Genomic DNA, 72,089 nt, shown 5'->3' with positions numbered 1-72,089 from the left:
AAACTTTAGTTTTCTATCCTCTAGAACACATAATATGTATAGTAGGTGAAACTTGTTAGTTAGTTTATGTTATTTTTTATTTTATGCCATAAATAATTTCTGTAAATAATTGTGAACTATTAAATTAATTTTTTCTTCTTTTAAGAATGTTAAATCATTTCATTTTTTAACATGTTAACCAAAATAAAATTCCGTGCAAATGCACGGGTCTTCACACTAGTATTGATTTAAAAATAAAAGTTGTTGACGTCCGAAACAGCTAGGAAGCTGCTTCAGTCTTCAATCGGATGAGTTGCTTCTTTTTTTAGTCTTCACCCACTACCATCTTGCTTTCTGGAAACATTATAAGGTGGAACAATCATCAATTTCCTTCCATAGTTTCCAGTGTCCAACCACACAAAAAATGGCATCCCAAACACATAAGCAGCAGCTTCACTTTGTGGTGTTCCCACTCATGTCCCCAGGCCATATGCTCCCAATGATAGACATAGCCACAGTATTATCACACCAAGACAACGTTGTTGTAACCGTCGTAACAACCCCTCACAACGCTTCTCGCGTCTCGCAAACATTCTCTTGGGCTTCGGATTCCGGCCTCAATCTCCGCTTGGAACAGATCGAGTTCCCATCGGAAAAAGCTGGATTTCCACAAGGCTGTGAGAATTTCGACATGCTTCCTTCAATGGCCATGGCCTATAGCTTCTTCAGTGCTGCAAGTGACCTACTTCAAGAACCAGCAGAGAAGCTGTTCGAGGAATTGACACCAAAACCAAACTGCATAATCTCTGATGTAGGTTTGCCATATACTTCACACATAGCCGCCAAATTCAACGTCCCAAGAATCTCTTTCTACGGGGTTAGTTGCTTCTGTTTATCGTGGAACATAAATGTTCTAACCTCTAACATTCTAGATAGCGTAGCCAAGGATTCAGAGTACTTTCCCATACCTGGAATCCCTCACAAAATTATGGTCACCAAAGCTCAGCTTCCGGGAGCTACGACGAATTGGAAGTGGCAAGAGTTTGTTGATAAAATGGGAGTGGCTGAAATGGCGGCCTATGGAACGGTGGTAAATTCTTTCGAGGAGTTGGAGCCACCTTATGCAAGGGACTTCAAGAAGGCGAAAAACGGAAAAGTGTGGTGCATTGGACCGGTTTCGCTTAGGAACAAGGATCACTCGGACAAGGCTTGGAGAGGAAACAGGGCCTCTATCGACGAGGAACGTTTCATGAAGTGGCTTGATTCGCAAGAAACAAATTCTGTTATTTATGTCTGCCTTGGAAGCATGTGCAATTTAACTCCCTTGCAGTTCATAGAGCTTGCTATGGCCTTGGAAGAATCTAATAGGCCATTCATTTGGGCCATCAGGGAAAGGAACCAATCAGAAGAACTGAATGAATGGATTAAGCAATCGGGTTTTGACCATAGAATTAATGGTCGTGGCCTCTTGATCAGAGGTTGGGCTCCACAGGTACTAATACTGTCGCACCCTTCAGTGGGAGGGTTTTTAACACACTGTGGTTGGAATTCGACCTTAGAAGCAATATGTGACGGGGTGCCAATGCTAACATGGCCATTGTTCGGCGATCAATTCTTCAATCAGATGTTTGTTGTGGAAATATTGAGAGTTGGTGTCAGTGTTGGAGTGGAGAGTCCTGTGAATTGGGGTGAAGAGGAAACAGGGGTTTTGGTGAAGAAGGAAGAAGTGAAGAATGCCATAAAAGATTTAATGGAAGAGAACAAGGAGACTGAAGAGAGAAGAAGAAGGGCAAAAGAGCTTGCGGAGATGGCTAAGAGTGCTGTGGAAGGAGGAGGTTCTTCACACAAAAACGTGAATCTTCTGATCCAAGATATCATGGAAATGGAACTGTCCAAGAAAGAGTGAAATGCAGAGTGAAGTTGTTTCCCTTCATCTAATGTTCTTCCGCTATTACTACATACATCAATTGCAAAGTACTATAATAAATGGTTGAAAGAAATTAATGCTTCATGGAGGCAGTGCTTTTTTTATTATTAGGTGAATGTTTTTATAATTTGATGAACATTATTTTAAAATCTTGTAGAAAATATGGTCTTTATTGGTGTTCCGGTGATGAAGAGAAAGCTGAAGTGATGATGAAAAGAGAGTGGTTGAAGCTGTAGAGATGTGCATAATGAGTAGTGAAGAGGGGAAGGAGGAAGAGGAAAAGAGCAATGGAGCTAGGGAACATGGCAAGAAGTGCTTGCTCAGGAGAAGGAAGGTGCTTCGCATTTCAAGGGAATGGTGTCGCTTTGTTTGCTACGGTTACTTTGAGCCGTCACCGCTCATTATCATTTCTAGCGGTTAAAGGGTTACTGTAACTGTCGCCACTTATTAGTGGCTGATTTTCTGTTCCCTCCATTATTATAAAAATTCAATCTTCATTGCTTGTTCTATTATAGGAAAAATCTCTAGAAGTGCTACATCGTGTGTAATTATTTTTCCTTTTATCATCTTTTTGGAACTTTGATTGCTTGGTTTGTGATATGCATGAAACCAAGCATCATTATGTTTCTCTGATGACTAACTTTTGTGCTTCAAATGCTCTATATAATTGATTGAAATGTAGTTTTTCTTGTGAATGCACTACAAGATAACTAGGCTTTTGCTACGCTTTTAAGTGTGGCAAAAAGTTGAAACAAGCGTAACAATAATTTTCAGTACGCTTTTTGAGTTACATCACGCTCTACTGCCACGTTTTTCTCAATCTATTAGCATGCTTTTTTGTTGACATGCTTTTAGGAACGTGTGAATTGGTTTTGGCTACGCTTCGAAAGCGTGCCAATAAGAAACATACAACCACGCTTCAAAAGTGTGGCTTGCCAGCTAGAACCTTTTACCACGTTTTCAAAGTTTTGCTTATTCCTTTGTCAAATTAAAAAAAAATGAGAAAATCAGAAAATTTAAAACCAAGCATCATTATGTTTCTCTGATGACTAACTTTTGTGCTTCAAATGCTCTATATAATTGATTGAAATGTAGTTTTTCTTGTGAATGCACTACAAGATAACTAGGCTTTTGCTACGCTTTTAAGTGTGGCAAAAAGTTGGAACAAGCGTAACAATAATTTTCAGTACGCTTTTTGAGTTACAGCACGCTCTACTGCCACGTTTTTCTCAATCTATTAGCATGCTTTTTTGTTGACATGCTTTTAGGAACGTGTGAATTGGTTTTGGCTACGCTTCGAAAGCGTGCCAATAAGAAACATACAACCACGCTTCAAAAGTGTGGCTTGCCAGCTAGAACCTTTTACCACGTTTTCAAAGTTTTGCTTATTCCTTTGTCAAATTAAAAAAAATGAGAAAATCAGAAAATTTAAAAGGAATTGATTTTTTATTGATTTATATGAATTACTTGTATTAAACCCGTGCGATGCACGGGATTATATTTAAATTTGACATGTTAAATTAAAAATAATATTTTATAATTATAAATTTTTTGAGTTTAGTATAACACGATCATCGTTATTATATAATAAACGTACTGAATATGTTGTTTTATCTTTATTCAAAGTAAAAAGCAAATAGAAGAGTTTAAAGTCTATAATATTCTTGAACCATAAAGAGGGAGACATGAAAAAAATAAGAACATATATAACTATAATAATAGCATGTCAATTTTACACTAAATTTTATATCAAAAGGCTAATAAAAATTTATCGACAACCTAGTATCTTACTAACTTCATTAGAAAAGCAATTGGCATATGATGTTGTGCTCCTTGTTACGCATTTCATCTCAAATCTGAAAACAGAGTTATAGATAAATTTGTTATATCTATAGTAAATATTTATACAAAAGTGTAAATCATAACATGCTATTAAAATGAAAATAATATTATTCTTACCTAAATATTATTAAAAACTTCTTTGAACACGACATTTGTTGTTGATGACTTCAGATTGCCGTCTTCGTCTAGAATTAAAACCCTGAGGCCACGCGCGACTCTTAACTCTTGACAAAGCAACATAAAGTTGTCCATGGGTGAACACTGATTTTGACAAGTAAAGTCCTACATGTGATAATGATTGACCCTAACTCTTGTTAATGGTCATTGCAAAGCATACTGTTAATGAAAATTGTCTCCGTTGAAACTTAAATGGCAACCCTGAATTTGAAGGGATCAAGTTCGTTCTTGGAATGTACACTTTATCTCCAATATTTCTACCGGTCACTACCGTCACTCCAATTACGTTGCTGCCAAGTTCATTAACTATTAATCCTGTCCCGTTGCATAAACCTGAAGTCTAGTATATGTTTCGTAGTAGCATTACAGCGACTCCTGGCTTCAAAGTCAACTTGTGATTGGGTAGTCCCGAACATTTGATGTCATTTAGGAACTCTAGTGTGAACCACTCTTGTTGTACATCTTCATTCTCATCAGCTTGACATGTTGTGTCAAAACTCAAATACTCCTTTTCCATCCCATCGTTTACCTTCTCGCCACTCTCAAGCGTGGGTGCATGAATTGTCCTACTCTGAAAATACCTGTAATCTGACATGTTTTGCAACAAATTTGGATATGCAAAGTCTACTAAATGAAAGAGAGGGTCATCAGTAGTTGCAATCAATAGATCATCTGGAATTTCAATTTTTGATTCATCACCAACAATAGAACCAATATTTCCATTTCCAACATCAAGTATCCAATTAGCAAATCTCTTCATTTCACCTTCATCTTGATCTGAAGAAGACATTAGAAGTCTCATATTCGTATGCAGTTTCAGAACCTTACAAAACGACCATATATGGGATGAGTTAATAGCTTATGTCAATATATCGTGTCTACTCCCTTTCGGAATCACCGAAAGTATCTGTCTGAAATCACCTCCTAGAACAACAACCTTACTATCAAATGGTTGATGTGTCTTATGTTGTCGGTAACTGACATAAGATCTCTGAGTGTCCGATCAAGTGCTTCAAAGCACATTTTATTGAGCATTGGAGTTTCATCCCAAATTATTAAGCTACTTTGGATGAGCAGCTCAGCCTTCAAACTGTCATGCTTGATATTGCAAGTAGATTCATCATTAATTGTAATGGTATTGAAAATCTAGAATGAGCCGTTCTGCCACCAGGTAGGAATAAAGATGCAATTCCACTGGATGTGACATTTAAAATAATCTTTCCTCTAGACCGAATAGCAGAAGAAAGTCCATTCCAAATAAATGTCTTACCACACCCACCATGCCCATAAAGGAAGTAAAACCACCAGAATCTGTAATAACAGCATTGAGTATCTCATCGAATACTAACCTTTGCTCATGAGTCATCTTTTGTTCCGTATATAAGTTTGTATGAGTCAAATCATTTGTGTCATATGCTAACTCCTCCTCTATTAGCTTATTTTGAAAAAGGCAAACATCAGACATCTCAAGATATGGTATTGATTGATAGTCTCTTAAAGATCTCGCATTGCTGTTGAGTATCTTCTCAATCTCAATAAGGCAGAAGTTTTTCAATTCGTCATCAGTCATGTTTAGTCCTAGCAAAAGCACATGGTGGTTTTATGAAATATTTAATAAGTAATTCCAAAATAAAACTATTAATATTATTAATAAAAATAAAAATAATAAGAGAATACAATCTTGATATAAAAAAAAGACATAGTAAAATATCTTGATTTTTCAAAGCTTTTCTCCTCTCATATAGTATTTCATCTGTAAGACCCAGAACTTTTGAAAAAGGGCTATTATTAGCTAATTTCAAATTCAGTACTTCCACAGCTTTAATTTCAGAAATTTCTTTATTAAAGAAATTTAGAGCAAGTTTTGATTAATTGAATTTAAAATAATTAGGATTTATTATCCAATCTTATAATTATTGGGTTATTTCCTATATTTGCATTATAAAGTTGATAGTTATGAAATAATAAGGATTTTATATGATATGGACTAAATAATCAATATTTTAATATATTGATATTGCTATTTTGGAAAATAGAGAAATTAATTATATTATTTCTAAATTTTGGATTTGGACATTTTATCGAAAATAATTTGTGAAATTGATGAGCAAATAATATTTTCTATATATAATTAGTATTGGATTTAATTTGGGTTTTAATTATTATATTATTCCCAATTTTATGTGAATTTACCAAAATACCATTAACCCTAAGTTTCAAAAACATGAAACCCTAATCTCTAATCCTAACAGCCACCGAACCTTCCCCCCAAACACCCAGCAGCGGCAGCACACACACACAAAGCTTCCTTTCTCTCTGAAAGAACGAAAAAAAGAAAGAAGAATGGGGGTAAGGGGAAGGGGCCGCGGAAAGGGAGAAGGAGGGGAAGACTCGCGCTAGCATGCTAGTCTCACCGCCGCCATCGCGCCGTCGTCCTGCTCAGTGCTGCCGTCCCATCTTGCCGCGCCGCCGTGCCACGCCTTGAGGACTGTCACGCAAGGGAAGAGAGAACAGAACGTGCCGCCGCGCCCTGCCGTCGACCCACGTCTCGCCGTCGCGCCACCGTCACCGTGCCGCCATCATTCGGTCCATCCGCGAGTCGCCGAGCCAGGCTGAGAGAAAGGGAGATGCGCGAAGGAGAGAACGGATCTGAGGCCGAGCTGAGGTCCAACCACTGCATCGGAGTCCTTCCGCGTTGCCGCCGTACGCGCCGTGACCTCCAGCCGCGTCGTTGCCAGTTGTGCTTACTCTGCCGCCGTGAAGCCCAGCTGTTGTTGAGAACCTTATCGCCGCTCATGGGGTGCGCCAGTAAGCCTCTGCCGCCGGAAAACATCACTGCTGCTGTGTCGCCGGAGCTTCTGGCCGAGCCTCAACCGCCGGGAACGCCGCTGCCGCCACCGAGCTCCATTGCCGGTAAGGCTTTTAAGTTGAGTTTCCCTTCTGTTGAGTTTCCTGGAACTTCATCGTCGCTGCGTGTGGTTCAGATCGCCGCTGCTGCTTGGGGCTGACTCCCAGGGCTACCGCCCAACCGATTCAGAGGGCATTGCGGTTCAGTTCAGCCGTTCTTTCTTAGTTTCAGTAAGTATTCCTGTTTCGAGAGCTCTGCGTTAGTGTTCTGTTCCGTGTAATAAAGTAATTGTGATGTTGATGGTTCTAGGAGTTAGAACCCGAGTTTACTTGTGGCGTTGAGGCTGTTTCTACTATTTAGAAAGACACGCGGAACCGGGATTTTGATTGTTGATTTCGGGTTGAGGCGGAAAGGACTCTGTGACGCGTTTGAGTTATGGAATTTGCGTTTTGAGGTAGGGGCGCTTTCCGAAAACTACAGTTTATTATTGGAATTATTACATATGGATACTGATGTGAGATATGGTGTAATTAGTGATTGTATCTGCCTTATGTATTATTTGATTGACTCGAACGATTATGGATGTTGGCTTGGCTGAATTGTTGTGTGGCTTGTGAAATGTAATGTTTGAAGTTGATTCTTTAAATATTTGAAATGAGTTTAATCCGTTGAGGATTGGTTTGAATTGAGTCAATTATTTTGATGATGTGAAAAATAGAATGCTCTTGAAATCCAGCCTGGGTTGCTTTAATTGCTCTGGTTTTGATAAATGATTTATTGCTGAACCGATTCTTTAAAGCTTTATAAATGAGTTAAATCGGTTGATATTGAGTTGATTTTTGAAATGGTTTCCTTGAGGTATGCCATTGAAGCGACTGTTGGATTTAGCTTGCTTTTGAATTGATTTCTGGTTTTGAGCTGTTGAAAAGGAATGAGAAACGGTTTAGTTGGGACCCGAACCGGGTGGCAAAAGTCCAAGTTTTAGGGGAGGTGCTGCCGAAATTTCTATAAAATCCGAGTCTTTATTGAAATGTTGTCTGGAAAATGATGAGTTAAAGACTTCTGCTATTTTATTTGAATTATCAAGAAAAGGATGATTCATGCTTTCGAAATGAGTTAGTAAAGAGGAAATTGTGATTTAGTCTTGCTTCTTAAGAAAGGCATTGTATCTCTTTCAAGAGAAAGTTATTTAGATAAAACTTGTGTTTTAAAGCTGTTTGAATGCGAAAAGGGTTTAAGCCTTTGAATTTGACTTGGGGGTTTCAATTAAAGAAGTTTCAACGACTTTGAAAGAACCTGAATGTCTATTGACAAGTTTTATTTTGAAATGTTTTGAGAAAGGTTTTAAGTACTCTTTGAACTCTGAACTTTTGCAAGACTAAAACAATTTTGAACAGTTGAAACGCTTTAGAATTTATCATGGGGGTTGAAGCTGGTTTTGCCTAAGTAAAGGAAACGGCTTTGAAAGAAGTAAATGATTACGTGACTCGGTTTGGCTTAGATCCTATTTTATTACTCAAATCGGAAAGCCAAGGTTTTAATGATTTTAAATGAATTTGGCGAAATGAGTTATGCTATTCTCCCCTAAAGACTTGGGACTCTGCCGAGAAACTTTGTTATAAAATCCCATTGTGGGATGGATGATTTTGAATGTTCCCAAAATGAATCTTTAATTTTCCATAGTTTTGGAAGTTTCGGAAAGAGGATGCCGAGAGCGGCTTTGTTTTAAAAAGGGAACTCACTTTGAGTAAATTTGGCTTATGAGCCTGAGATGATTTGAGAAACGAGATTTCTAAAAGCCAAGGCTAAAAAGAGTTGAAGTTTGATTTCAAAGTGAAATGGCTTGAGAAAAGTGATTTGTGGCTAAAATGCAGGTTTTATGAATTTGATGATGTTGAATGGTGGAAGTGCTGTTTTGTTATGGGCCGGAATGGCTGTGTATGATTATGAATATTGGCTGGTTCTGGATTGAACCGTGAGCCGGAATGGTTATGTATGATATTGATTTATGGCTGATTGCCGAATGAGTTATGGGCCGTATAGCTGACTATGAATTATGAATTTAAGCCGGATGGCTGAGATGGATGTTGATCCATGACTGGGACTGAATGAATATATGCTTGAAATACCTGGGTAGTAGCAAGGGTTGTGGTTCGTCCCACTTGCTCCAGGTCAGAGACTGTGACGCCTGGGTAGTAGCGGTAGTAGTGGTGATTCCACTCGCTCCAGGTTGAGCTGTTAAACACCCGCCTGGGTAGTAGCCGCGGTAGTAGTTATTCCACTGGCTCTGGGTTGAGCGGGTAGTAGCAATGGGGTTGTAGCTCAAACCTACTTGCTCCGCGATGGGTGTTTCTGTCCATGGTTAGCTACCAGGACGTGTCGGGTTGGCTATATAACCGACAGATGATATCATCAGCCACTAGGGACAGGCATGCATCATATGCATCTATGTGACATTGTTTGGGTGTGCATACTATACTTGGTTTGCCTATGTGATTAATTGCTAATTGTTCTACTTGCAATAACTGTTTGTTTGTGCTTGCATCTCCCTATTTGTGTTTGCTACTGGGACTCTATTGGATTGTGGTGATTGGTTGATGGTTGGATTGTTTGGGCCTAGGGCCGTGGTTGGAATGAGATAAACCGATGGTTGATTTTGGTTTTGTGTTTCTGGTTTGGAATAAAATATGAAAGGCTATTTTGTTTCAGCATAGGTAAACCGTTTTGAAAGGCTTTTGAGTTTTTGAGAATTGAATGGTTCCTCTTTCAGAAAAGATTTCCGACTTTATTTTTATTGTAAACCGTTGTTTTTGAAAAGAGGCATAAGACGGTTATTAATCACTGGTACGGTTTATCTTCATGTATCCTATTACAGTAATTCCCAAAAACCCTCTACTGAGAACCCTTTCGAGGATGATGTTCTCACCCCTCTACATTTTTCCCCTTTCAGGATATGGGCGCAGAAGTTACGAAGAGCTTATTTAATTGTTGTTGTGATGCTCTGTATTGTTTTAGTTATGGTTTACTGCACCCTCGCCTTTATCTTGATATAATCTGTAAGAGGGATAGGAATTGTATTGGATTATGTTTGTAATATTATTTATATATATTTATGTATATATATGGATGTACTCTTTATGAGTTGTTGTAAGTTGAATGGTATTTATGGACGTACGTTATCGAACGAAAGTATCTTTGGGAGCGGTATTGCAGTTTAAAGTTTTAAACAGGCTCATATTTTAGTATTAATTAATATAAGTGTCGTCGTAATATCCGAGCTATCAGAGTCGCGCAGCCGAAAGTGCGAGCTTTGGTAGTTAGGGTGTTACATTATGGTATCAGAGCAGTTCTTCCTGTAGAGCCTGAGGAATGGACTGACTATGCTTCAATTGCATACTCTGAGTGTTTGTCATGTATTAGGTCTTGTCGAATGACGATGATTAGAGCTTTATGCACATGACGGTCTATTGATTAACGCTATTAGTCTTGCATTGCATGATTCTTGGTATTAAGTTTGGCCGGCTTAATACTAGTGAATTTTTTATATGAAAGCACTAATGGGTTATCATAGATGATATACGAGTTTTGAGTGAAGCGAATCGCTGGTTTGGGAACGTTAGAAACTATTTCTCGAGGCTATTCAGTTGTGTATCTTGGATTTTGTTCGAGTCGACCTGTTCTTCATACCCTAACTTGAAGTTCTTGTTTGCTACTCCTCTTGAAAAGTAATTTGATGTTTCCACTCTATTTCTCTATTCATATGCATTCTTGTTTGACCTCAGTTGCATATGCTTGTTTGGAATCCTTGATGCATCTGTCTTCCTCTGTTTGAGTTCTTCTTGATTCAAGTATTCTTTGATATAGTCTTGAACTTGTCTTAATGTGCTGTGACTTTTAACTCCGGGTTCCGTGTTCATTCTTAGAGAACTTGTTGATTCAGTTTTCCTCTTATTTGACGGTGATTACAGCTAATTTTGAGATTTTTATAAAAATTGCTGTTGACTAGATATACACTTATCCATATGTGAAACTTCGAGACTACTTATACAGTTTAACAATTATTTATTTCTAATGCCTCGCCTGTACTTTTACTGGTTTATGAAATTGCATTTACTTTAAAAGTAAATTGACTTTCTAGTAATTTTACTATAGTTCCAATGAACATCTTCATTTGATTATGTATTTGGTTATTCTTCAAGATCCCGGAAAGAAAGAATTTTTCGCTTTTACTTAGGTTGAGTTTCGTTTGGTAAACTTCACTTAATTTATTTTGATTTGAGTTTGATTTAGCATACTGCATGGTTTATGCCATTGTTATTCTTTTGAAAATGTTGGACTCATAGCTTTCTTCTTATGATCAGACTCGCTCCTTCTTAAGCTTTTTACCTCTATGAATGTCATACGTGATTCTGTTTTTAACTAATCTTTTGCATCTTGTGAACATTACCATTGATCTTGGTTTGTCTTCTCTTGTGAATCTCATCCTTAAGTGAGTCAGTTTGATTCGTTTCAAGTTAGTGCATTGTTTATTCTCTCATTATCTCTACGAGAGTTTTTAGTCAAAGATTTATCCTTGAGAAATTACAAATGATTGAGTTGCCTTTTTCTACGACTTTTGTATTCTTTTGGATCAATTTAAAACTTGTTGGATGTCTCACGACTAGTAGATCTTGTTTAAACTACTTTGATTTAAGATCTTTTCTTGTATGGCTTGACTCCTTTTCAAGTACATCCTAATCTTCTTGAATATCGTTATGACATGGTGATTTCAAGTATACTTTTGGAATCTTGTTTTGAATTTTATAAAGCAGATTGAATTCTCTTTGAAGAAGTTCCAAATCGAACTTATTTTTCAGTTGCTTGGTTATAATTGAAACCATTGTTTAATTTTGACAAAGATGATTTAAAGTTGACATGCGCTATTTTAAATGAAGTTTTGAGAATCTTCCTTGGTTAGTGGAAACCTGTCCGTTTGTAACGCACCACTTGTTTTCTTACCAATTTATAAGTAAAATTTTACCTCGAAATTTCTTTTCTAAAGAGAGTTTAACTTCCTCTTTTGTCCCCGCTATAAATGTTATACACGCTTGTTTGAATATGGGTTTTGGGAATTTTTGAACAAGCATTTGATTTCTCTTCCGAGTTTTATCAATTACTTTTGGTTAAGTTGTGCATGTAATTATCTTTCTAAAATATTTGAGGAAATATTTTAGCTCTTAGCGAAACTTGTGTGCATTTTTTTTTTAAACTTTACATGATTTACTTCAACATGAAATTGTATTGAAGTAAAGCCACGATTATTCTTTTGTTACTCTCTTGAAGGATGTTGATACTTAACCTTTCTTTTAGACTGCGAAGTAGTTTTTCCGCAAGTTTTGGTTCCTTTATGAACAATGTATTCGGAAGTACTTTTAATCGTGCTCTTGAGTTCTGTGAGCTTTGTCTTGGGTTTGAAATATTCTCTTCTGTAAACCTCATGCTTCCTCGACTCAGCTTGAGTTTGTTTCAAACCGATACGCTGGTTTTCTTCTTATTGATCCTATTGAACTTCTTTGATCTAAGGGTTATCTTTGAAGTTGTCAATTGAATCGTGTCTAGCAAACTTCATTGCTTGAACATCCTTGTTTATCTGGAATTGGATATATTCTTTCAAATCTATGAGTATTGTCTTTGACATTTGTCTCTCCTTTCTAAGATCTCGTATTCTTCTGAGTAGACTCGAGAATTGTTTTGATATCACGTGCGACTTGTAGATGTAGTAACGCGATGCGTTAGTTCTTTAAGACGTGATATGTGTATACGGAAGTTGAAGCGGTAGGTGTGCAACGTATGAGTTGTGGGCGTTTTGTTCCTTGCGAACAGGTTTGTGATTGTCAGACTTGTGATCGAGTATGGAATTGTAAAGTGGTTGATGGAGTTGGGAAGTTGAAACCTTGAGGTTGATATAAGATTAGTGTGCGGATATTGAGCACATCGTTTTAACTCCATCCTGTTTTATAGCCTTTGATGCCTTGCCCTACTATCACATGATTGACCCATGTTATCTTTTGCATTGAGCCTACCTTGTAACGTTTGCTTTACAATCACACTCCTGCCTTTGTATCTTTATGCATACGACCATCCAAGTATTTGAAAACCGTATATATGTTTATATGTTGAGATATTTTTGCTTCTTCCTTAAATGTGTTCAAGGGTGAACTGTTATGAGAAATTCGTTCGTTTTGCATCAATTTTCGAGGGCGAAAATTTTTTATAAGGTGGATAGGATGTAAGACCCAGAACTTTTGAAAAAGGGCTATTATTAGCTAATTTCAAATTCAGTACTTCCACAGCTTTAATTTCAGAAATTTCTTTATTAAAGAAATTTAGAGCAAGTTTTGATTAATTGAATTTGAAATAATTATGATTTATTATCCAATCTTATAATTATTGGGTTATTTCCTATATTTGCATTATAAAGTTGATAGTTATGAAATAATAAGGATTTTATATGATATTGACTAAATAATCAATATTTTAATATATTGATATTGCTATTTTGGAAAATAGAGAAATTAATTATATTATTTCTAAATTTTGGATTTGGACATTTTATTGAAAATAATTTGTGAAATTGATGAGCAAATAATATTTTCTATATATAATTAGTATTGGATTTAATTTGGGTTTTAATTATTATATTATTCCCAATTTTATGTGAAATTACCAAAATACCATTAACCCTAAGTTTCAAAAACATGAAACCCTAATCTCTAATCCTAACAGCCACCGAACCTTCCCCCAAACACCCAGCAGCGGCAGCACACACACACAAAGCATCCTTTCTCTCTGAAAGAACGAAAAAAAGAAAGAAGAATGGGGGTAAGGAGAAGGGGCCGCAGAATAAGGCAGAAGGAGGGGAAGACTCGCGCTGGCGTGCTAGTCTCACCGCCGCCATCGCGCCCTCGTCCTGCTCAGCGCTGCCATCCCATCTTGCCGTGCCGCCGTGCCACGCCTTGAGGGCTGTCACGCAAGGGAAGAGAGAACAGAACGTGCCGCCGCGCCCTGCCGTCAACCCGCGTCTCGCCGTCGCGCCACCGTCCCCGTGCCGCCATCATTCGGTCCATCCGCGAGTCGCCGAGCCAGACTGAGAGAAAGGGAGATGCGCGAAGGAGAGAACGGATCTGAGGCCGAGCTGAGGTCCAACCACCGCATCGGAGTCCTTCCGCGTTGCCGCCGTACGCGCCGTGACCTCCAGCCGCGCCGTTGCCAGTTGTGCTTACTCTGCCGCCGTGAAGCCCAGCTGCTGTTGGGAACCTTATTGCCGCTCATGGGGTGCACCAGTAAGCCTCTGCCGCCGGAAAACATCACTGCTGCTGTGTCGCCGGAGCTTCTGGCCGAGCCTCAACCGCCGGGAACGCCGCTGCCGCCACCGAGCTCCATTACCAGTAAGGCTTTTAAGTTGAGTTTCCCTTCTGTTGAGTTTCCTGGAACTTCATCGTCGCTGCGTGTGGTTCAGATCGCCGCTGCTGCTTGGGGCTGACTCCCAGGGCTACCGCCCAACCGATTCAGAGGGCATTGCGGTTCAGTTCAGCCGTTCTTTCTTAGTTTCAGTAAGTATTCCTGTTTCGAGAGCTCTGCATTAGTGTTATGTTCCGTGTAATAAAGTAATTGTGATGTTGATGGTTCTAGGAATTAGAACCCGAGTTTACTTGTGGCGTTGAGGCTGTTTCTACTATTGAGAAAGACACGCGAAACCGGGATTTTGATTGTTGATTTCGGGTTGAGGCGGAAAGGACTCTGTGACGCGTTTGAGTTATGGAATTTGCGTTTTGAGGTAGGGGCGCTTTCCGAAAACTACAGTTTATTATTGGAATTATTACATATGGATACTGATGTGAGATATGGTGTAATTAGTGATTGTATCTGCCTTATGTATTATTTGATTGACTCGAACGATTATGGATGTTGGCTTGGCTGAATTGTTGTGTGGCTTGTGAAATGTAATGTTTGAAGTTGATTCTTTAAATATTTGAAATGAGTTTAATCCGTTGAGGATTGGTTTGAATTGAGTCAATTATTTTGATGATGTGAAAGATAGAATGCTCTTGAAATCCAGCCTGGGTTGCTTTAATTGCTCTGGTTTTGATAAATGATTTATTGTTGAACCGATTCTTTAAAGCTTTATAAATGAGTTAAATCGGTTGATATTGAGTTGATTTTTGAAATGGTTTCCTTGAGGTATGCCATTGAGGCGACTGTTGGATTTAGCTTGCTTTTGAATTGATTTCTGGTTTTGAGCTTTTGAAAAGGAATGAGAAACGGTTTAGTTGGGACCCGAACCGGGTGGCAAAAGTCCAAGTTTTAGGGGAGGTGCTGCCGAAATTTCTATAAAATCCGAGTCTTTATTGAAATGTTGTCTGGAAAATGATGAGTTAAAGACTTCTGCTATTTTATTTGAATTATCAAAAAAAGGATGATTCATGCTTTCGAAATGAGTTAGTAAAGAAGAAATTGTGATTTAGTCTTGCTTCTTAAGAAAGGCATTGTATCTCTTTCAAGAGAAAGTTATTTAGATGAAACTTGTGTTTTAAAGCTGTTTGAATGTGAAAAGGGTTTATGCCTTTGAATTTGACTTAGGGGTTTCAATTAAAGAAGTTTCAATGACTTTGAAAGAACCTGAATGTCTATTGACAAGTTTTATTTTGAAATATTTTGAGAAAGGTTTTAAGTACTCTTTGAACTCTAAACTTTTGCAAGACTAAAATAATTTTGAACAGTTGAAACGCTTTAGAATTTATCATGGGGGTTGAAGCTGGTTTTGCCTAAGTAAAGGAAACGGCTTTGAAAGAAGTAAATGATTACGTGACTCGATTTGGCTTAGATCCTATTTTATTACTCAAATCGGAAAGCCAAGATTTTAATGATTTTAAATGAATTCAGCGAAATGAGTTATGCTATTCTCCCCTAAAGACTTGGGAATCTGCCGAGAAACTTTGTTATAAAATCCCATTGTGGGATGGGTGATTTTGAATGTTCCCAAAATGAATCTTTAACTTTCCATAGTTTTGGAAGTTTCGGAAAGAGGATGCCGAGAGCGGCTTTGTTTTAAAAAGGGAACTCACTTTGAGTAAATTTGGCTTATGAGCCTGAGATGATTTGAGAAACGAGATTTCTAAAAGCCAAGGCTAAAAAGAGTTGAAGTTTGATTTCAAAGTGAAATGGCTTGAGAAAAGTGATTTGTGGCTAAAATGCCGGTTTTATGAATTTGATGATGTTGAATGGTGGAAGTGCTGTTTTGTTATGGGCCGGAATGGCTGTGTATGATTATGAATATTGGCTGGTTCTGGATTGAACCGTGAGCCGGAATGGTTATGTATGATATTGATTTATGGCTGATTGCCGAATGAGTTATGGGCCGTATGGCTGACTATGAATTATGAATTTAAGCCGGATGGCTGAGATGGATGTTGATCCATGACTGGGACTGAATGAATATATGCTTGAAATACCTGGGTAGTAGCAAGGGTTGTGGTTCGTCCCACTTGCTCCAGGTCAAAGACTGTGACGCCTGGGTAGTAGCGGTAGTAGTGGTGATTCCACTCGCTCCAGGTTGAGCTGTTAAACACCCGCTGGGTAGTAGCCGCAGTAGTGGTTATTCCACTGGCTCTGGGTTGAGCGGGTAGTAGCAATGGGGTTGTAGCTCAAACCTACTTGCTCCGCGATGGGTGTTTCTGTCCATGGTTAGCTACCAGGACGTGTCGGGTTGGCTATATAACCGACAGATGATATCATCAGCCACTAGGGACAGGCATGCATCATATGCATCTATGTGACATTGTTTGTGTGTGCATACTATACTTGGTTTGCCTATGTGATTAATTTCTAATTGTTCTACTTGCAATAACTGTTTGTTTGTGCTTGCATCTCCCTATTTGTGTTTGCTACTGGGACTCTGTTGGATTGTGATGATTGGTTGATGGTTGGATTGTTTGGGCCTAGGGCCGTGGTTGGAATGAGATGAACCGATGGTTGATTTCGGTTGTGTTTCTGGTTTGGAATAAAATATGAAAGGCTATTTTGTTTCAGCATAGGTAAACCGTTTTGAAAGGCTTTTGAGTTTTTGAGAATTGAATGGTTCCTCTTTCAGAAAAGATTTCCGACTTTATTTTTATTGTAAACCGTTGTTTTTGAAAAGAGGCATAAGACGGTTATTAATCACTGGTACGGTTTATCTTCATGTATCCTATTACAGTAATTCCCAAAAACCCTCTACTGAGAACCCTTTCGAGGATGATGTTCTCACCCCCCTACATTTTTCCCCTTTCAGGATATGGGCGCAGAAGTTATGAAGAGCTTATTTAATTGTTGTTGTGATGCTCTGTATTGTTTTAGTTATGGTTTACTGCACCCTCGCCTTTATCTTGATATAATCTGTAAGAAGGATAGGAATTGTATTGGATTATGTTTGTAATATTATTTATATATATTTATGTATATATATGGATGTAGTCTTTATGAGTTGTTGTAAGTTGAATGGTATTTATGGATGTACGTTATCGAACGAAAGTATCTTTGGGAGCGGTATTGCGGTTTAAAATTTTAAACAGGCTCATATTTTAGTATTAATTAATATAAGTGTCGTCGTAATGTCCGAGCTATCAGAGTCGCGCAACCGGAAGTGCGAGCTTTGGTAGTTAGGGTGTTACATCATCAGCTAATAATGTCCAAATTGTATTCCAAACACGCTCTGGGTTGTTAATGCTATTAGATATCAGCAGCATCGCAAATAATTTTCTCAATTGATGACCAGATGCAAGTTCAGCTACCTCATTAATAGCTGTAATGAATTCCCTATCATCGCACAGTAGTCCCATGGAATAGCAAGCATCTTTGAAGCTAGAATATGTAATTCTATTAACTGTCCTAATAGACTCATATATTGTGCAACCTCTCTGAACAGCTAACAAAATTCTCATATAATAAATATCACCTGTACCCGATGGAACATAGTTTGACCTCCCGATAGGATACCCTCTTTTGCGTGGATGTCATTTCTTTGCTTCTCTATCATAAATAAATTGATTTGGAAACTCAGCATGTCAAAATTTGACCTGATTCAAATTTTTTATTGGCCTCCATCCATGCTAAGAACATCGTACATTTTTCTTCCTCTTCTTCCACGATTTTCTCAAGATCATCATCGTCTTTAAAGATGATATTTTGCTCTCCAGGCAAATGAAAGGTTAATCTCATCACTGAAGGCCAATCTAATTCGATTTGTGTGCTCCAATAAATCTATAATAATTATATAGCATATACCAAAGATTGTTTTTAATAGATCAATTGAAAAATTAAATGTTTGGTCTTTAAGTAATAAAAGCATATTAACATACGCTGGCTTTGTAACTGGTCGATATTGTTTGATGTTTGTTGAAACTGTTGTTGACTTGTCTGATGACATGGGCTATCATATGCTCTACGACCACGTGTGATACCCGAATTACTAATACTATTAATCTTGGCACATTGTTCTTTTTCACCTACAGAGTGTGGATTAGTAGTTGGAAACCTTGGTCGATATGGTGTTTGGTTATTACCTAATAAGATAATTCGAGACATTAGTTTTGAACAAATTTTCTGTTAAAGTTTATAATTGAATAAATGGTAGGAAAATCAAAATACATAAAGTGAGTACATATTCACAAAAGCAAGTTTTAAAAAAATTCATCCAAAAATTAACCTGTATTGATGCTGCTATTTGTAATGTCCGACAACACCGATTCAAAATGCACACCATTGGAACTATCACTCAGATTTCCGGTAATTTTTTTATAAACAAATTTAGTAAAATATTACGAAGACAATATAAACTAATAATTTATTACTTGTCAATAGCTAAATAATGTATAAAAAATATTGTATTTTATGAAATTTTATTTGGCCAAAATACCCATGACCCACCACACACATTTGTTCCTTCTTCTCTGTTCCTATTTCATCAAAAATTCTAAACCAATCATTATGTTTTGTTATATATTTATTTTCATGTAGTTCTCATTTTTCCTCTATTTTTTTCCAACCATTTTACCAACTATCCTATTTGACCTCCTCACTCCTCTGCATCTCTACTCAATAAATAAATAACTAAATGGTCAGTTTAACTTCAATGGCAGCTTTAATTTTCTTTTCATACTCATTTATTTAGTTACGTAAATATATTTTACGAAAAATAATATATATTTTTTCACAAAAGTATTTTTTTCAAATAAATATAAGTTTAATCTCACCGTCAATAAATTTAACTAATAGTTAAAATATTTTTTTTATTTCTTTAAATAAAGAAATTGAAAATAAATAGCTTATAATTAGAAAGAGAGAAAAAGATGAAAGTATCTCTATTATTGTACAGAGACAATCTAAAAAATAGCAATGTAAATGGAGTAAAGAGAAAATTTATAAATGTGACAAATAAAAAAAATTAAATTTAAAAATTGAAACGGTTAAAAAGTTACTTAATTAGGAATTAGTATTAGAATTTCAAATTTCAAATTTTTAAATAGATTTTACTAATTAGTTAGTGCAAATTTTAAATTTTTAAATAAAATTTTTCTAATTAAACGTTCGTTGTTCATCAGGAATATAAGAATTTGTTAATTTAAAAATGATTTTATTAGTTTTGTCAAAAATAGTGTCAATCCTATTATTTGTCGATAAAAATAAATAAAATTAAATACAATATAAAAATTAATAACTTTATAAATTATGTAAATTTAGAAAAAATATTTAAAAAGAGAAAAAAATGAAAGTACTTCTATTGTGTAGAAACAATTTAAAAGATAACAATGTAAATTGAGTAAAGAGAAAATTTATAAATGTGGCAAGTAAAAAAATTTAAATTTAAAAATCGAAACGGTTAATAAGTCACTTAATTAGGAATTAGTATTAGAATTTCAAATTTTAAATTTTTAAATAGAATTTTCTAATTAGTTAGTACAAATTTTAAATTTTTAAATAAAATTTTTTAAATTAATTCAATTTTGTCGGAAGAACATTAGAAACATAATTAAATATAGAAAATGTCAAATTAAATTTTTTTTAAATAGTATAAATAACCTCACATTTTAATAAGACTGGTAATTCTATTTACTTTAATATAATCTTTTGTAATTAGCATAGTAGCTTATAAATTATATAAAATTTTAAAAAATATTCTCAAACTCAATTGCTTACTTAAAAATTCAAAAATAAAAGGTTTATTTGAATTTAAATTTTCAATTTTAAACATAATACTTTAATTAAAAATTATAATTAGATTTTCTTTTTAAAATAAGTACACATTAAAAATCAATAACTAATTTAATTGTATCAACAATAATTCATATGAGAAATTTATAACTTTATGATATTAAATACTAAATTAGAAATGAACAGAATATCAATGGTGTGAATCGAATTAAAAATAAAACTATAACTAATAACCAAATAACTTCAATTTATATTTAAAAAAATTCTAAATTCCAAACATAAAAATTCAAAAGAATCAAAAGAAAAATAACACTCAAGAAAAGACAATATTTCCACCAAAACAAACATATGCTTGACATTATTCTATTAGATATACTTTAAAAGGGATTCTAAAACATGTGCATCCAAATTCTCAAGTTTCATTCTCAATCTTGATCTTCTTGCAAGTTGAGGTATCTCCTTGCACCTTCGAATCTTCCGACTCCGAGGATAGTCGCTTGGTTGGTGTAATAGCATTTTCCAACACTTCGGATTCATCATTATCCGCAACTTCATTGGAGAATTCAAGCAACAAATTCTGTATAAAATACTACGTTAAATTAAAGACTTCCTTCTCACCTTTGATTTTATCTCAATAATATTTTTTTAATAAAATAAAGATCTAACTTTGAGAAAACAAACAAACAAAAAATTTATTTTTTGAACAAATACCTTAACACTTTCTACTTTTTCCCCTTCAATGATTAAAGAAGCCTTTGAAGTTGGAAGTAAACCACCGGTGTAGTCAACATCCTAAAATTATAATTAGTTATTAATTATTATTTATAAATTAGATACTACTAATGACCAAGGAAGAGAAAAATAAACTGCTTTTTAATAGAAAGTACACTTATAACTGTACTCACAATTTGAATAGGGTGAGCTTTTTTTAATTTATTTATGAGGTCCACGTTATCAGTCATATTCTTAACTTTATAAAAATGTGAAAAATATGGATTATCAGATATTTAAACTTCAACGATGAAGAGGAAGGACTTATCAATTAGGTTGAGGAAAAGTGTAGGTATATCCAATAGATCTCCCTTCTACAGAGTATCACATAATATATTAATAATAAATAATATAAAAATTAACATTAAAAATATCTTCACTAATGTTTTTAGAAATAAATATTGGTTAGAACTTACCAATAGGAGTGGATCAAGTACATCTACACAGCTCTTTTTCAAAATTTGTTTTGCCTCCTTGTCACGAATCGAGACAAAAGAATCCTCTTAACCGAGGCATGTATTTTTCCTCCCTAGAATTGATAAACAAAAATCAAAGAACAATTAGATGGGGATAAACAAACAAATTTAAAATATAAATAATATAAATTTAAAATAAAATAAAAAATATTAGTAAAAAATTCACGTCTTCATCGAGCCAAACCATCTCAATTGAGTATGACAATGAAAAATTACCATAACTTAGTAGTGTCCATAAATGTATCACTCGTATACGTACACACAAATTGTCGATTGTAGGTTTGATTTCTGCGATTTTGTGAATACCATCCATTGAAATAAGTAGAGAAATTTTAGATTTTGGATGTATGTAAAGAAAGGGGTTTGATGTACTCTAAATTCTGGTATTACACATATCTCATAACTTATACTTTTATAGTTGACTCATAGCTAAAATTTTTTAAATTTGATTGACTTTAATTTAAATTTGAATTAAATTTGTAGATAAAGTAAATAAATATATTAACAATTTTTAAAATTCTAAATTAACGTAAATATATTTAAATTTACGTATGTAGCTGCAATTTTTGAAAAAAATCTACAATAATTTAAAAAATAACAACCTAAGTACAACAATCTAAGATTTAAAAAATAACAACCTAAATAAAAAAATTTAAAATTTAAAAAATAACAACCTAAGTATAACAACCCAAATAAATAATTTAAAATTTGAAAATAACAACCTAAGCAAATAATAATTTATAATTTATAAATATGAATCTAAAAATTTCTAGTGATGACACCTAAGCAAATAAACTTCCAGACTCAACGTATGAGCGCCACATCAGCATATGAGCTCCCCATTTGTATTACTATAAAGATAAAGATAAAGATTTACATGCTATAATTATAATTAAAAAGTTTAATTACTCTGTTGGTCCCTATAGTTTCGTGAAATTTTCAATTAGGTCCATATACTTTTTTTTCTTTTTAATTGGGTCCCTGCACTAATTTTTTTTCAATTAAGTCTCTCTTAGTAGTAATTGGCTTAATTTTATAGAAATCCAACTAAAAAAAAGAATTGGTATAGGAACCTAAATAAAAAAAAAAAAAGTATAAGGACCCAATTAAAAAAAATTGGTGTAAGGACTCAATTAAAAAAAATATTGGGACCTAATTGAAAATTTTGCGAAATTATAAAAACCAACAGAATAATTAAACCTAATTAAAAAATTACAATTCTATAACAAAACTAATAATTTAATTCCTGCATACTCTCATTGTACATAAAAACTGAATAGGGTTGCAATTGAAAGGATTGGCAAGCGCAGCATGTGCCAAAAACGGAAGTTTTCTCAAGGACCTCCCATTCATTCCCTGTGGACAAACCAAACTAATTAGTTAAAAGTAAAGATCAACCAGAAAAGATTTAAGTTCAAGAAAACCTTGAACCGCTTCCTTATTGTTTCCCTTTAATATCAAAAGATAGTATTTTCTATTTAGTACTGAACCATATATATATATATATATATATATATATATATATATATATATATATAAGAGCCCAAACCTGGTTCCTACTTAAAAGTCGCCTTTTCATTTCCTCCTCTGGACAATCAAAAAACAAGACAAATGATGGTTCCATTCCTGTCTGCAAACCATAGTTTATTGTCAAAATTACAAATTTGCACAACCATACTGGAAACGGCTCATTTTTTGATATGAGAAATATGTGTGTGTTGTGTATTATTGTGAAAAATGTGGGTGCTAGACATGGATGTGGGAATAGTTTTTTCTGAAACAGGAGTGAATCCGACGATTTTTTTTTTTTGTAAAAAAAATTAAGCTTACTAATCGGACAGTCCGATTAGTGTCGAAGAGGAAATTTACATTTTGGTGAAGGTAATCGGACACTCTGATTTATGTTTAAAAAATTATAAAAATTTGGAGTACACAAATCGGAGGGTCCGATATTTGTGTACTCCAAATTTTTATAATTTTTTAAACACAAATCGGACCCTTCGATTTGTGTGCTCAAAAATCGGACGATCCGATTTTTTGCTTCTGATACTACACTTGTGTAAAGCACCTATACACTCCATATCTGTGTCCTATACCATTTCTCCTCCCACGTCTAAATTAAAAAGTGTACTAGAAACAATCACAAATGAAAAGATATTTAATAGAATTAACAATTATCATTTTCTCAAATGCTGCTCGGTTTTTCCCATTACAAGGAAAACCTCGGTTAATTTTTTTGGATATTGAATAAGAATTGGTGTAATTCTTTAATATTGAAAATTATGGTATTCTAAAAAATTCTAGGAGCTATAAACTTTACAGAGTGCGAATTATTAAATCAAAATTTTTTTAATTTATAAAGACAATACACAAACTGCGTATTGTATTATTTTAATAATAAATTACAATATGCAAACTGCTTATTGTATTATTTTAACAGGAATGCTAAGGAGCGAGCAACTTTTGTGATTTGTAGCCATCAAATAGTCATCAATGATTGTTGAATTTTTTCTCTTCTTTGTGAGGTCCAAGTCCAACATTTTGAGTGTATTCTTGCACCCTAGTGTCTCAACCCTAATTAGATTTTTTGGGGTCATTGAGAGGTAGAGAGTGTAGCCACCAAAGAGAGAAAGAAGAGGGAAAACAGAATTCTCATTTTTATGCAAAGCAGTAAATTTCAAATGGCAGTTTCTCATTTGTTCCCCGTTAGATCGGCTTGAAATTTAAACTGCATGTTCCGCTCATTTTGTTCTTCATTCTGGTCGGTGGAGATGTTGATTGAAAGTTTGCAGTGGGAGAAATTGGCTTTGCAAGAGAGAAAATAGATTTCTTATTTTTACACAGAGTAGCAATCTTTGAACAGCAGTTTCTCATTTTTCACCGTTGGATCAACATGAAATTTAGACTGCAGATTCTTCTCATCTTTTTATTTATTCTAAACGGTGGAGATTTTAATTGGAGGCTTTGGACAGCACCTCTATTTTTTGGGTATTTTTCATCTTCTTGCTTCTCATTTGTAAGCTTTGGTGCTTTGATGTTTTGGCTGATTATATGCACGTTTTTGTGTTTTGTTTGAGACTCTCTTGTACCTCATTTGATTATAGTGGAGATATTTTATTGGTCTGGACGACTCGTGATTTTTACCTCTCACATTAAGGGAGTTTTCCACGTTAAAATCTCGATGAGTTCTTGTTATTGCTTTACTTGCTATATTTGCTTGTTCATAGTTGCTGTCATATTGTGTTGTGAGTACTTCCATATTGTTCTTGTGTTGGATATTTGTGTTGTTTCTGCTGCTAGGCTCTTTCATACTAGCATCAGAGCTTGTTGGTATTTTTCTGGGCTTGTGATTCTGTGAACAATGGAAGCTAATACTAATAGGATGATCACTCTTAATGGTCCTAATTATGATTTGTGGAAGTCAAAGATGAAAGATTTTCTTTATGTCAAGAATTTTTATCAACTAATTTTCGGTACAGATCAGAGAAGCCTAATGATAAATCTGATGATTATTGGACTTTGTTGCATAGATAAGTTTGTGAATATATTAGGCAGTGGGTTGACGAAAATGTGATGAACCATATTATTAGAGAGACACATGCTCAGACCCTTTAGATTAAGCTTGAACAGTTGTATGCTCAAAAAATTGGGAATAACAAGATATTTTTGATCAAGCAGTTGTTGGCTTTGAAATATACAGATAGGACATCAATGACTGATCACTTGAATAACTTCCAAGGAATTATGAATCAGTTATCTTCCATGGGTATCAAGTTTGATGAAGAGGTTCAAGGATTATTACTTCTTGGCTCCTTACCAAACTCGTGGGAAATTCTCAGAATGTCATTGTCTAATTCTGCTCCTGATGGTGTAATCTCTATGGATCTTGCCAAGAGCAGTGTTTTGAATAAAAAATGAGAAGAAAGTCACAAGGTACATCGACTACACATTTAAATGTTCTTGTTTCTGAGTGTAGGGGGAGAAACAAAAGCCGAGGTCCTAAAAGTAGAGATCAAAGCAGAAGCAAGTCTCGAGGAAAGTATAAAAATATTGAGTGTCATCATTGTGGTCAAAAGGGACATGTGAAGAAATTTTGTTGGTAGCTAAAGAAGGAGAAAGCCAAGGCAAATAAAGACAATAGCACAAATAAAGATGGTGGTAGCAATGAAGACTAGGTCAATGTAACTCATGATGATTTTCTTCTTGTTGAGGAGTTTGAATCTGTTAACCTTGTTGATAATAGCACTAGTTAGGTGATTGATAGCGGTGCTTCTATTCTTGTTACATCTAAGAGGGATTTGTTTACATCTTATACTCCTGGTGATTTTGGTGATGTGAAAATGGCTCATCAAGGTGTTGCAAAATGTGCCGATGTTGGACAGGTTTGTTTAGACACCTCTAATGTTACTAAGTTGACTTTGAAGCGTGTGAAGCATGTTCCAGATATTCGGTTGAACTTACTTTCTATTGGTAAGTTGTGTGATGAAGACTTGGATAGCTCATTCTCACGTGATAGTTGGAAGCTCACCAAGGATTCCATGGTTGTTGCTAGAGGTACACGACACTCTACTCTTTATTTAACTCAAGTAAAGATTGTGAAAGATGTTAATGCTACTGAGTTTATTAATGAAACTGATTTATGACATAAGAGATTATGTCATATGAGTGAGAAAGGTATGAATATATTATACAAGAGGAATCTTTTATCTGGTTGTAAGGTTGCTTTGCAAAAGTGCAACCATTGCTTTGCTGGGAAACAAAACAAGTTTCTTTCAAGAGCCATCCACCTTCAAGGAAGCTGGAGATACTTGACTTGGTGCATTCTGATGTATGTGGGCCGATGAAGACAAGAACACTTGGAGGGTTTATCTATTTTGTAACCTTTATTGATGATCATTCTAGGAAATTATGGGTTTACACTTTGAAGACCAAAGATCAAGTTTTGAATGTATTCAAGCAATTTCAAGCTTCTATTGAAAGAGAAACTGGGAAGAAGTTGAAATGTATTTGTATTAATAATGGTGGTGAGTACTCAAGTCCATTTGATGCTTATTGTAAAGAGCATGGTATAAGACATCAGAAGACTCCTCCAAGGACTCCTCAGTTGAATGGCTTGGCTAAAAGGATGAATAGAACATTGGTTGAAAGAGTTAGGTACTTATTGTCATGGTCTGGATTGGCAAAATCTTTTGGGGGTGAAACTTTGAGCACTGTTGTTCATGTCTTGAACCGGACACCATGTGTTCCTTTGCAATTTGAAGTGCCAGAGAAGGTATGGTCAGGTAAAGATGTTTCTTATGATCATTTAAGAGTCTTTGGATGTAAAATTTTTGTTCAAATTCCCAAAGATGAGATATCCAAACTTAATGTAAAGTCTAGGCAATGTATTTTTATTGGCTATGGCATGGATGAGTTTGGTTACAGGTTTTATGATCCTGTTAGCAAGAAGGTGATTCGGAGTAGAGATGATGTCTTTGTTGAAGACCAAACATTGAAGGATGTTGATAATGCGGAGAAGCCAATGGTTCATTCTAGTGATGATTTTTTTAACTTGGATATTACTCCCTCTATGCCTATAGTGGAAGATGGTAGAGTTCAACTTCAAAATAATGAGCATGATACAAGTGCAGGTGAAGATGGAATAGTTGATCTGATACTTGATGAAGTTGGTGATGATGATCAAGATGAACAACGAGCTTTAGAAATTCCTGTAAATGCACTTAGAAGGTCTATAGTGCGGAATTTATAACCCACAAACTAACTGGAAAGTGCACCGGGTCGTACCAAGTAATACCTCAGGTGAGTGAGGGTCGATCCCACGAGAATTAATGGATCAAGCAACAATAGTCAATTGATTATTCTAGTAAAACAATCAAAATTTAAGGTTTTAATAGCAAATAACATAAAAACAGAGAATTAAATAAAAATAAACTAAAATTGGTTAAGAAAATAATATGATAAAGATAGTTAAGTTGTCAGAGATATTTAAATTTTCGGATTAATATTCAATGTTAACTACCTTAATAATCATGCAAAGATTATGTTCATGGCAAATCATATGTGACTAAATCCTAATTCCTTAGACCTTTTTAGTCTTCTCTAACCTTCATCAACCGTCAATTCCTTAGTCACTTTATTCCGATTAGAGGGTTAAGTTCAAAACTAGTTTATGTGCCATACAAACCTTAGATACCCAAAAATAAGACGATTTTATGTCATGTATCGTGTTAAATCCAGATAATAGAGAGTTGTGAGAAATTGATTTCAAGATGTAATTCTAATGATATAACTTTTCTAAGATTCAAATAGAATTCAATTTGAATTAGAGTTATTTTCCAATAATCACTAATTCTTAGGATGAAGAACGAAAATAATTCTTAAATAATAATCAAAACATTAATCAAGAGTAGAAGAACAAATAATTATTAATCCATCAAAGTAAATAGAGCTCTTAACATTAACAATGGAGGCTTAGTTCTTCATGGAGAAAATAAACCCTAGTAGAAAAAAGTATGAAAGTGTGGAATGAAAATTAGGAGAGACCTAGGTCAAGATCTCTTCTCCTTTTATATCTAATCCTAATTAATGTAAAATATATTTTCTAAAACTAAATAATATCTTTTCCTATTTATAAATAAAATAAAGTTTAATCGAAATTAATTAAAATCTTCGAGCATAATAATTGATGGATGCAAGGACCACTCCTTTTCCTTGGATTGGCGCCTAACTTCAAGAAATTGAAGTTAGGCTTGGCCTTGGCAGCGTGCATATTGAAGATCCTTTGATCATGGCACCTAACTTCAGGATTTTGAAGTTAGGCGCTGCCCTGGCAGCAAGCTTTTGTGGCGCTGGTTCTTCTTCCGGCGCCTAACTTGGAAGCCAATATGGCCATATAGGTTGGAGAAGAAGTGTATATTATTATAAATTGTTGGAAAGCACTGGAAGTTAGCTTTCCAATGCCACTAAAATCATGTCAATTGGATATCTGTAGCTCAAGTTATTTCCATTGGAGTGCAAGGAGGTCAGGGTTGACAGCATCATTCACTTTCTTCTCTTCTTCTATAAAACTCCGTCTGTAAGACCCGGTTAATTAACGACTAATTAACCCATAAATGAGAATTTATTCTAGAAAGCCAAAAATGTTATTTTTATGGCTTAATATGATAGAGGAGATTGAGACGAGAATTTCGGTACCAATTTTATAGAAATCGGACCAAGATTGGACCGAACGGGCCAAACCGGTCCAACCGGACCCGAAGTGGGCCTTTGGCACAACCAAACTAAACCAAAACCCTAGTTTTCAACACTCTCTCTCCTCACAACACTCTCATTCACGCTGAAATGGTGGAGAGGAAGGGAAGAACACTCTCTCAAGTTCTATCTCTCACTTGATCTTCAAACCACCATAACTTTGGATCTAGAGCTCCGATTGCCGCACCATTTGCGGCCACGCGTTCACCGCGGAGAGCTCTACAAAACCCATACAATCAATCTTGAGGTAAGCCATGTTTTGCTTTTCGAAATTTCAGCCCTTGTTTTCGAGTTTCATGGGTGAAATGTTGAGATTTTGGGTTCTTTGATGTTATAGGACCCAACTCTCTTGAAGGAGAAGGTTAATCTTGTCTCCTTGGACCTTGGGTGTGATAAGATTCTCAACCCTAGTGTAATTTTTTGTTCTATGATGTTTGGGTATTGAGATGTTGTGTATGGGTATGATGATTGTGGCTTAGGTTGTGAATATGTGAATATTGGAGCTTGATTGGTGATTTTGGAAAGCTTGGGAGAGGGTTTTGTGTGATAAAATCTGTTCTTGGAGGTATTGAGACCTTGAGAGCTTGTGGACAAGTGGTTTGGAAGTGCTCCGGTGGAGCGTGGGAAATCGGCTAAGGTATGGTTTCGGTTTCCCGTATCTAATATGTAATGTGGTAGGAAATACTTAGGCTAGAGGCCCTAAGATAGGCATTGAATGGTTGATGTTGTTAAATGGTTGAGATATATGATGTGATCATATATGTGATTATGAATATTGATGACTTGATTATGTGATATATGAGAAAATGCATGTTGTGATATATGCTTGATGAATGATTAAGGTTGAATTGGTGGGTGGTACCATGTTGATGGTGAGTATGATGTTAATTATGTATAATGATGGTTGATTGGAAATGGTATTATTGGAAATTGGGATGAGGGAGGACGTATGACATGATATTGTGTTTGTCCTTTAGCCATTTGATTGAGAAGTGTTAAAAGGGTTGGATAGTGATTTTGGAAAATTTGGTAAAATGTCAATGTATGAGTTGAGGATGGCTTGATGTTGATTTTGGTACATTTTGATTGATTTCAAAGAAAAGGGATGAAATTGGCATGTTTTGATTGATTTTGAAAAAAGTTGAAAGTGGCTTGTTTTGAAAATGGCACTTTATAGTTTTGTATGAAAACATGGTTTTTGGGCATACTTTGACGGGACATAACTTGGACTACGGATCTCTGATTTGTGCCAAATCTATTTAGAAATGAAATTGGATCCGGGATGTCCATGCTGTTCGAGAAATGGGTGAAAAACGATTTAAAATGAGAAAGTTATGTCCGTCGGAAGATTGGGGGTTGAATTTGTGAATTCTGCAGCATTTAACTTAGAAAATTTTTAGCAGAATGACCCCCCGCGCGTGGGCGCACTTGGCGCGTACGCGCTGTCCTTCGAGAAAGCACCATCCACGAGTGCGCGTGGTGTGCGCGAGCGCGTTGATGCGCTGCACCAAATGCCCAGCCATTTTCCAGAGAGTTGTGCCAGAGTTGTGCCAGTTTTGTGCCTGGGGCGCAATAGCACCCACGCGTACGCGTGGTTGACGCTCGCGCGTCGTTTGGCTATTTTTCAACCCGCGCGCCCACGCGTATGACGCTTGCGCGTCGATGAGTTTTGTGGCCATCCACGCGTGCGCGTGGAGTGCGCGTACGCGTGGCCCTGTTTTCATCCCAAAGTTGATTTTTGAGTTTTAAAAGCCAAATTTCATACTTCTAAGTCTCCGATCTCACCACTTATGTCTTAAATCATTATAATATGCCTAGCATGAGAAAAAGGGCTAGTGAATGTGGTAACTTGCGAGTGAAGCAAGGGGAAGAATGAATGATCAATGAGGATCAAAGATGATTATGTGAGATGCGGAGGATGGCGGTGGAAGTGCTTGTTATGCCATGGGCCGAAGGGCCGTAATTGTTAATGAATTGGCTGGTTATGGATTTAACCGTGAGACAGATGGCTGGATTATCACCGTGTTACGGCAGAGCCATGTTTATGGCTAAGTATAAATGCATATATACTGTTGAATGAATTGTGAATGTTTGCACTTCCACCATCGGAGATGAGGGTTTCCCTGGGAGGAAGCAGTGGCTAGCCACCACGTGCTCCAGGTTGAGACTCGAAGCTCTTTTGACCCTATGTCGTAAGTGTGGCCGGGCACTGTGAAAGGCTTGGATGAGCTCGCCCCCATAAATATTCACCAGTGAGGGTGATGGATATAGATCATGATTATGATCAAGTTTATGATGAGTATAACTCGAGTTGGGGATGCGCGACAAAGGGACAGTCCACTGGTTAGCTACCAGGACTTGTCGGGTTAGCTCTATAACCGACAGATGATACCATCAGCCACTAGGGACAGGCATGCATCATAAGCATACTACATGAATTGTTTGAGATTGCCTATTGACTGCATATTACTTGCTAATTGTCTAAATGCCTTATCTGTTCCTATTTATAAATCTCTTGTCTGATATAACTGTATTTGCTATATTATACTCCTGCTGGTGGTTGGGAGGTCTGAAGGAATTGGAAAGAGAAGTATTAGTTAGACTGAAGGATCTTTAGTCAGTTGCCACTTACAGTTTAGTTTGTTTATAAGCTTTGATATTATCTGGAGGAAGTTCTAGGATTTGCCTTCGGCTTTCCTCTATTATTATGTATTATATATGTGGAAGTTGTTACCGTGCTGGGGACCTCTGGTTCTCACCCATGCGGATTTTGTGGTTTTCAGATGCAGGACGCGAGGCTTCTCGTTAAGGCATGCTGGAGACTTCTGGATTAGCGAAGATCCTTTGCTCTTGGGGCTCCGTTTTGGTTTATATATCTTGTTTAGATATTTTTATCTCCATTAAATAATACAAACTGTGATGACTCCTTCTAGAGGGGATTTTGGAGAATAGATTTCTGTATTTGTGTCCCTTCGGGTTTCCTTTGGAGTTTTCCTTATTTTATTATATGTATATATTGCTATGCTCGGACCGGTTATCTTCCCAGCCGGATTTTGAGTCTTGATATTCCCGTTTTTGACACTCTTCATATATATGATCTTGCGTTAGCTTATCCTTTGCTCGTTATGTTATCGATCGGAGTGTTGCGCGTTCGAGTTACGATTTTTGTTTACCCCTTTTTCTACAAAGGCTCTTAGTTATAATCAATTATTCATACTACTATACGTACTAAATTTTTGTTTTAGAGGTCGTAATACCTTGCCATCTCTGAATTATGACTTAAGCATAAGACTCTGTATGGTAGGGTGTTACATTATGGTATCAAAGCAGTTCGTTCCTGTAGAGCCTGAGGGATGGACTGACTATGCTTCTGTGCATTCTCTGTATGTGTGTTACGTGCTGTTAGTATATCTACTTGATATAATTGGCATAAACATTCATGAGCATACATTTGGGACTTTGAAGCACTAGACTTCTGATATTGAGACTGATCAACTTAATATCGATTGTTTGGTGTGTATAGGAACCAGATGGCGCCTCGTGGATACGGTAGAGGTCGTGGGAGGAGTCGTAATAATGCTCGTGCGCCTGAGAATAACCCTAATGACCCGGTGAACTTTATGACAGCGTTGGAGAACATGGCTGCTACTATGCAAGCCACTGCTGAGGCTCTGGGTCAACAGATGAACAACCATGGTAATGACGGAGGTGGAGTTCAGGACCCGATGACACTGGCGAACTTTTTGAAGGTTAATCCCCCGAAGTTCAAGGGAACTACTAGCCCGACTGAAGCCGATACATGGTTTCAGGCTCTGGAACGAGCACTGCAAGCGCAGGTGGTACCTGAAGGGCAGCGTGTGGAGTTTGCTACCTATTTGCTCACTGGTGAAGTGTCGCATTGGTGGCAGGGTATCCGACGCTTCCTGCAGCAGGGTGATGATTATATCACCTGGGATGTCTTCCAAGAGGAGTTCTATAAGAAGTACTTTCCGACTTCTGCTAGGACGGCCAAAGAGCTTGAATTGTTGCAGCTGAAGCAGGGTACTATGTCCGTATCTGAGTATACTGACAAGTTTGAGGAGCTGTTCAGATTCTCTCATATGTGTCAAGGGACTCCGGTGGAATATGAGTAATGGAAGTGTGTTAAGTACGAAGGAGGACTCCGGAGTGATATTTTTGGTTCGGTGGGGCCAATGGAGATTAGGACTTTCTCCGAGTTGGTGAACAAGTGTAGGGTTGCTGAAAAGTGTGTGAAGAGGGCAGCCACTGAGAAAGGGAGTCACAAAGGATCATTTCCACAGAACCGAGGGAAGAGCTTTGCACCTAGAGGTCCGCCTTTCAAAAGGGGAGGTTCTTTTAGGAGGCCCAACAACAATTACTCCCAAGGGAAAAGGTTTGGGAAACAGCCTCAGAATGATCAAGCATGTACTAGGTGTGGGAGTCACCATCCGGGAGTACCGTGCAAGGCTGGATGGGGTTTGTGCTACAATTGTGGAAAGGCGGGGCATAGAGCCGCAAATTGTCCGGAGAAGCAGAAACAAGGTGCTGGGAAAGCACAACAGACTGGTCGGGTGTTCACCACCTCAGCTGTGGGTGCAGAGGGATCCGAGACACTCATTCGAGGTAACTGTGAAATGGCTGGTCAAACTTTAAATGCTTTATTTGATTCGGGAGCATCGCATTCATTCATTGCATTTGAGAAAGCCCATGAGTTAGGATTGAAGATCGTAACCTTAGGTTATGACCTAAAAGTATATAATGCTACCCATGAAGCCATGGTAACTAGGCTAGGATGCCCGAAAGTTTCATTTAGGTTCAAGCAGCGTGATTTTGTCCATAATTTAATCTGCTTATCGATGATCAGTCTTGATCTTATCTTGGGATTGGACTGGTTATCTGAGAACCATGTCCTGCTTGATTGTTCTACAAAGTTGGTGTACTTTATGCTGGAAGATACAGACGGGCCGGTCGTGGTGAATAATTATTACTTGAATTCGATGATGGTGAATTGTTCCGGAATCGAATGTTAGGGTATCCTGTTGTTAACCGTGGGTGTTTCGGGTGATGACCAAAGGTTGGATCAGATTCTGGTAGTGTGTGAGTTTCCGGAAGTGTTTCCCGATGATATTGAGGAATTTCCACCTAACCGAGAGGTCGAGTATGCTATTGAATTGGTGCCTGGGACGGGACCAATCTCAAGTGCTCCTTATAGAATGTCACCATTAGAGATGGCCGAGCTAAAGTCTTAGTTAGAGGAATTGTTGGGTAAGAACTTTATCCGACTAAGTGTTTCCCCGTGGGGTGTTCCAGTGTTACTGGTAAAGAAGAAAGATGGAAGTATGCGACTCTGTGTGGATTACAGGCAGCTGAACAAGGTCACCATAAAGAATAAGTACCCATTGCCGAGAATTGATGATCTCATGCATCAGTTACAAGGAGCTGGGGTTTTCTCTAAGATCGATTTGCGATCCGGTTATCACCAGATAAGGGTGAGGGGTGAGGATATCCCTAAGATCGCTTTCAGGACTCGTTATGGTCATTACGAGTACACTGTAATGTCCTTTGGGTTGACGAACGCTCCTGCAGTATTCATGGATTACATGAATAGAGTGTTCCGTCCGTTTCTGGATAAATTCGTTGTTGTCTTCATTGACGATATACTAATTTACTCTAAGACTGAAGAAGAGCATGCGGAACACTTGAGGACCGTGTTGCAAATTCTAAAGGAGAAGAAACTCTATGCGAAACTGTCTAAGTGTGAGTTTTGGAAGCATGAGGTAAAGTTTTTGGGTCACGTGGTGAGTAAGAAGGGAATAGCCGTAGATCCAACTAAGGTGGAAGCTGTGATGGATTGGAGGCAACCAACCACAGTAACTGAGATAAGGAGTTTTTTGGGTTTAGCTGGCTATTACCAAAGGTTCATCAAAGGCTTTTCGCAATTAGCCTTGCCGTTGACAAAGTTAACCCGCAAAGACACTCCGTTTGTTTGGACTCCTGAGTGCGAGGAGAGCTTTCAAACATTGAAGAAAAAGTTGACCACTGCACCTGTGTTAGTGTTACCTGAGACAAACGAGCCTTTTGAGGTGTACTGTGATGCCTCATTAAAGGGTCTAGGGTGCGTGCTGATGCAGCATCATAATGTGGTGGCGTATGCCTCACGACAGTTGAGACCTCATGAAGTTAGTTACCCTACGCACGATTTGGAACTCGCTGCGGTCGTGTTTGCCTTGAAGGTGTGGAGGCATTATCTCTATGGGGTTAAGTTCCAAGTCTTCTCCGATCACAAGAGCTTGAAATATCTCTTTGATCAGAAAGAGCTTAATATGAGGCAGAGAAGGTGGATGGAATTATTAAAGGACTACAACTTTGAGTTGAATTACCATCCGGGAAAGGCGAATGTAGTGGCGGATGCGTTAAGTCGGAAGTCATTATATGCGGCTTGGATGATGCTTCAAGAGGAGAAGTTGCTCAAGGGATTCAAGAGTCTGCAAATTGGTGCTCGAGAAGTATCTGGAACCTTGTGTTTGAGCCAATTAGAAATCTCGAGTGATTTTAAATCCGAGCTCCTAAAGGCTCATGAAAATGATGAAGCGTTATGGAAGGTGTTACCGGCTATCGAGCAAGGAAAACAGTGGAGAGTGTCGGAAGAAAAAGATGGGTTATGGAGATTCAAGGGTAGGATGATTGTGCCGGATGTTGGCACTTTGAGGCAAGATATCTTAAAGGAGGCACACAAAAGCGGATTCTCCATTCACCCGGGAAGTACTAAGATGTACCATGATTTAAAGGCGATGTTTTGGTGGCCAGGTATGAAGAATGATGTGGCGGAATATGTTTCAAAGTGCTTAACTTGCCAAAAGGTAAAGATTGAACATCAAAGACCTTCTGGTATGTTGCAACCTTTAGAGGTTCCGCAATGAAAGTGGGAAAGTATTGCAATGGACTTTGTGTCGGGATTACCAAGGATTAGGACTGGTTTTGATGCTATCTGGGTGATTGTGGACTGACTGACGAAGTCAGCCCACTTTTTACCCGTTCGGATGACTTACACCCTTGAGGAGCTAGCTTGATTATACATAAAGAAGATTGTGAGACTCCATGGTGTACCTGCTACTATAATCTCTAATAGAGATCCTCGTTTCACTTCGAGGTTTTGGGGTGCATTTCAGAAAGCTTTTGGAACCCGATTTAGCTTGAGTACAGCGTACCATCCTCAAACAGATGGACAATTCGAGAGGACGATCCAAACCTTAGAGGATATGTTGAGAGCTTGTGTTTTGGACTAACCGATGAGTTAGGATCGGTATATGCCGTTAGTGAAGTTTGCATACAATAATAGTTACCATGCGAGCATCGGAATGGCTCCATATGAGGCATTGTATGGGAGGAAATGTCAATCTCCGCTATGTTGGTATGAAGCTGGAGAGAAAGGCTTGTTGGGGCCAGAAATGATAGCCGAGACCACTGAACAAGTTAAGAAAATCCGAGATAGGATGCTTACGGCGCAGAGTCGCCAGAAGAGTTACGCCGATCAGAGGCGGAAGCCCTTGGAATTTGAAGAAGGAGATCATGTTTTCCTGAAGGTTACTCCGACCACAGGAGTAGGTAGGGTGATTAAAGCAAAGAAGTTGAATCCTTGATACATTGGTCCATTTTAGATCCTGGAGAGGATTGGACCGGTGGCGTATCGAATGGCTCTACCACCTCATCTTTCGAACCTGCACGACGTATTTCATGTGTCGCAGCTTTGGAAGTACACTCCTGATGCTAGCCATGTGTTAGAACCTGAATCGGTTCAGTTAAGAGAAGATTTGACGCTTCCAGTGGCTCCAGTCAGAATCGATGATACTAGTATCAAACGGTTGCGTAGAAAAGAGGTTTCATTGGTCAAAGTGGCATGGAGTCGAGGCGGTGTTGAGGAACACACTTGGGAACTTGAATCGGAGATGCGAACGGATTATCCGCACTTATTCTCAGGTAATTGGATTTGAATTTTGTGGGCAAAATTCCCAATTAGGTGGGTAGGATGTAAGACCCGGTTAATTAACGGCTAATTAACCCATAAATGAGAATTTATTCTAGAAAGCCAAAAATGTTATTTTTATGGCTTAATATGATAGAGGAGATTGAAACGAGAATTTCGGTACCAATTTTATAGAAATCGGATCAAGATTGGACCGAACGGGCCAAACCGGTCCAACCGGACCCAAAGTGGGCCCTTGGTCCAACTAAACTAAACCAAAACCCTAGTTTTCAGCACTCTCTCTCCTCACAACACTCTCATTCACGCTGAAATGGTGGAGAGGAAGGGAAGAACACTCTCTCAAGTTCTATCTCTCACTTGATCTTCAAACCCCCATAACTTTGGATCTAGAGCTCCGATTGCCGCACCGTTTGTGGCCACGCGTTCACCGCGGAGAGCTCTACAAAACCCATACAATCAATCTTGAGGTAAGCCACGTTTAACTCTTCGAAATTCCAGCCCTTGTTTTCGAGTTTCATGGGTGAAATGTTGAGATTTTGGGTTCTTTGATGTTATAGGACCCAACTCTCTTGAAGGAGAAGGTTAATCTTGTCTCCTTGGACCTTGGGTGTGATAAGATTCTCAACCCTAGTGTAATTTGTTGTTCTATGATGCTTGGGTATTGAGATGTTGTGTATGGGTATGATGATTGTGGCTTAGGTTGTGTATATGTGAATATTGGAGCTTGATTGGTGATTTTGAAAAGCTTGGGAGAGGGTTTTGTGTGATAAAATCTGTTCTTGGAGGTATTGAGACCTTGAGAGCTTGTGGACAAGTGGTTTGGAAGTGCTTGACGATTGGATTTTTGACGGTTTAGAATTTCACAAATGAATTCTCGTTGTAAAGTATAGTTTCTAAACCAAGCAATAATCCTTTCATACAAAAAGTTGTTTGTCACTAGTACAAACCCCTAAAATTTATAAACCGAAGTATTGGACCTCGGGTCGTTCTCCCTAGGAATTACAATAAAGTGTCTTGTTATTGGTTATGAGTTATTTTGGGGTTTTGGATAAGAAGCATGAAAAGTAAATGGCAATGAAAATAAACTAACAACTATAAAAGGCTCTTGGTAAGGTGTGAGAACTAGAAGTCCTATCCTAGTTATCCTTCTCAATTGTGATGAGAATTGTTCATTGCTACCACTTAGTTAACCCTTACTAATTAAAGGAAAGTCAAGTGGATGAATTGACTTGAGCCACAAGTCCTAGCCAACTCCCAAGGAAAGACTAGCTTTAGTGCACTCCAAACCAATTAGCAATCTCTCCAATTATCAATCAACAAAGGAATTAGATAACTCAAGTGTCACTAATTACTCTACCTAGGCCAAGAGGAACAAAATCTACACTAAAACTAAAAGAGGTATTTCAACAAACACATAGAGTGCAATAGAAGTAAACATTATTAATTGCAAGAATTAAAGGAATCTACAACTACAAAGGCAAGAGATCAACAATAGAAAAACAAAGAAGAACAATTATTATGAATTACCTCTTATTGAATTGGAAGAAAGTAGAAGGAACAATACTAGATCTACAACAAAATATAAGAACAACATAAAGGAAATTACAATAAAAGAATAGAAGAAGATGAATGTAACTACAAGGAATTGAGATGTAGAAGTGGAAGAAAGCAAAGATTAAAAACCTAGATCTAAGAACTAAACCTAATCCTAATCCTAATTCTAGAGAGAAGTGAGAGCTTCTCTCTCTAAAACTCTAAACTAAAAGTGATTAGTGGTTTGAAGTGATGATGATAAGTCCAAAAGTGATGATGATGATGATGCCTTCCCCTTAATCCTTCATCCTTTTATTCCTTTCCCTTCGCAATTTGGCGCCAAAAATGGGTTCAGAAACCCTCTCAAATCGCCAGGCACGTGTTGCATTAGTGAGGTCATGTGCCCTCATCGACGCGTGCGCGCACGGTACGCGTGCGCGTCCCTGGCTAATTCTGCGATGTGCGCGCGAGCGCCTTGTGCGCGTGCGCGTGCATGGCTGACTTTGCTTCTTTGACTTTTTATGCTTCTCTCCACTTGTATGCTTCCTTCCTTGCTTCCTTTGATCCATGCCTAGCCTATTTCAATTCTGGAATTACTAGCAAACATATCAAGGCATCTTATGGAATCAAAGAGGAACTAGAATTCATCAAAATAAGGCTTAAAAAGCATGTTTTTACACTTAAGCACAAATATGGGAGAGATAACAAAATCATGCTAATTCCTAGGCTAAATGTGACAAAAGGTTATCAAAATACTCTAAATTCAATGCAAAACAAACCGTCAAATTGGGGTTTGTCAGTGCTCCGGTGGAGCATGGGAAATCGGCTAAGGTATGGTTTCGGTTTCCCGTATCTAATATGTAATGTGGTAGGAAATACTTAGGCTAGAGGCCCTAAGATAGGCATTGAATGGTTGATGTTGTTAAATGGTTGAGATATATGATGTGATCATATATGTGATTATGAATATTGATGCCTTGATTGTGTAATATATGAGAAAATGCATGTTGTGATATATGCTTGATGAATGATTAAGGTTGAATTGGTGAGTGGTACCATGTTGATGGTGAGTATGATGTTGATTATGTATAATGATGGTTGATTGGAAATGGTATTATTGGAAATTGGGATGAGGGAGGACGTATGACATGATATTGTGTTTGTCCTTTAGCCATTTGATTGAGAAGTGTTAAAAGGGTTGGATAGTGATTTTGGGAAATTTGGTAAAATGTCAATGTATGAGTTGAGGATGGCTTGATGTTGATTTTGGTACATTTTGATTGATTTCAAAGAAAAGGGATGAAATTGGCATGTTTTGATTGATTTTGAAAAGAGTTGAAAGTGGCTTGTTTTGAAAATGGCACTTTATAGTTTTGTATGAAAACATGGTTTTTGGGCATAATTTGACGGGACATAACTTGGACTACGGATCTCTGATTTGTGCCAAATCTATTTAGAAATGAAATTGGATTCGGGATGTCCATGCCGTTCGAAGAACGGGTGAAAAACGATTTAAAATGAGAAAGTTATGTCCGTCGGAAGATTGGGGGTTGAATTTGTGAATTCTGCAGCTTTTAACTTAGAAAATTTTTAGCAGAATGACCCCCCGCGCGTGGGCGCACCTGGCGCGTACGCGCCGTCCTTCGAGAAAGCACCATCCACGCGTGTGCGTGGTGTGCGCGAGCGCGTCGATGCGCTGCACCAAATGCCCAGCCATTTTCCAGAGATTTGTGCCAGAGTTGTGCCAGGGGCGCAAGAGCACCCACGCGTACGTGTGGTTGACGCTCGCGCGTCGTTTTGCTATTTTTCAACCCGCGCGCCCGCGCGTATGACGCTTGCACGTCGATGAGTTTTGTGGCCATCCACGCGTGCGCGTGGAGTGCGCGTACGCATGGCCCTGTTTTCATCCCAAAGTTGATTTTTGAGTTTTAAAAGCCAAATTTCATACTTCTAAGCCTCCGATCTCACCACTTATGTCTTAAATCATTATAATATGCCTAGCATGAGAAAAAGGGCTGGTGAATGTGGTAACTTGCGAGTGAAGCAAGGGAAAGAATGAATGATCAATGAGGATCAAAGATGATTATGTGAGATGCGGAGGATGGCGGTGGAAGTGCTTGTTATGCCATGGGCCGAAGGGCCGTAATTGTTAATGAATTGGTTGGTTATGGATTTAACCATGAGCCGGATGGCTGGATTATCGCCGTGTTACGGCAGAGACATGTTTATGGTTAAGTATAAATGCATATATGCTGTTGAATGAATTGTGAATGTTTGCACTTCCACCATCGGAGATGAGGGTTTCCCTGGGAGGAAGCAGTGGCTAGCCACCACGTGCTCCAGGTTGAGACTCGAAGCTCTTTTGACCCTATGTCGTAAGTGTGGCCAGGCACTGTGAAAGGCCCGGATGAGCTCGCCCCCGTAAATATTCACCAGTGAGGGTGATGGATATGGATAATGATTATGATCAAGTTTATGATGAGTATAACTCGAGTTGGGGATGCGCGACAGAGGGACAATCCAATGGTTAGCTACCAGGACTTGTCGGGTTGGCTATATAACCGACAGATGATATCATCAGCCACTAGGGACAGGCATGCATCATAAGCATACTACATGAATTGTTTGAGATTGCCTATTTGACTGCATATTACTTGCTAATTGTCTAAATGCCTTATCTGTTCCTATTTGTAAATCTCTTGTCTGATATAACTGTGTTTGCTATATTATACTCCTGCTGGTGGTTGGGAGGTCTGAAGGAATTGGAAAGGGAAGTATTAGTTAGACTGAAGGATCTTTAGTCAGTTGCCACTTACGGTTTAGTTTGTTTATAAGCTTTGATATTATCTGGAGGAAGTTCTAGGATTTGCCTTCGGCTTTCCTCTATTATTATGTATTATATATGTGGAAGCTGTTACCGTGCTGGGGACCTCTGGTTCTCACCCATGCGTTTTGTGGTTTTCAGATGCAAGACGCGAGGCTTCTCGTTAAGGCATGCTGGAGACTTCTGGATTAGCGAAGATCCTTTGCTCTTGGGGCTCCGTTTTGGTTTATATATCTTGTTTAGATATTTTTATCTCCATTAAATAATACAAACTGTGATGACTCCTTCTAGAGGGGATTTTGGAGAATAGATTTCTATATTTGTGTCCCTTTGGGTTTACTTTGGGGTTTTCCTTATTTTATTATATGTATATATTGCTATGCTCGGACCGGTTATCTTCGCAGCCAGATTTTGAGTCTTGATATTCCCGTTTTTGACACTCTTCATATATATGATCTTGCGTTAGCTTATCCTTTGCTCGTTACGTTATCGATCGGAGTGTTGCGCGTTCGAGTTACGGTTTTTGTTTACCCCTTTTTCTACAAAGGCTCCTAGTTATAATCAATTATTCATACTACTATACGTACTAAATTTTTGTTTTAGAGGTCGTAATACCTTGCCATCTCTGAATTATGACTTAAGCATAAGACTCTGTATGGTAGGGTGTTACACCGTTAAATCCATCTGAATGCTACCTGAAATAAACAAAATTGCACAAAAATCAAAGTAGAATTCATAGTGGCTAAAAAGTATTTAAATCTTGATTAAACTTAATAATTCAAATGCAAATTCACTAGGAAAAGATAGGAAAGATGCTCACGTATCACAACACCAAACTTAAACTTTGCTTGTCCTCAAGCAAACAAAGAATCATGCAATATAAATTGATAATCCAATACGAGAAGAATAGCAATTTTAATATTCATGGTTGGCAAGTTTACTATGCATGCAACACTCACAAAAGAATTTCAAATGATTGATGATTTTATCTTGATCACTTTATGGAATATTTTCTTATATTCCTTCTTTGAAACAAGCTTTTCAATTGTTTCTTTTCTTAGCATCTTAGGTGCTTTGCACCATTTGTTTTTATAGCTTCGACTCTAAATGCTTTGTTTTTAAGTATTACCACCTGATACATAAGCACCACAAGCATATAACTAGAGAACTTTTTAAGCTTTGCTTTTTGTTTCTTTTCTTTACTCTCTAATTATTGATGCTCAGAGCCTTGAGCTTTGAGAGAGTGCTTTACACTTGAGTTTAGCCTTGACTCTAAGTGTTTTGTTTTCAAGCTTTTTGCTTGATACATAAACACCACAAGTACTTAACTAATGAGTTGTCATTGGTACTTAGAGCCTTCAAATTTCTCATTCCCCTTTCTTTACTTGATCATTTATGGACAAGCTTCTTTAAGGGTTTCAAAATTTCAAAGATTTTATAAAGTGTTCTAGATAAAAATTTCAATCAAACAAAATTCAAATGTGTTTGAGCAAAAATAGTCATGCTAGCCTTCCAATACTCATATGCTCATGCTGGTTTCTTCTTTAATTACCCTGTTTGTTAATGATCATGATGCTTAATTGCTTTGACTCACAAATTTTAAGATGATAGTTATGATGTAAAGACAATATGTTACAATTCAAAACTAGACTATACTTATCTAAAAGGAAGGACACACATGCATATAATCAAAAAAAGAAGGAAACAACCTTAGTTCTCTCTGCCTTTCTTTTCATCATCTTCTTCTTTATCCCCTTTTAAGCTATGTAGAGCATAGCCTCCAACACCAAACTTAGAATGGTTTCTTGTCCTCAAGCAACAAAAAAAATCGTGGTGATAGAAATTGGAATAATCATGATGTCTAGTGGATATAAAGAAGCAAGGCGGAAGATCATTCAAATCAAACAAACAAAATTAAAAATAAAATAAAAGGTAAAATAAAATAAAGCAAAATAAACATGTTGCTAATGTATTGGCTTGGAGGGAGTGGATCTTGCATAGGTGAAGTATGGCAATACCAAACTTGTTGTGAGAACACCAAACTTAGTGTGATACTATCAATAAAAGTCTGGGCTAAGTACCCAGTGAAATGCAAGTATCATGTTCATGTAACAACACCAAACTTGATCCATGAAATACATATGCAACATGAAGCAAAGCAAAAAGATAAATGAAAAGAAATTATCTAACGTTGGATTTCCTCCCAACAAGCGCTTTTTTAACATCACTAGCTTGACAGCTGGTTCTTGAATTTCTTCCTCTTCTTCCAGTTGGTTAAGAGAAATGACTTCAGTGGACATGAGGAGAAAAATGATACCCACCAAAAAGCAACTCCCATACAACTCTCTAATTCACTAGGACCAAGGAAAGCATATTCAAGTGTTGGGGAAGAAGGCTTCAATTCAAATGTGGGCGGTGCATTTAGATTTTTCTTCTCAGGAGCTTGCATGCATAAAATTGAAGGGACTTGTATGGCTATCTCCTGAATTATTGGAATGTGCAAGCATGGAGTGTGCATGGCTTCCTCCTTTGTTTGTGCATCTTCTTCTTCTTCCATGCGTGAGGGTAAAAAGTTCTCTAATTCACCGGAGTACGAATTTTTTTGATTGATTTCCTCACTTTCTTCCATGGGATCTTGCATTGTATCTCTTGGGAAGAAATTTGCTTGTATCTTGTCCAGGTGCTTGATAATCAACTCCGCATGTTTCTCTATATTTTTTATACTCATCCTCATATCATGTATGCATTCTTTCATGAGAAGCTCAAGAGATGATGGTTCTTGATATGAATAAAGAGATGGCTCTTGATATGAGTAAAAAGAAGATGATTCTTCGTATGAATAAGGAGATGGTGGCTCTTGATATGAATAAAAAGAGGAGGATGATTCTTGGTATGAATATGGAGATGGTGGTTCTTGATAGATGGAACATGGAGCACTGAAGTTTCCTTGGTCTTGACTTTTCCAACCAAAATTTGGGTAATTCCTCCATTCACAATAATATGAATCACTCCTTGAGTGCCCATATGATCTCTCTCCATTATTTTCCATAGCACAAAACACCAAACAGAATTAAACACACCATGTAGTAAACAGAAAAGCTAAGAAAAAAGAACAAAAAGAGATATTAAATTTTTTTCTTTTAAATTCATTTTTTTATATAGAAAAATTTTGAAAAAGAAAAAAATATAAAGTAAAAATAAAATAATGAAATTAAATAAAGAAAAAGTCTAATCTAAGTAATCAATCAACTAGTAGTTGTTAATCACAATTAATCCCCGACAACGGCGCCAAAAACTTGGTGCGGAATTTATAACCCACAAACTAACCGGTAAGTGCACCAGATCGTACCAAGTAATACTTCAGGTGAGTGAGAGTCGATCCCACGAGGATTAATGGATCAAGTAACAATAGTCAATTGATTATTCTAGTCAGACAATCAAAATTTAGAGTTTTAATAGCAAATAACATAAAAACAGAGAATTAAATAAAAATAAACTAAAATTGGTTAAGAAAATAATATGATAAAGATAGTTAAGGTGTCAGAGATATTTAAATTTCTGGATTAATATTCAATGTTAACTACCTTGATCATGCAAAGATTATGTTTATGGCAAACTATATGTGACTAAACCCTAATTCCTTAAACCTTTTTAGTCTCCTCTAACCTTCATCAACCGTCAATTCCTTGATCACTTGGCTCCGATTAGAGGGTTAAGTTCAAAACTAGTTTATGTGCCACACAAACCCTAGATACCCAAAAATAAGACGATTTTATGTCATGTATCGGATTAAATCCAGATAAATAGGGAGTTGTGAGGAATTGATTTCAACATGTAATTCTAATGATATAACTTTTCCAAGATTCAAATAAAATTCAAGTTGAATTAGAGTTATTTTCCAATAATCACTACTTCTTAGGATGAAGAACGAAACCAATTCTTAAACAATAACCAAAACATTAATCAAGAGTAGAAGAACAAATAATTATTAATCCATCAAAGTAAATAGAGCTCCTAACCTTAACAATGGAGGCTTAGTTCCTCATGGAGAAAATAAACCCTAGTAGAGAAAAGTATGAAAGTGTGGAATGAAAATTAGGAGAGACCTAGGTCAAGATCTTTTCTCCTTTTATATCTAATCCTAATTAATGTAAAATATATTTTCTAAAACTAAATAATATATTTTTCTATTTATAAATAAAATAAAGTTTAATCGAAATTAATTAAAATCTTCGAGCATAATAATTGATGGATGCAGGGATCACTCCTTTTCCTTGGATTGGCGCCTAACTTCAAGAAATTGAAGTTAGGCTTGGCCTTGACAGCGTGCATATTGAAGATCCTTTGATCATGGCGCCTAACTTCAGGATTTTGAAGTTAGGCGCTACCCTGGCAGGAAGCTTTTGGAGCGCTGGTTCTTCTTCCGGCGCCTAACTTGTGAAAAGCCAAGTTAGGCGCCAATATGGCCGTACAGGTTATAGAAGAAGTGTGTACTATTATACATCGTTGGAAAGCTCTGAAATTTAGCTTTCTAATACCACTAGGATCATGTCAATTGGACCTCTGTAGCTCAAGTTATTTCCGTTGGAGTGCAAGGAGGTCAGGGTTGACAGCATCATTCACTTTCTTCTCTTCTTCTATAAAACTCCGTCAAATCCATCTGAATGCTACCTGAAATAAACAAAATTGTACACAAATCAAAATAGCATTCATAGCGGCTAAAAAGTATTTAAATCTTAATTAAACTTAACAATTCAATTGCAAATTCACTAGGAAAATATAGGAAAGATGGTCACGCATCTGTCTACAAGAGAGAGAAAGCATTCGTCAAGGTATTTTCCACATAAGTTTATTTTGTTGACTGATGGGAGGAACCTGAATGTTTCGGAGAGACTGTTGAAGATAAAAGCAAAGCTAAATGGTTTGAAGCTATGGAAAAAGAAATGAAGTCCTTGCTTGAAAATGATACCTATGAGTTGGTGAAGCTACCGAAGGGTATGCGAGTTCTGAAGAATAAATGGGTATTCAGAATCAAGAATGAAGAACATAATTCTACGCCTTGGTATAAAGCTAGATTGGTTGTTAGAGGCTTTAGCCAAAGAAAAGGTGTTTCTTATGAGGAGATTTTTTCTCCTGTTGTGAGGATGTCATTCATTCGTGCTATGCTTGGATTAGCAGCGTCTCTTAATCTAGAAATTGAGCAAATGGATGTGAAGACAGCTTTTCTTGGTGATTTAGACAAGGAGATCTACATGGAGTAACTGGAGGGGTTTGTTGTTAAAGGAAAGGAAGATTTTTTTGTGCAAGCTTAACATGAGTCTTTATGGGTTGAAGCAAGCTCCAAGACAGTGGTACAAGAAGTTTGAATCTGTAATGGGGGAGCATGATTACGTTAAGACAACTTCAAATCGTTGTGTATTTGTGCAAAAGTTTTCTGATGGTGATTTTATCATTCTTTTGCTTTATGTGGATGATATTTTGATTGTGGGCAAGAATTCTTTGAGGATTAATGAGTTGAAGAAACAGTTGAGCCAAGTTCTTTGCTATGAAGGACTTGGGTCCTGCCAAACAGATTTTGGGCATGACTATTACTCGTTATAGAGATTCCAAGAAGCTTTATTTGTCACAGGAGAAGTACATAAAGAAATTGCTTCAAAGGTTTGGCATGAATAACGCCAAATGTGTTGCTAGTTCTTTTGCTCTTCATTTTAAGTTGAGTACCAAGCAGTGTCCAACCATTGATGAGGAGAAGCAAGCAATGGATGAAATTTCTTATGCCTCAACTATTGGAAGCTTGATGTATGCTATAGTGTGTACTAGATCAGACATTGCTCATGTGGTTGGGACTGTGAGTCATTTTCTCTCTAATCCAGGTAAAGAACATTGGAATGCTGTTAAATGGATTATGAGATATTTTAAAGGTACAACTAACTTGAGTTTGAGTTTTGGTGGTGAGAAACCTTTGCTAGTTAGCTTTACTGATGTAGACATAGCAGGAGATATTGATTCTCGAAAGTCTACTTCAGGTTATTTGGTCAAGTTTGCAGGGGGAGCTATTTCATGGCAGTCAAGGTTACAGAAGTGTATTGCACTTTCTACCCAGAGGTAGAGTTTATTGCAGCAACTGAAGCATGTAAAGAGTTGTTGTGGATGAAGAAGTTTCTTGTAGCGCTTGGCTTTAAAAAAGACCGTTATGTGTTGTTGTGTGATAGTCAAAGTGCTATTCATCTTGCCAAGAATTTTACTTTTCATGCAAGATCTAAACATATTGATGTTAGGTATCACTGGATACGGGATGTGTTAGATTCCAAGTTGTTGGAACTTGAGAAAGTTCACACTGATGACGATGGTGCTGATATGATGACAAAAACATTGTCAAGAGATAAGCTTGAAACATGTTGTTTGATCACCGGAATGGCGAGGGCCTCCACCTAGTCGAAAAGGGGGAGATTTGTTGGGTTTTTCTCTCCATTGTGAGGCTCAAGCCCAACATTTTGATTGTATTCTTGCACCCTAGTGTCTCAACCCTAATTAGATTTTTTGGGGTCATTAAGAGGTAGAGAGTGTAGCCACCAAAGAGAGAAAGGAGAGAGAAAACAGAATTCGCATTTTTATGTAAAGCAGTAAATTTAAAATGGCAGTTTCTCATTTGTTCACCATTAGATCGGCTTGAAATTTGAACCGCGTGTTACTCTCATCTGGTTCTTTATTCTAGTCGGTGGAGATGTTGATTAGAAGTTTGCAGTGGGAGAAATTGGCTTCACAAGAGAAAAAATATGTTTTCCATTTTACACAGAGCAACAATTTTTAAATAGCAGTTTCTCATTCTTTCACCGTTGGATTGACGTGAAATTTAGACTGCAGATGCTTCTCATCTTGTTCTTCATTTTGAACGATAGGGGGTTTTAATTGGAAGAGCCTAGTTGCTGTCATTTTGTGTTGTTTCTGCTGCTAGGCTCTTTCAATGATTATAAAGAGCCAGCATCATAAGATGACTAAAGATGTTGGTATGTTGGAACTGACAAATAAATTAATAATAGGGTAGTACCTATCTCACAAATACAAATTTTATGGACGTTATCGGCAAGAAAGGGTTCGTCCATGGGGAGAGAAATGGCGCCATCACAATAGCTCAAACTCCTCTTCTCAAGCATCCTGAAATCGAAAAAAAAAGTTGGAAACAACATGAATGAATACGTGAATAAACAAGAAGGTTCATGCCGTAATATAGAATAATTGCTATTACTTTGTATGAGCATCAATGAGAACACTACATAATGATTTCAAAAAAAAATAATAATAAACAAGGAAAAAAAAACAACACAAGGAAGGGGAAAAGGTAGAAAGGAATTGGACACTGATTTTAACAAAAGTCAATAATAATGCAATCAACTAATCAATACCCGCACTATTTGGGACAAGCGAAGATCGGTACATTTCCATATCAATAGTTTAATACTTTCTAGTTGCTCATAGCGTTCTAGATGCAGAGATTCAGAAAAGCAGCTTGAGAACAGTGAAGAAGTCAAGCATTGACCCATCCAAAAAAATTTAAGAACGAAGACAAATATATATATATATATATATATAAACTTTGTTGAACATTATTAATTATACTAAAAATATAATTGAGATATGAAAATTAAAAAGAGTTATGAACATTTTTATTTTTAAAATATTATTTATTATATATAATTTATAAAAAATATTTTTTTTTTTATTTCTAAAACTTGAACTTAAAATATTTTAATTAAAATATAAATAATTTGTCATCTTAACTAATTTACTTTTATTTATTTTTATGCACATTTAATAATAAAAGACTGAATCAATTAGCACGTTAGCACATATTAATATACTAGTATTTATAATTTGAAACTAGAATTATATATAAATATTAGAAAAAACTAAACCTGTATACGAAAAGTATATTTATATAAAACATAAACTTAATTTACAATTATTTTTCTTTCTTTCTTTTTAAAATAATTAATTTTTTTATATATTTTTTAATTTAATTTTGATATACTCTCAAATTAAAAATTTTATGAATTTAATTAATTATGTATTGTAATTAGAAAACTTACCTTTTACCTTCATTATGTAAATAATTATCTAAAAGAATAAATATAATTAAATGACTATACAAAAAATATATATTTTAATATATCAAAATTAACTTCTATATTTTTAAATAATCATTCTACGATTCATTATAATTTTTAAATATTAATTATCTCTCATTTAATTAGAAATTTTATTTGTTATAATATTTATGACATAAAATATTTTTTAATCGAAAATAGTTGTTACAACTTACAAGTAAGATTATTTAAGAGATAAAATTAATAAGTATTATATAATCTTAAAAGAAGAATATTAATTAATAAATAAATACTATTATTTCTTATCTTAACTAATTTTGAAGACAAAAAAATATTGAAAAATTTTACTTATATTTAAAAAATTAAGATTTAGTTTGGTAATTAAATAATTGATTAATTTTAAAAATTATATTATCATTATTCATTAATTTTTTATTGAGTCAATTTCTTTATTTATTTTTAATTTTGATATTAAATCAAATTTAACAAAATAAATATTGTTACATGTAAACTTTAATAAAAAAATATTTTTAACATAAATTTCAAGATAAAATTCTATAAATTTTTACGGAGACAAAAATATAATTATAATGGGAACAAATATATATATATATATAGAATTTTTTTTTTTTTTTTAACTTAGTGGGGGCAAGAGCCCCCTTCTCTAACACTTTGTTTGGATGTATGATAGAAAATGTGAGGAAAGAAAATGGAAGGAAAGAAAATGAGAGGAAAGAAAATGAAAGAAAAAGTTGATTTTTTTTATATTGTTTGGATGAAGAGAAAATGAATGGAAAGAAAGTAGAAAAAATTTTTATTTTATTTGAATAGAAGAAAAAATAAGGAGAGAGAAAATTATAACCAAGTAAAATTACATTAATACCCTTATTTATATTATATGTAAATTATAATATATTAAAGTATTTAAATTATTTTTTTAATAAAAAAATGATCCTAATTGTATTTTAAAATTTTAATGTATTATCATTGTTAACAATAATATTTTTTTTAAATTGATCCCTTTTTATTTTCAATTAAATGTTATAAATTTTGCTTTGCATTTTAATAATGGGCATATTAGTAATTTTATCTTTATTTTAGAACTTCGGTGGTTTTCTTTGCAGGTGTGGAAAGAAAACTTCAATGTGGGCTCCACACCATTGTTTTCCTTTTCCATCCATTTTCTATGCTCATCCAATCAGAGGAAAACTTCATTTTCCATCAATTTTCCTTCCGTGCATTTTCTTTCCTTCTCGTTTCTATTGATCCAAACACAGTGTAAGCCTCGGTCCGTCCCTGGAGTCAAGGCAGTTGGGGCTGCGACGACTGTAGGACTAAGGAGGAGAAAGGAGAGGGACTGAGTCTGAGCACTACAATCACAATTTATCAATTTATCTAATAAGCAAGAATCACCAACAGTCATCTAAATTCATCATTATCAATTTATCTAAACCAATTAGCATCAATGTATCTAAAACTGGAAATACTAATGGAGGAAGATAAACAAACCTAATAAAGTAGAGGCAAAAGCTTCGGAGTTTGGAGCTTCAGCACAGCCACACGCAGAGGATGGCGAGACACGCGAAAGAGGCAAAGACTGGCGACCAAGAACACAGAGTTGAGAGAGGGAAACAGAGGCGCTACGACTTTAGAGAGGGAGATGGCAACGCGATGACTGATGGAGAGGGAGACGGCGGCACAAGGGATGACCGATGAGGGAGGATTGGATGGAGGTGCTGCGACGGGTTGGAGGGAGGGGATGCGACGGGTTGAGAGAGGGAGACAGTGAGTGGCGTTGTTAGGGTTGTGTTATGGTTGAATGAGTTGAGTGAAGAGATGAGAAGAGTGAGAGCCTGAGAGGAGAGGGGGTGACGGTAAAGGGTAATTAGAGTTTCTGAACATGTAGGAAATGGGTACGTTTTTTAAAAGTAATGAAAAAAGTCACATTTCAAAAGCGTGCCCATTGATATTTTTAAGCCACGCTTCAATAAAAAACGTTATGACCGAATTTTAAAACATCACTGTAACGTAATTCTATTGGCACTCGGTTTTCTTACGGGGGGTAATATAAGGATGTAAAATTTCTACTCATATTGGTTAATTAAAAACCGAATAATGTTATACATCCAAGTTAACTAAGTTCAATCATGTTAGTATAAAATCAATAAGTTAGAGATTTGACTACGTTTTTTCTTGTCACATTTCAAAAGGATGGTCTAAAGAGGTCAATGGCCACACTTTTATAAAGGTGGTGATTAATTAAAAATTAGACACTACTTTTGATATCACGCTTATTAAACGTAGCCATAGAGAACAACAGGCACGCTTTTAAAGCATGCCAATAGAATTACATTACGATGATGTTTTAAAGTATGCCAATAGAGTTATGTAAAACTACTGAGAAAAATACTTCACTATTATTCACTCTTCTCTATTCACTAAACTAACTACTGACAAAACCCTAACACAGAGCTTTATTTTCCCAACCCTCTTCGTTGCACTTCCAACCTTCTTCACTGTGCACCCAACCCCTCCAACCCTCTTCATCGTGAAACAGAGAGTTCATCACGCAACCCTTTTCGTATTAAGAATTTAATTTTTTTATAAATTTTCAAAGTTCGACTGCCCTTTTCGGTAACTTCTGGAAAAACAGCAAATAGCAGTAGACTTTGGAAAATCATGAAAAATCTGTTTCTAATCTAAAATCTCTCAAATTTGTTATAATTATACTAGACTCTCCTAAGTTTCATTTGGTTCAAGTTTCAGAGCAATCCCATTTCAGGAGGAAAAGTAATGCAGATTCTGTTTTTAAAAGTTTCTGTTTGGTTAACCAGTGACCCGGTTAACTTCCAGAGTGCATAACTAATTCTCTAATACGTCTATGGATCTGAAATTTAGATTTGATTAACTAGACAAGCTAATCCTTCGTTTGGTTTTGATCTCACCTCAAAAGTCCTTCTGGGTTGGAAGTTATGCATCTAGGAATTCACTGCTCTAAATTTAGAAATTCTGTTTAGCCAACAGTGAGCAGCAATTTTGTAAAATCCATAACTCCCAATGTATAACTCTAAAAATTATGCGCTTTTGATGGAACAAACTAGACACCCTAAAGTTTTACCCCCAATTGGTTGTACACCAATTTGACTTCTGGATCAATACCAGTAAATTGAACAAGTTGCTGGCTTTGACACACGTTCTGCAGAATTTTGTATAGCCAAGTCAGAGAGCTCATCAGTTTGCAAACCTCATAACTTTTGATCTACAAACTATATGACTCTAAAAATTCAATCCATCACTCTAGACATATCTAGCTTCTATTAGACTTTGAAAGTAACTCAAAAGCATTTTAGAATTAACGTTATGCAGATTGGAAGTTTATATTTTAAAATTAAAAATCTGGTTTGATAGCTTTGAGGGACAAAATCTAAACCTTTATAACTTTCAATCGACAAATAACGAAATTATTAAATTTGGTTGAAAAGAAATAGACATATCAAAGTTTTATTGAAATTTAGTTTCACGAATTTTGGAGGTCTAGAGAGAGAGCAGCAACCTCGAGAAGTTACTGCTCTTGCTGCCACTGATTCTGCAGAATCTGCCCCAGTCTCCTAACTCACTTTGAGATTCACTTTAAGCTTCTAGCCCTTATTTTATCTAATTAATCACTCTAACACGTGTATATTGTGTATATAAACTTGTTTATAAGCCCCAAGATCCAAGATAATTACTATCTCATTAAATCACTTTTTTCACCCAGAGAGTTTATCACTTAAACTCAAAAACAGCAATATAGCAATTCACATTTTCTCAAAATAGAATCATATACACAGCACCACTATCAATCATTTATCATTTCACATACATAATTCATCATCAAAGTCAGTCATGCATCATCATTAAACACAACAACCAAGCACCTAATGTTCCTAACCTTTACCCGTGTTACAAGCTTTCCTTGAAATCCTTCCCTTAGCTCTTTCTTTCAGCTAAGATATCCCTCCTTGAGCTTGGACTCTCGGCTGGATGGATGATCTTGGAAGATAGGATGGATTAGGATGCTGGTTTGTGATGAATATGAAGAGAAGAACTCAGCTACTTTAACCCCTAAGAAGATGAGGATGTGAAGCTTGAAGGAATGATGAAGGTATTGTGCTCTTTCTTACTCACTCTCTTCGGTCACTCTTTCTAATCTTTCTCCTCTTTGTTATGCTGTTCTTGACATGAGATAGCTTATGAAATTAGTGTGTCTAATGGGAAGGAAAACCAAAGTCTTGAGGAAGAGAGGAAGGAGGCATGTGTTAATTCAAGAACTTGACTTTCACTCTCTCTTGTATGTCTCGGTTATACTCCTTCTCTTAACACTCTCTTCTTTGTTTTGATTGCTTTATAACTAAGTGAGCTAATGATAAGGAGTTTAAGTGGAGATTAGGTGGAGAAAGGATGGGAATTAAGCTACTATGCAAAGGGTTTAAGGGAGGTCACACTTGTTTAGTTCCATGTAATTCATCATTAAATGCTTTCTCCTTATCATCATGTGACTTGGCTTCCTAGCAAGAGGAGTGAGAGAATGGGAGGGTGATTAACTTGGGTTACAAAGTAACGAAGAGTGAGATTAAGCTTTGGTTAAGTTGTAACTGGAGTTAATGGTTTGGCTAATGATTAAAAAGTGTGATCATGTATTAATTCTTTGATGATGTATCTAGGTTTTTCTATAACTAATTCATCACTTGATGAATTAATTATGTGGAGATTAACCATTACAAGTGATTAAACTTGTATTGGAGATTAATCCTGAGAGAAATTAACGAACCATGTTCAAAATTTTAACCACCAGTTCTCGTCGTCAGAATTTTAAGCCGATGTGGTGAAAAACATTGTCACAAAACCCTCCGGTTCTAAACATATCTAATTGATATATAAATATATTTATGTATGTTCGATATATCGCCACGTATTGCGATTCTAGAAATTCCCGAGTTCTTATTACAAAATTTCGGAAATCACAGCGCGAAAAACGGATTCGTACAAGCCTTTATCGCACCTTCTATCTATTTTTTTATGTTAGCGTTATCCATATATCTATATCCGTCTTCTTGTGTTTATATCAAACGGTGATTCTTGGAGTTTGTAAGTTTTCGTCACAGAATTTTCAATAAATAATCCGTGAAAAGACAGGGTGTTACATTTGAAAAAGGTAAAATCTATAGGAAGGTTTTCACATGTTCCAATGCATTATAGTAGAACAAAGCTATACCAAAGATAGAATTGTTGCAGGTAATTTATTTGTCGCGTCGTAAATAGTGTAATTTCAAATTCGTCCCTGAATTAAGAAAGCAAAATACGAAAAGGATAGTGAGAAAGCGGATAGCCGGATAGGCATAGTTATATTTGGCTATAAACGGCTCTAAGCCCATGATGGGCTGAATGGCATTGGGTTATTATGGATGTCATTATGGATTTAGAGGGGAGGGAAGCCACATTGTAATTCTTTTATTTTGAGAAGATTAAAAATGTGAGTGAAAAATACGACTCAAAATGTAATAAAAATATAATTTTTTTATATATAAAAAAATTTTATTAAATGCTTATTTTTAATAAATGAGATAATGCTTAGACGGACACCTACAAAATTTCCAAAAAAAGAATTATTTAGATATTTTAAATAAAAAATTTATTTAGCAAGTACAATTTTATAAATAAATATAAAATAATAAATAATTAAATACTTATTTGAAAATATATACAGCTTAAAAATATTTAATTTTGTTGAAATTAAACTGAAAATAATTATCAATTATTACTTTAATATGTTTAAAGTAAGATATTTTTTATCTGTTACTTAATTTACTAAAAATTTAAATTTAGTTTTATACGTATGTATATATGGGATTTTATATAATTATAATTTATTCTTGATAAATATAACTAGCTTTCATTTTTAATAATAAATTTAGACTTAATTTTTGTTTATATTTTTTGTTTCTACTATTAAAATTTTTTAGGATTTGAACATCCATATGCATGATTCAACAGGGTATAAAGGCCTACTATAAAAAAAGATAAGCAACATTAATAAACCAAACAGATTTGAATATTACATGAAAGTCTCAAATAAAAAAACGTTACGTACATGTTTTATGTATATCTATCCCTAATTTTTAGCACGTTATGATCGTACCAAAAGTAAGGAGTTACTAACTTGTTCACCTTATTTACTATTTAATATTGAGTCTTTAGGTCGATATCGCGTTTCAGTTTATAAGAAAATATCAGAAAATTATTTTTAGTAATTAAAATCACACAATTATTAATAATAATAAATGCTATACAAATAAATTTAATATAAAACTCAAATACAATACCTATCCCTCTGGATAAAATAAAACTTAAAGCAACAAGGACGAGGGAACTCTATAAAAATAACATGAATCACAAGTAAAACTACTAGTCGTCTGCATCTTCTAACTGAATCTTCGAACATGTGTCACTAAAAGGGTGGAAGATTTTGGGGTGAGAACAAACCACACGTTCTCAGTAGGGAATGGAAATGCCGTAAAAGTAATGAATTTAATGCAAATAATTAACTTTACTCAATAAAACTATTTTGTTAACCCTTTGAAAATACTTTTATTTCTACTTTAGATAAATAATTACTTTTCTTTAAATTTCTAAACTCAAAATAAATTTTAAATATAAAACTAGTCACATTTTCTATCTCTCAGCCACATAGTTAATCCTTAGTCAAATGTCAACTCGTAATCACTTTAATACACTCACAAACAAATAGTGCAAGCAAGAGATTCAATTCAATGTACAAGCAAGTCACAACAAGACAAACAATACAATCACAAAGTAATAAAACAGGCAAGCGCAATCAAATGCAAATGCGCAATCAATATGATGCATGTCTATCCCTAACGCAGGCCATGAGCTCATGTGTCGGTTGCCTACCCGCTCCCGACATTACCCGGGCACAAGTCTCAGATATGGTTTTCCAGATGCATCAGTGTGCTTATAAGTCGTACGGCCAGGCCGCATCAGTGTGACTTTAAGTCGTACGGCTAGGCCGCATCAGTGTGACTTTCCAAATCAATAAGCGTACATCTGGAAAACAGTTCTCAGTGTGTGGGCGTCCCCACTTTACATTTGGCACTAAGGCTCAAACAATGTCACATCTGCTCTCCTGTGGCAGACACTTCATTAATTAATATATTCTTTAAATCCTTGTTCTCTGCTCTCCTGTGGTAGAGATTCCTTTTCTTAATAAACCGAGCTCAAATCTTTACTTAAAACAAAATCTCTCCTTAAAAGATTGGGTTTAAAACATTATATTTTTCTTAATAAATCAAACTTTAAAATAGAATAAATTTTTTCTTAACTAAATATATTTTAAATAATTTAATTTTCCAAAACTAAATCTTTTAAAATATATGAATTTAGTGTCCAATTCTATCTTTTCAATTTATTCCTATTACTATAATTCAAAAATATTCGGTTATTCTCTAACCAATTTTTATAATTACTAAAATTTGTATATCAATATTTATTTATTTATTTTTAAGATTTTAATTTCTTTAATTCTAAAAGTATTGAATATTTTTTATTTTACTTATAATGTAATTAATAATATTTTATTTTATTTAATATCTAATAAATTTAGACTCTGATTTTTTTTTGCCATAATTAAATTGGCATAATCCCTTTAATTAATTGGTAATTTTAATTTCTGTCGTAATAATATTTTTTCGTAACATCATACTTAGATATTTTTATTTAATTTATACTGATAATAATATTTTATTTTATTTAATACCTAATAAATTAAAGAAAAAATATGAGTTTGATGCCCTTTTTTTTTTCATAATGGGTGCTCATTCTTTCTTTTCATTTTAATCGTTGCCACTATAATCTAAAACAAATGCAGTTATTCGGTACTGGATTCGATGGTCCCAGAATGTTTAAACTATTAAATGGTCTCATAATAAAACATGTTTTTTAAATTTTTTAATAACTGCTAAATAGTCTTTTTTTAATTTTAATTACAAATTAATTTTTTATATATTATTTAATTTTAAATTCGTGTCTTTTAATAATTTTTATCTAAAATTAATTTGAAGAATATAATCCAAACAATATTTAATTTACTACAATATATTTTTATATAAAAATTTGCTAAACATAAATTATGCTAATCCTAACTCACTTTTAATCAACATCAATTTTTTCATCTATACACTTCAATCTAAATATACACTTAAGTTGTAATATTTTTTTTTTTACAATTTTAATTTTTTTTTGTCATGACAATTTCAATATTTAAATTAACAATTAGTATCTCCCTCAATAAAAAGAAAAATAAACTGCATACTATGTCAAACTGACCAAAAATTAACAACTCAATAAAAAAATTTTCAAAAATATATTTATAAAAAAACTCATTTATAACTCCATAGTCAATACAATCTATCATATATTTTACTCACTTTATCTTTGTTCAATAATCGAAAAACCAAACCTTAGTGTGAACCTAAATATTTTCTAAATCCTAAAAAAAAGCCCAATACCATAATCACTATCATTAACGCATTTCTCTTCATCAACTGATTAATTGTACTTAATCCTCGTACATCACACTCTGCTATTATGCAGAAATTGTTCGAGATTTTAGCAACAATCTAAACACACGTTCTTTCTTTTTTCATGCCACATACTTTCAGTACCAGTAGAAAAATTTTCCTTTCAGCACGGTAGTATAACCCTATATAGAAACCCAACTTCCTGCGTAAGAATCCTACGCCCATAACCCCCATGAAAAAATTTCTCTTCTCTTTAATAGTGTGATCATTCGAAGCATTCTTTCGGTGAACAATATTAGTCATTTTTGGTAGTCACTTCCTATCTTTTTTCCATCGTCATATTCTCCTCTTCTTCTTAACAATTTCAACTTAATTACTCAAAAATATCATATGCATTACATATAAATTTTTCTCTTGCGCCACTGTTTCATTAGAATTTGACTGTACCTCTGCATTGTATATCTTACACGGTGAATAAACATATGTAAAGATTCTCTTAAAAAAATAGCAAATTTATTTATTTATATTTTTTATTTAATCTATGCTATAAATAGTAATTTTTTATTTTATTTAATACCTAATAAATTTAGACTCTAATTTTCAAAAATTATTTTTAATATAGTTTAATTAAAATATTTTCATAGTATAATTGACAACTTTAATTTTTCTCATAATCAACAGTGCCTTGTCAAGCTTTATCTCCATCAAGTAATGTTTTTAGTCTATAATTTGTATCTCAAAAAAAAAATATGTTAATATATTAAAAAGATAAATATTTATTTATTTTTAAAATTCTAATTTTTTTATTATAAAAGTTTTGGACATTTTTTATTTAATTTATGCTATAAATAGTAATGTTTTATTTTATTTAATACATAATAAATTTAGACAACGATAAAAATATATATGTGTATCTAATATATTTGACCATTCACACATATATTAAATCGTATTAATACAAAATTAAAGAAGGGTGTAAAATTTTCTTTTACGAAAAGAATTTAATAATAAACTTTTTTAAAATATATACAAATAAAAATTAAGAATCAAGAATTAAGAATTACGTCAAACAATTCCATTTTTTTTAAAATTAAATCAATGATCTTAAAAATTAAGAATTACTGAAAAAAAGTTATTTCAGTTTATTTTATATTATTTTATTAATAACAGATAAAAAAACCATCATAGTTAATTAAAAAATAGTTGACTGAAAATATTTATCATATTTTATATATCATAATATCATTATTAAAATATGTATAAGTACTTAAAGTAGTGAGATGATAATTTTTTTTTATTACTTGAATGTAAATGACAATAGCATATTTGAATATAAATAACAATAGTATAGAGATCTAGATAAAATTGGACACTCATATTACATCAGCAAAATCCGCTAATTTTGCGGTGCAAATTCGGTGGACTCCAAATCATAATTAGACTTGCCTTTTTTAGCGGGTCGACCTGATGGTTCAACGCGTTTTACCCAAGGTTCGGAAAACCGGACCGGTCATCAAACCGCTCTAGCTACTGGTTCACTGGTTCATTGGTTCAATCGGTCTAACCGGTGGTTCAACCGAAAAAACCGTTTTAAAATAAAATAATAAATAAATTATAAATAAACATGCTAAAATATAATTAATTAATTATAATATAACATAAATATTAAAATAGTTTTCAAATTTAAAAAACTATATTAAATGTCATCAATCAAATTCATATAATCTTATTAATATGTTGATGGTGGTGGTGTCTTCTGAGGCATCAATGTCTCCTCATCCAGCCCCTCCAATTTCTTCGACTAAAGCCAGCAATTAGAAAACAAAGCCAGCAATTAGAAAACACTAAAGCAATTAGAAAACACTAAACCTTCACCTAGCAATTACAAACAAAGCTAGCAGCGGTTTTTCAGCGGTTTTCTATCCAACGGTTATTAAAGGAGGACCGGACCGCTTACATCACCGGTTCACGGTTAAACCGGTCGAACCGGCCGGTCCGGTCCGATTTTCAAAACCTTGGTTTTACCACATCTAATTTTTTGTGACAAAAGTTGATCCAGATATAACATACTTATCCAAATTTGCATGTATAATAGTATATTAACTTAGCAGATTAGATTGGGACTAAAATAAAGAAGAAAAATATAACATAAAATATCAATAATAAAGATTAAAATATATATTTTCTTTCAAATTCCAACTCAAATTTAATAGTAAAAAGAATAAAATTTTAAAAAAATAAGAGAACAATTTGGGACTTTAAGAAAGAAAATAATTATTAGTAATGTCATTCTATAAATATTACTTAAAAACTTAAAAGTGTCTTAAAAATATTTATTAAAAAATTAAAAACTTTTTATTTTTTAAATATTTATTAGTCAAAATCACATTATTTCATAATTTTTTAAAATTAATCAATGATGAATCTTAAATATAAAAATAATTTAAATATATATCCAATTATATATTATTAAGACAGTAAAAATTATTTATTTATATTTACTGTGTGAATAATTATAAAGAAGACAAAAAAATAAACTATTTTATCTTTTTATTTTTTTACTATTTGTAAAAAAATGAAGGTCTTTTTAAATTTATATTTTGACCTAACACATTTAAAACATGAAAACAAAGATAAATATTTATGACATTTAAGTAAAATTTATTTTTTTTAAAAATTAACATGTATTTTATTTTATATATAATTTTTTTGAATTTTATCTATTAATTTTTTAGAATTATTATTTTTCAATAAGATAGATATATATTTATTGTGTACTTTTATAATTTAGTATTTTAAATGTCTTTCATTTTTTATTGACTTTATTTTAACAAAAAAAATGATATATGTAAGGTCCCATATCGATTGGGGAGGGGAACGAAGCATGCCTTATAAGGGTGTGGATACCTCTTCCTAATATGACGCATTTTGACGAGTGAGTGTGGGGGGTTTCGGCTATCATCCTTATCATCAAAGACAAAACCGTGAGGCCTTGTGTGCTAAAGTTGATAATATCGTGCTAGCGGGTGGTCTGGGCTGTTACAGATGCGTGAGCTACTGTTTCCTACAAAACTGGATTTTTGTGTTTTAAACCAGATTTTAGACTTCTAAACCTCTATTTTTCTCCTTTTAGTCATAAAGTATAATACTAAACCTAGTAGCTAGTTGAAGCTAGGGAATTGAGGTAACTTAGGAAGGAAGAAAAGGGTAAACGTGATGAATTATAAGAGAATGGTGTGAAAGCTAAATGCATACATGTTGCTATGGCTATAAAGAACGAATGTAAGGAAATGATGATGATAAATGATGAGATTTGGGGATGACTGTATGTGGCCAAAATGGTCGATATGACAAGTTGAGGATGGAAGTTTCCTCTCTTGTCGTGATGTAGATGTGGGGAAGGTGGAAAGGCACTCTCCTTCGTATTTTTTTCCCACATTCTTCTCTGGTTGCAAGGTGGAAAGGCACACTCCTTCGATGTGGAAAGGCACTCTCCTTCGTGAAACCTCCAGAAGAAGGTGGAAAGGCACTTTCCTTCGTTTTTGATCCTCCTGGAGATGCGCAACCTAGAGACCAATGTTTGGGTTAGCCACCAGATGTGTCAGGTTCTGGCAAAGTAACCGACACGTGAGCTCACGGTTAGTAGGATAGACATTCATCATATACATTTTGTTTGCTTGTTTGCTATACCTTATTTGGGATTGCCTAACTGAATATATATTGATAATTGTGATCATTGCTACTTGCACTATTTGTCTCCTACCTGTGTTTGCAATTGCCTGTTTGTCTGTATTTGTAAATTCACTGGAGATGGAGGAACAGAGGAAGGGTGGACAGGTTGGGTGTTAAGATAGAGTTTAAGTTGAGTTTAGAATTCCTTAGACACCTATCCTTTTTTCGATTTCTGTTTAGTAATTTTTAGCTTTATAATCTGAGTATCGGTGTTCTAGGATTGCCTCTGGCATTCCCAGGACCTCATACATTATGCGCGTGGCACCTTTACCATGCTGAGAATCTCTGGTTCTCATCCTATACTGTCTTGTTGTTTTTAGATGCAGGTCGAGCAGCACCTTGGTAGGCATCTGAAGTTTCTGCAGCGAAGTGGTTTACTTTGAAGTCTCCTTTTGTTACTTTGATGTATATATATGTATATTTTCTCCTCTTAGATGAAAGAATAATTTGTTTATGTACCTCTTAGAGGTTTTATGGAGAACTAGGGCACCTGAACATGTTCTTTTGGGTTATTATTATGTATATATATATATACGTATATGTTCTCCGGCCAACCTTGGCTTCGCAGGCTGAGTTAGGAGCTTGTTATTTTGTACTATTGGCCCTCTACTCGTGTCATCTGTATATATATGTTATTGAACTTTAGTTTTCTTCTCACGCAAGTAACCACGTTTTCTGAGGGTTGCGCTTTTTGATTTTGCGATTTTGTTTTACCTATCTTTCAAGACTCCTAGTATATTATCTCTTTTTCATTGTTATTATTATATATATTTTACTTTTAGAGGTTGTAATACCTTACCGCCTCATCTTTATGACTTAAGTATAAGACTCTGTGTGGTAAGATGTTACAATATAAATAAAGTTAGGACAATATTAAAATGATAGAAAATATTTAATTAACAAAATGAAGTCTGAATAATATAATTAAAAAAATAAATAAAATTATCTTAAATAAAAATAATAGAAAAATTGTTGAATAGGCACGATAGTATTTATTGAGCCACTAGTTTCTATGTAAATCGAATTCACCAAATACGAATTAGCTTCTCTAGTGTTAAATCGAATTAATCTTATTCGAATTAGTAGAATAAATGAGAACTCGAAATTAATAACTTCGATTTACAAAGTTATCCTACTAATTTGAATCACATTGATTCGATTTAATACCAAAAAAGATAATTCAAATTTCATGAATTCGATTTACATAAAAATATAAACGAGAAATGCACATAATATTTTTTTATTTAGGATTTTCATATAATATTTAAATTTGTTTAGTTTATTAATTATATTTATCCTATAAAAAAAATGAGACTCACTTACATGTTCCTACTTGTGCTTTTCACCACATAATACTGTGTCCATCTTAAAAAAAAAATAAACAAGGAAACACATTAATAAAGATGAATTTAAACGACACAAAATATAACAATTAATTTCAAATCAAATTTTAATTATTTATAATAAAAAAATAATAAATTATTCAATATTCACTTCTCATGAAATGTGGGTTTTCAACGTCTACTTCAACAATATATTAGCACTAATAATAGACTTCCCTATTATTTCGAAATACATTAAAACACAATAATAACATAATTTTTTAATATCTAAAATCATTATTTTCAAAACATGTAAATGGGTTTAATTTGTTTCTCCTTTTTTAAAAAAAAATATATTTTTTTTTACTTATGTTGTTCTAAATGGCCCAGAATGTGGCCCATCCAATTTCACTAGCCTGAACAAATAATACAGTGATCGACTCACATTAGGACAAATTAGACGTTATCATGGTTAATTAATGAATATAAATGGATCAACCAGTTTGATTCCACCCTGATTCATATTGTGTTATGCACACAAAGATTTATATCCATCAAATCTAATCATTTCATTTATTTTACTCATAAAATGGACGATGATTAAATTTGGTATAGCTTAGTTCCAACAAAGTGAAATGAAACTGGTGAAAACTTTCCAAATCTATATATATAGCTTAGTTCCAATAAAGTGAAATGGAATTGGTGAAAACTTTTGAAATATATATATATATATATATATATATATATATATATATATATATATATTAGGAAGATGTTCAGGTATGACAGTTTAGGGAGCGGAACGTGATGTTCCATCAATTTAAACCACACATATATATTATAAATAAATTTGAGGGGTTAAGATTGTGGAAAGTTGTTTTGAATATACACCAAAAATAGGATTGCTCATTGGGTATGCAACGGGTGGAGCAGTTGAGAAGCCCACAGACACAGATAATCTCACACTTGTGTTCCCTTGCAACTAAAGGCTAGGATGTGAAGGCATTAGCTGTTAGCCTAGCCATCTTGTTGATTAGCCAAACTGAATTATATTTGGACCAAGTGTGTGTGATGCAGGCCAGGTCCTATAAATTGGCCAAGGCATGTTTGAGAAGTTTGGACTGCCAAAAAATCTGGTAATGATGATAAAAATTAAAATTTATGGTAATGAGTTTATTGCGGATGATAGTATTGCGATTTAAAATTTGATAATAACTAAATTAAAAAAAAATAATATTGGAGAAGTTAAAATAATACATTTTTTCTTAGTGAATGGAATAATAAAATTTTATCAACAAAAAAATAGTAAATTATTTTTGGCTGTGAAAGAAAGTTAGGAGGCGCAAACACAAATTTGACATTAATGTGGATTTGAAACTACATGATAAAAAATTTGTTTTATCATTTATGTATTGGTTATTGCAAAAAAAAATACAAAAATAGAAGTTGAAAAGAAAACATACATACATATGTATTAATGTATGTATAAATTTATCTAGCTGTAGATTTTTTAGACTATGTCACAAGAGACGTGAATTTATTTATTTTTTTTTTTTTTGCGCTTGCTAGAGAATTTCATAAATTTTTAAAAAATATGAGTGAATTGTCGAAATTTGTGGTATTATGGATTAGTTTATTTCAATTTAATGAACGAACAAAATTCTTTCATGGGAACTAGAAACATGCGCATGTGATACATATAAATTTCCGTATTAAAAATAAATATGATTAGAGCAGAAATAAGTATTAATTTATTTAATATTTTAAAATTTATATTACTTATTAAAGTTATGATGTAATGGACGCACTCCGTATTCTATTAAAAAAAAAAGACTTGATGAATATATTTTTTTGTCTAAAAAAATTTGACCTAATAACACTAAAATTTAATCTGGTTAAACCAAAAAAATAATATTAAAATTATTTTTTAACTTTTATCACGAATAAAGAAATTAAAGTTTGTACATATTAAATAATAAAAAAATACTCATAATAAAAAAGCTTAAATTTAGTTTTTTATTGCGTTTATAAGAGTTTAGATAATTTCAATTAAGAATGGTGACAATTTTTATTTATTTATTTGTAAAGTAGTATTCATCATTTTTTAGTATAATAATTAAAAGACATAAAAAAAATTTAACAATTAAAGTTATGTAAAAAAAAGAGTTCTTTGTATTTAGATTTTTATATTTGCTTCATTTGAGAAAATAAATAAACTAACAAGTAGTTATAAATTTTTATCTTAATTGTTACATATAATAAAAAAATTTTTACTGTGTACATTAAAAAAAATTAAATAACTTATAAAATATTGATTTTTAATTTTTTATTTAATAATAATTTATTCTTTATTATTTTTTATATTTTATGTCAAATTTAAAAGTTAAAAGAGCATAAAAATTACTTTCGTAAAAATATAAAAAATTAACAACAAATAATTTCTATTCTATTTTGAAATTAAATGGACCTTTAAAAAAACCTTAAACATTTTATTATCTAGGAACATAAAAATTGAAATATGAGATATCGATAAAAGTTTAGAATTACTATAAATAGTGTTGAGAGTAAAAGAGGTACTCAACAATATAAACTTTTTTATGGGTCAATTGTAGTTGTTAAAAGTTGCTAAAATAATATTGTTCATATAATATTTTTTTTTGTGACATATAATGTTATTCTTTTAAAAACGTATAATATATTTGATATTATTTTTTATGATCATTGACAAATTTTGATAATTTGATTAACAAAAAATTTGAATAATTTATATCTTAATTATTTTTTTTTAAATCAATAAAATATGACTTAACAAGCAAGTGTGAAAAATAACAAGTATCTATATCATAGTTATATATGTAAATATCTAAATCAAGTAAAAAAATGATTCTTTTAGCAAATCTTCAATAACTAAAAAATTAACACAATTGATAGTTATGGATAAAAGTGATAAACAAAAATGTGAATTATAATAATGGTATGGTGGTAATTAATTGCGGTTGGAAAAAACTAAGTTGTGCATCATAAAAACCCTGAGACAAATGAGGAAGGTAGATCGTGTCAAGAGAAAAGCATTTCACTTATTGTGGTATGTAAATAAGAGAAGTTTAGAAGAAGTAAAAGATTTCAATCTAAACACTTTACTAGCACATAGAAACTCTGGAAATTCCTAATTATACTGATGTAACAGAAGTCAGTGGAGTGCAAGTGCATGTGATCGTACAGAGTCCAATTTGTCGCAAGAGTTTTTAACACAGTTCAATGTGACACAAACGCTCAGTAATTTTCGTGTCGAGCCAACTCTTTTTCATAGGAGTTGTATGTGCTTCCCGAACTGAGATCTTGATACAAGATTGATTCCATACCCTGTCGAGATGACCAAAAATCAGGTGAGAGACATTTATGTTTGAAATTTTAGTTACACATAACGTTAATTTAAAGGCAAACTGCTAATGTAATTGATCTAAACTCTGTAAATAAATTTGAAAAAGAGTTCACTTGAAAGTATTCGAAAAAGTGTATATATATAAAGCACATAAAATTCGACTTCTATAATGCTTTTTCATTTTGTCTTGAACATTAATAAAAATTTCTCATTCTGAGAATATATATTTAGTGTTAGGTATTTATGTCTGTGTTTAAAAAATTTTGACGTCAGTTTTGTTAATAACAAAACTAGGAGATATGTTTATTTTCGAGTCCTGCTAGGGAGCCAATGGAATATTTGTACAATGTGTACAATGGGATATTTATTTGGCCCAATATGAGTTAAAAAATGAACATCACTTATACTATCCAGAATAATCATCGCTAGGGAGCCAATAGAATATTTGTACAATATGTACAATGGGCTATTTATTTGACCCAATATGAGTTAAAAAATAAACATCACCCATACTATCCAGAATAACCATCGGGTACTAGGGATAATAAACATCTCATGTCATGAAACCACTCATCCCAAAAGTTTAAGCTAATTTTGGGGTAAATCTAGAGTTCTGATACCATGTCATGAAACCACTCATCCCAAAAGCTTAAGCTGATGGAAAAAGGTAACACTAATGGTTATATCTCTAATACTGAATCGGACATCCATAAACCTCCATTGTACACATTGTACAACTATTCTATTGGCTCTCTATACTTTCTCTTTTCTTAAAGAGGAGATTTAATTAGTAATTATTTGTTTTATATTCTGTACTAATTTTTTTGGTGTTATAAATTAATAGCCTTATGTTATATTGTGAATAGGTTTAACCTAAAAAAAAATCAAATTTTTTGTTGAGTTGCACGTAACTTGAAAGAGATGTGTCACACTGAATAGTGAGGTTGCTGTGATGTATGTGTTTTGTGTATGACAAATGCTTAGTTGCTGCATCAAAGAATATGGGTTAGTTTGATATGTATTATCTGAGGGTGAAATATATTCATTTATTGTGAGTACCAGTTCTTTTTATGCACCAAAGTCGATCATTAGTGTGATGATAAAGAAGTAAAATTGTTTGATATATTTTTCTTTTTTATGAGGAAATAAGAAATTAAAATGACATTGTTTTGCAAATGAAAATACTCCAAAAAAAAAAAAATTACCTAAAAGTTAAAATTTACTGCAATGTAAAATTTATTGCAATGTAAACAAAAGAGAATGAAGAACAAACTTCAAACATAAAATTAGGAGGAATAAATTGCATGAATGGAAATTAGAATAACTAAAAAGAAGAAAATCTTTTAAAAAAGAACTCGTGCCAAACTAAAATAGTCGTTGGGGATGTTAGTGTGTGTTAATTTGAAGAAGAATTCCAACCCTTTACTCTCACCCTAAAACTCTTATTTATACAGTGTTCTAAAGATTAAAAATTACAAAGATATCTAATCATGGTGAAAGACTAGTTATATAAAATTTGTTCTACAAAGGTATAAAAATTAAAAGTATATCTAATTTTTTTTGTGCTCATTATTTTAAATCTTATTTCTGACGTTAGTTATACCCTTATAAGTTGTAGCAAGTGCAATTAAAATATCAATTAAGGCTAAGAACATATTATTTATATACTAATATTCTTTATTAAAAACATATTTTCTATAGTAATTTTTTTGGTTAAAAATTTTATATTACTGTAAATATTATCAGAAATAACCGTGACAATTAAGTAAGAGATAATAATAAATAATTATTTAATAATATACATGTAAAAATAATATTTAGTCTTCTTAAAAATAAAGAGAAAATAATTATATATTATCCTTTTATCATAGTTTAATTAATATATTTTTTACGAACTAATTAATTTACATACGTACGTATGTATATATGTATCTGTTGATGTATATTTCTCATTTATATATATATATATATATATATATATATATATATATATAGTTTTAATTTTAAACTGTAAATTTATTTCTACCTCAATTTTATGTTTATATATTTTTGTTTTTACCATTAAATTTTTTTGTATTAATCTCTGTGCTTAACCTATTTTTTTTTTCAGTTGAATGCATAAAGCCAGATTTTAAATCGAAGAATGAGAGAGGGTTGCTCTCTCCACTAATGTTAAATTTCAATCAAATCTAGTCTCATTTTTGTGGGAACCTCCGTCCTGCAAGAAGCACAGTTCAAGATGCCTCGATTTACTGCACCGTTGTCATACTTAGAGGGGACACGTTTGAAGTGATGGTGATTGTGATAGTTTAGTCTGAGAGAATAAGAGTGTATTATCACAATATAAACACCAACAGGAGGAGAAAGTTTCCCGCGACAAGTGAAGAAGCAACCTGCCACAATAAGGAATCATTGCTTGAAGAGCCCATTTAAAAATTCATTTCAAGTTGATAGGCCTTACTAGTGGAGGTTTCAGATAAAAATGTAGAGTGAAAACTTTTGTGCAGCTGTCAAAAATGAAGAACCATACTTTTTTCGGATTTTTAAATAGAATCAAACATACCTCTATAATTTAAAGAGCAAAACACCCGATTAAGCCAAGAAAATCAAAATTTTACATGAATCAGCCAATCTGAAAAAAGCTTCATCAATCAACCAAACCACATTTTTATGTAATTCGAAAGAGCTAAATTCGAACTACATTTGTATATAATTCGAATCTACTCAATTCGAATTATACTCGAAGACAATAACTTACTAATTCGAATCTACATGATTCGAATTACAAACAAGCATAATTCGAACTAGGTAACTTCGAATTACACATGTGCACGATTCTCCAAGTAATTCGAACCTAGTTGATTCGAATTACTCCCATTTTGTATCTAGTAGTAATTCGAATGGGGTTGATTCGAATTACACTAGATTTGGCTATATAAGGAGTTCGAATCCCCCTCATTCGAATCACTTTTCCATTCTCATACCCCACCAAATCCCAGAGAAAATGACCCAAATTCGCTCTGACAAAGAGTCGAGCAGAATACTCAGCCGATGGGGGACGATCCGGAAAGGCTATATCGGTTGGATGGAGTTGCTCATATAGCCGGGGTCATCAACGACGAGGTTGGTAGATAGAAAATTTTGTGCTAGTGGTTTATCCGAGTTATTGGTTTTGCATGCGATTTTAGTGGCGGTTTATGTTAGTGGTTTATCCTAGTGGTATTGCAAGTGGTTTATTTTAGAGGTTTTGCATGCGGTTATGTTGGCGGTTTATGTTAGTGGTTTTTATTAGTGGTTTTTGTTAGTGGTTTTGTATGCGGTTTTGTTGATGGTTTATGTTAGCGGTTTATGTTGGTGGTATTGGAAGTGGTTTATTTTAGAGGTTTTGCATGCGGTTTATGTTAGTGGTTTTGCATGTTCTTTTCGTAAGTGGATTTGCATGTGGTTTATGTTAGCGGTTTAAGCATGTGATTTTGCTAGTGGTTTATTATGTTAGTTTTGCATGTAGATTCCGTTAGTGGTTTCCATAAGTGGTTTCTGTTGTTAGTTGTTTTTGTTGGTGGTTTTGTAAGTGGTTCTAATAATGGGGTCCATGTGATGTGCAGCCCCAGCGATGCATCTCGAGCATGCGGTAGTAGCAGGACATGCGACTCGAAGAGCGGTACGTTTCGTACTTGCAGATGGCCGGATTATACCATCTTGCGATACTGAACGATAGATGGTTTCGGTTAGATGAGCCCCTTGTCCGTGCCTTCGTCGAGCGGTGGCGTCTGGAGACGCACAACTTCCACATGCCGTTCGGAGAGTGCACGATCACACTTCAGGACGTGGCGTACCAGTTGGGGTTGCTAGTGGACGGGCGTTATGTCAGTGGTTGCCTTACAGATTTCCAGATATACATCTAGGGTGTCCGTCCAGCTTGGGTGTGGTTCCAGGAGTTGCTTGGAGTGATTCTTCCTCCGAGCCAGGTTCAGAAGTTCACAGTAAACTCCACCTGGTTCCAGGAGACTTTTGGAGAGTGCCCCGCGGGAGCCGACGACGAGACTGTGCGCCGCTTTGCTCGTGCCTATATCATGATGTTGTTGGGCACTCAGCTGTTTGTCGACAAGTCCGGCAACCGTATTCACATCAGATGGCTACCCTACTTGGCTAGGCTTGAGGAGATGGGTGCATACAGCTGGGGGTCTGCAGCACTAGCATGGCTGTACCGGTGCATGTGCCGAGTGGCCAACAGACATGTGGTGAAGTTAGCGGGCCCATTACAGTTACTTCAGTCTTGGATCTTTTGGCGCTTTCCTAGGTTTAGGCCTGCTGGGTATGATACGTGCAGCTGGCCGTTGGCCTCGAGGTACCATTCTCGGACTCTTCTATTTCAAGTTAAATTAATTAATTCCATGTATGCTTGTAATGTTATACAATTCTGTCACACTTTTAATTAGCTAAAACACCGATGTGAGATGCAGGTGGTCAGGTTACAACCCTTCCGGTAGCGAGAAGGGACCTAGAGTGCAGATGTGGAGACTGAGGATAGACATGTTACAGGCCACGGATGTGAGTATAGTAACCGCCAATGTTTATTTAATTAATTAACCTTTATGACTTTTGAGCATTAATTGGCCTGACAATGTTGAAATATTTTTGCAATAGCCTGGGCCACCTGCACAGCCTGCCCTGGATGAGGAGGAGGATGAGATCGAGGACGAGGAGCCGCTTATCTGGAGAGGCCACAGGACACGGGTGCCCCGTCGTTGCTTCACCGGTTCGCATCTGTTCAGATGATTGGTGTATGTTGTATGACTTCATTTGATGATCAGTGTTGTATCTTAGCCACCTTTATTTATGTCTTTCATGTACGTGTACGATCCAACTTGTATTATGGTTATTTATGTTTGAGTACTTTGTTGCTTCATCGTGTTTCCGTTACTTTGAAAATGGGTTATCATTGTTTCTTTAAGTTATTAGGATATTTTCCCCATTATGTATTCATGTAATTTGTAGATGGCATTATTGCCTCGTATATTCATCAGACATTTCATGCTTCACTTCAGAAACGGAACATATTCATTAATTAATATCCCATGCAAAGTACATCGCATTAAGTTTAACAAATTTTAACACTTATCAAATACAACTAAGGAAACATATAACAATGGAATCTAAACGCCAAAGTGAAATCAACAAAGTACCAAAGCTAACAATACACCTACTGATGTCCCCCTGTATGGGTTGATCCTCTGACCTGTGGGCAACTCCGACGTGTGTGTCCGGGTTGCCGACAGAGGCCACATCTCTTAGGCCAGTTCGGATCTGTCTTGTCCATATTGGTCCGTATCCGAGTGGACCTGGGACGACCCTCCCTCGCACGCCTCTTGTTCGGGTCTGGGATCACCGTCAGCCCATCATATGGTGGCCAGAAACCCTTTGGAATGGGAGGTGTGAACCCCATCCGATACACACTGAACACCGAACTAAGATGATACACCTGGTGGACGTACGGTTGCCAAGTAAGCCGTGAGTAGGCACAGCATGCCAGGGCGTGAGGACATGGGAAATAAAGTGCCTGAAAGTATCCGCAATCGCATGTCTGATATCCAAGTGAGACCCTGTAGCTACCTAGTGAGAACGAATCAGTGGGAGTCGTCTCTGCGAAGGTGAACTCCAAGTTATCCCTGTCGTACAAAGTCACCATGAAGCACCTCGCCGTCTTCAAGTTGGCCTCGATACACTTCACCAGGTGTTGACTGAATTGTTATCCGATACCCAGCTGGGCCTCAGCTTCCCTCCCCTTGCAGACAAATAGTTTGGCCAACCTTCCGTATGTTTCTTCACCAGCGAGCACACAGGGAGGTTTCTGACCCCCTTGAGGATTGAGTTAACACACTCAGAGATATTTGTCGTCATGTGCCCGAATCTCCGACCCTCATCACAATGCAGTGTCCACAAGGAATACTCAATCCGGTTTGCCCACTCATACATGGCAGGGTCTTCAGACCGCAGAATATCAAACCAGTAATCGAACTCTACCTCGGTCTTAGCATATGCTGCATTCACAAGAAGCCTCCTTGCGTCTTTGCCCTTGAAGGTTAGGGCGAAATTTGCTGCTACATGTGGAATACAGAATGCACGGTATGCA

The 72,089-nt window shown here is 34.9% G+C and overlaps 2 protein-coding genes and 1 long non-coding RNA gene across 5 annotated transcripts; 1 reads left to right on the top strand and 2 right to left on the bottom strand.

Moving 5' to 3' along the window:
* The first annotated feature begins 209 nt into the window (after window positions 1–209).
* On the top strand, window positions 210–2,587 carry LOC112754776 (UDP-glycosyltransferase 73C1). The gene has a single exon (XM_025802536.3). The coding sequence runs from the start codon at window positions 404–406 to the stop codon at window positions 1,883–1,885; it is 1,482 nt and encodes a 493-aa protein (XP_025658321.1). The 5' UTR covers window positions 210–403; the 3' UTR covers window positions 1,886–2,587.
* A 42,496-nt stretch (window positions 2,588–45,083) lies between these two features.
* On the bottom strand, window positions 45,084–53,687 carry LOC140180365 (uncharacterized). Of its 3 annotated transcripts, XR_011874448.1 has the most exons (4): window positions 50,454–53,687; window positions 48,243–50,314; window positions 47,888–47,994; window positions 45,084–45,510 (listed from the first exon to the last, which is right to left on the bottom strand). It is a non-coding gene; the product is annotated as an uncharacterized lncRNA (long non-coding RNA). The 3 variants fall into 3 exon arrangements; XR_011874447.1 differs by lacking the exon at window positions 45,084–45,510 and having other exon boundaries at window positions 47,610–47,994; XR_011874449.1 differs by lacking the exon at window positions 45,084–45,510 and having other exon boundaries at window positions 47,610–47,994; window positions 50,103–50,314; window positions 50,454–53,675.
* Window positions 53,688–71,159: 17,472 nt separating this feature from the next.
* LOC112757428 (uncharacterized) lies at window positions 71,160–71,645 on the bottom strand. The gene has a single exon (XM_025806019.1). It carries the CDS (start codon window positions 71,643–71,645, stop codon window positions 71,160–71,162), a length of 486 nt encoding a protein of 161 aa, XP_025661804.1.
* Window positions 71,646–72,089: the final 444 nt, after the last annotated feature.

Source organism: Arachis hypogaea, chromosome 16, assembly GCF_003086295.3.
Source record: "Arachis hypogaea cultivar Tifrunner chromosome 16, arahy.Tifrunner.gnm2.J5K5, whole genome shotgun sequence".
In the NCBI taxonomy this organism is placed as follows: domain Eukaryota; kingdom Viridiplantae; phylum Streptophyta; class Magnoliopsida; order Fabales; family Fabaceae; genus Arachis; species Arachis hypogaea.
Note: the sequence above shows the minus strand (reverse complement) of the source record. Positions and strands in the feature narration are given on the sequence as shown.

What these genes read in the sequence shown, in the direction of transcription:
- LOC112754776 (XM_025802536.3), top strand. Translation starts at nt 404, where the DNA reads ATGGCATCCCAAACACATAAGCAGCAGCTTCACTTTGTGGTGTTCCCA.
- LOC112757428 (XM_025806019.1), bottom strand. Translation starts at nt 71,645, where the DNA reads ATGGTGACTTTGTACGACAGGGATAACTTGGAGTTCACCTTCGCAGAG.